At 38.1% G+C, this 72,089-nt stretch overlaps 1 pseudogene; it reads left to right on the top strand.

The window, feature by feature from the left end:
* Window positions 1–42,498: 42,498 nt before the first annotated feature.
* On the top strand, window positions 42,499–47,468 carry LOC110305976 (eukaryotic translation initiation factor 4 gamma 1 pseudogene; annotated as a pseudogene).
* The last annotated feature ends 24,621 nt before the right edge of the window (window positions 47,469–72,089 follow it).

The raw sequence follows: 72,089 nt of genomic DNA, 5'->3' as shown, positions 1-72,089 counted from the left end.
CTATTTTTAATAAAAGAAAAAAGATATGTGCTATTTATTGAAGAATTTGAGTTTTGCATTCTTGGTATAAGTTGCTTTTAAGTGTATGACTTTAAAATTCATATATGGAGAGGTAGAAAAATTATCTATAATATGGGATATATAAAAATATATAATATATTACATGTAATATATTATACACAAAGTAAAATGTTAATATATTTTATTTAACATATGTATATGTCATATATAATATATAATGTGTATATAGATGACCTAAATTTAATCTGCAGCAAAATAAAAGTTGTTATAGAAAAAAATTTTAATTATTACATTTTTTTTATTTATTTCAGACTGTTAAGAGCCCATTACCAAACCAAGTACACAAATAATCATTTTAAATAATATTTTATCCTAATCGTATGACAGTTGTGATATTTACAATGTTTATAGAATTATACTAGGATAGCTATTTTGTGAGATGTGGATTAACTTTAATTACTCAAAGACTGAACAGAATTATTCTTAGGATTTTGTTGAAAATATTCTGTATTTTTTTTAATTTAACTATTTATTTATTTATTTATTTATTTATTTATTTATTTACATTCCAGATTTTATTTCCTTTCCCTCCTGGTCCTCCCTTCAACTGTTCTACATCTCATACTTCCTTCCTGCCCCCCTGTCTCCACAAGGATGTACCTGCCACCCACCACCCACCCCACCAGACCTCTAAACTCCCTGGGGCCTTCAGTCTTCTCTGATTTAAACCAAACCCACCAATTATCTGCTGTATATGTGTTGGGGACCTCAAATCAGCTGGCATATGCTGCCTGATTGGTGGCCCAGTGTTTGAAAGATCAAGGGGGAGAGGGAACGGGCAGGTTAATTGAGACTGCTGGTTCTCCTACAGGGTCACCATCCTCTTCAGATTCTTCCAGATTTTCCATAGTTCAACCACAGGGGTTCCCAGCTTCTGTCCATAGGTTGGGTTTAATTACCTGCATCTGAATCTTTCAGCTCTTTGTTGGGTACTTAGGAGGGCAGTCGTGATAGGTCCGTTTTTATGAGTGCTCTATAACCTCAGTAATAGTGTCGGCCTTGGGCCCTCCTTTTGAGCTGGATCCCACTTTGGGCCTGTCTTTGGACCTTCTTTTACTCAGGTTCCTCTCAATTTGCATTCCTGCAGTTCTTTCATGAAGGAATAATTATAGGTCAGAGATGTGACGGTGGAATGGCAACCCTATCCCTCACTTGATGCCCTGTCTTTCTGCAGGAGGTGGGCTCTGTAAGTTCCCTTTCTCCACTATAGGGCATTGTATCTAAGGTCCCTCCCTTTGAGTCCTGACAGTCTCTCACATCCCAGGTCTCTGGTATGTTCTGGAGGGTACCCCCAACCTACTACCTCCCAAGGTTGCCTGTTTACATTCTTTCTGCTGGCCCTCAGGGATTCAATCCTTTTCCCTCAACTAATACCAGATCAGGTTCCCCTCTTCCCTCCCCTTGTCTACTTCTCCTCCCAGGTCCCTCCCTTCCCACTTGTGATTACTTTCTTCTCCCTTCCAAGTGGGACTGAGGCCACTCAGCTTGTTGACTTTTTTGCATTCTGTTAACTGTATCTTGCATATTCTGTATTATTATTTTTTTTGTTATATCCACTTATTAGTGAGTACATACTATGCATGTCCTTTTGGGTCTGAGTTATCTCACTCAGGATGATATTTTCTAGTTCCATCCACGTGCCTGCAAAACTAAGGCTGCCCTTGTTCTTAATAGCTGAGTAGTATTCCATTGTGTAAATGAACCACATTTTCTGTATCCATTTTCTGTCATGGAATATCTGAATTTTTTCCAGCTTCTGGATATCACAAGAAAAAAAAAAAAGGATTCTATGAACATAGTGGAAAATGTTTCCCTGTGGCATGGTGGGGCATCTTTTGGTTATATTCCCAAATGTGGTATTTCTGGATCTCCAGATAGATCTATTTCTAAGTTTCTGAGGATCCCCTAGACTGATTCTCAGAGTGGTTGTTCCAGTTTGCAATCAAACCAGCAATGGACGAGTGTTCCTCTTTCTCCACATCCTTGCCAACATGTGCTGTAACCTGAGGTTTTGATCTTAGCCACTCTGATAGGTATAATGTGGAATCTCAGGGTCATTTTGATATGTATTTCTCTGATCACTAAGGACTTTGAACATTTTTTAGGTACTTTTCAGCCATTTGAGATTCCTCAGCTGTGGATTCTCTGTTTAGTTCTATACCTTCTTTTTGATTGTGTTGTTAGTTTGCTTTTGTTTTTGTTTGTTTGTTTGTTTGTTTGACTTTTGTTTTTTGATTTATTGGTGATTAGCTTCTTGAGTTCTTTATATATTTTGGATATTAGTTCTCTATTAGATGTGGGGTTAGTGAAGATTTTTCACTTCAATCGGTAGTTTGCCAATTTGTCTTTTTGGCTTTGACTTTTGCTTTACAGAAACTTTCCATTTCACTCAATTCTTGATCTTAGAATGTGGGCCATTGGAGTTCTGTTTAGAAAATTTCCCCTGTGCCAATGAGTTCAAGGCTTTTTTCCACGTTCTCTTCTATTAGATTCAGTGTATCTGGTTTTATGTTGAGGTGTTTAATCCACTTAGACTTGAGCTTTTTGCAAGGTGACAAATATGAGTCTATTTTCATTTTTCTACATAAAGACTTCCAGATATGTTCTCACTGATAAGTGGATATTAGGAAAATGTATGGAATACCCATGATACTACTCACAGACCATATGAAGCTCAAAGAAGGAAGACCCAAGTGTGCTTCAATCCTTCTTAGAAGGGGGAACAAAATATCCTTAAGACATAGAAGATTGGAGGGACTTGGGAGGAAGAGAAGAGAGGGAGAAAAAGGGGGGGCAGGATCAAGTATGGGAGGAGACTGGAATGGTATGAAGAGGGTCAGGTATTTGAACAGAGGTGTGTTGCAATGGGGGTGGGGAACTGGGGATAACCACCAGCAAGTCCCAGGTGCCAGTATAGCATGCCAGAACCTAATGGGGATGAGGTTAGCTGAAATACCCAGTGAAGGGGAGAGAGTACCTGTAGAGACCATATCCAGAGGTTGGGCAAGGCCCCTAGTTGGGGGATGGGGTCACCCACTCATCTCCAAATATTTGATCCAGAATTGCTCCTGTCTAAAAGAAATATGAACTTAAAGTGTAAAGTAGAGACCAAGGAAAGGCCATCCAGAGACTGCCCCACCTGGGGATCCAACCCATAGATAGTTGCTAAACCCATACACTATTACAGATGCCAAGAAGTGCTTGCTGACAGAAGCCTACTATAGCTGTTTCCTGAGAGGATCTGCCAGGGTCTGACATATACAAAGGTGGATGCTCACAGACAACCATTGAACTGAGCACATGGACCCCAATGGAAGAACTAGAGAAAGGACTGAAGTAGCTGAAAGAGCTTGCAACCCCATAGGAAGAACAACAATATCAACCAATCAGACACCCCAGAACTCCAAGGGTCTAAACCACCAACCAAAAAGTACACATGGAGGGACCCATGACTTGAACTGCATATGTAGTAAAGGCTGGCCTTGTCTGTCATCAATGGGAGGAAAGGTCCTTGGTCCTGTGAAGGCTTGATGCCTCAGTGTAGGGAATGTTAGGGCAGGGATGCAGGAGTGGGAAAGCACCCTCACAGAAGCAGGGGAAGGGTAGATGGGATAGGGGGTTTCTAGAGGGGAAACTAGGAAAGGGGATAATGTTTGAGATGTAAATAAAAAATATTTAACTAAAATACAAAAAGAAAAGAAACTTTGTTCCTTGATCTGTTTTCTCTGTAACTCATGGGCCTATCACTGGCGAAGCAAGAGGCTAGAACCTCTCTAACTCTCTGTGAGGCAGGGAGAAAAGAGAATGAAAGAGAAGAGAAGAGAAGAGAAGAGAAGAGAAGAGAAGAGAAGAGAAGAGAAGAGAAGAGAAGAGAAGAGAAGAGAAGAGAAGAAAAGAAAAGAGAAGAGAAGAGAAGAGAAGAGAGCCCAGGAGCAGTCAGGAGCCCAGTTTAACTGTCTCCTGAGAGGTTTTATCCAGCAGTAGATAGAGGCAGAGGCAGAAGAGAAGAGACTGAAAGAAAATTAAATGAAAGTCAGGTACATATACACAGACCCATGTACAATGGATGATGCAGAAGTGTTACACCACATATTTATTGTTGCTTATAGTTTTTGTACTTTCTCAGTATGATTGAACCCATGGTTTTGTAACCATTTTTACATTGCATAAGCTCAGAGCAAGTTTAAGGTAATAGTTCATGTCATAAGGTAATAAGTCTTAAGTAGTTATACCATAATTATTTACATAACTTGTGACATTACAACTGTTGTTTTAAACTTATAATGAACTGGTAAAGTTATTAAATGGATACTGTTCAATAAAGTACTAGTCTTAATGGAAAGAAAATATGGTTTTGTCAAGAGACAAACCTACTTTATGTCTTATTATTTTGAAATCTTATGTAGATAAATTAGTTCATCATTAATTTTCTGCCTTTGTACCTACAATAAATTACAGTCTCAGTTTATGACCTTCAATTACCAGATAGTGGCCTCATTTTTAACCTAGAATGAATGTTTTACTTTACTGTATATTTATTTGAAGCATGTTTTCTTTTCTTAGTGAAGTTATTCCATGACATACAATGATTTACAAAGCTCTATTTGCAGTTTTTTTTTTCTCTATGAGGCTTGAGATTACTTGTATCATTTAGGAATTTTGTAAAATCATTATCATGAATTATGAAACCATCAACTCATCTAGTGCTCCTGGACATATATCCAAAAGATGCGCCACCATATCACAAGAACACATGCTCCACTATGTTCCTAGCAGCCTTATTTGTAATACCAAGAAGCTGGAAGCAATCCAGATGACTCTGAGCTGAAGAATAGATACAGAAAATGTGGTTCATTTATATAATGGAATATTATTCAGCTATTAAAATAAAGACATCATGAACTTTGCAAGCAAATGGATAGAACTTCAGAATATCATCATGACTGATATTACCCAGAGCCAGAAAGACATATATGGTATATACTCACACGTGTACATTAGCCATAAAGTGCAAAATAACCAAACTACAATCCACAGATTCAAAGAAATTGGATAATAAGGAAGTCCCAAGGGAGGTTACATGAATATCTCTCAGAAGGGAAAAATAAACAGTCATCAGAGGTGGAGAAGGTGAACTGGGTAGCATAAATAAATAGGGGAACAGGGGTAAAGATCAGGTATGGGTAAAGGTGGAGGGGAGTGACTGAAGCCTGGGAGTGAGAATGGAAATTGACCGAGAGTCTATGGGGTGACTCTGGCTTAGATTCCTAACAAACTTCAATATAGAGACTGAAATGGCCACCTACTGTAGCCAGGCAAGCCTTCCAGAGGGAGGGGGATGTCAAGTCACCCATAAAACGTTCAATTCAACATTTTTTTTTTTTTGGTTGGTGGTTTAGTCCCTGGGAGCTCTGGGGGTACTGATTAGTTCATATTGTTGTTCTTACCATAGGGCTGCAAACCCCTTCAGTCCTTGGGTCTTATTTCTTAAAATGTCCCAGGTTTAGGAAATTGTACTTCAATACTAAAGCATCACCACTGTGGATTGATGAAGACATGGTTAGATGTGATCAGAACTGTCCCTATACATATATGCGCATCTTCATTTCTACTTATTGTTGTAAGTTGTAAAGTAAAGTTGTAAAGTTGTAAGTAAATATAACTAGAAAAAAAATAGAGTAAGGTAGCAGGCTTACCTCATGATTTTTTTGTCCTATAAGGACAAAGAAAAATGACATTTTAAAGGTGTCGTTTGAATCTCTTTCTCTTTTTATAATGTTATTTTTTTAATCGGGGAATTTATTTCATTTACATTTCCAATGCTATCCCAAAAGTCCCCCACACGCTCCCCAACCCACTCCCCAACCTACCCACTCCCATTTCTTGGCCCTGTCATTCCCCTGTACTGAGGTATATAAAGTTTGCACGAACGATGGGCCTCTCTTTCCACTGATGGCCGACTAGGACATCTTCTGATTCATATGCAGCTAGAGACATGAGCTCGGGGGGTGGGGGGGTACTGGTTAGTTCATATTGTTGTTCCACCTATAGGATTGCAGATCCCTTTAGCTCCTTGGGTACTTTCTCTAGCTCCTCCATTGGGGGCCCTGTGATTCATCCAATAGCTGACTGTGAGCATCTACTTCTGTGTTTGCTAGGCCCCGGCATAGGCTCAAAAGAGACAGCTGTATCTGGGTCCTTTCAGCAAAATCTTGCTAGTGTATGCAATGGTGTCAGCATTTGGAAGCTGATTATGGGATGGATCCCTAGATATGGCAGTCTCTAGATGGTCTATCCTTTAGTCTCTGCTCCAAACTTTGACTCTGTAACTCCTTCCATGGGTGTTTTGTTCCCAGTTCTAAGAAGGGGCAAACTGTCCACACTTTGGTCTTCGTTCTTCTTGAGTTTCATGCATTTAGCAAATTGTATCTTATATCTTGAGTATCCTAAGTTTCTGGGCTAATATCCACTTATCAGTGAGTACAGATTGTGTGAGTTCCTTTGTGATTGGGTTACCTCACTCAGGATGATACCCTCCAGGTCCAACATTTTTTTTCCTGCCCATAAGATGGTAAGGATGTGCAGGGGTAAGGATGGAACAGCTATACAGTAGGAAGTATACTTCCCTATACTGAGGGAACAGCTAATCAATGACTGCCAAAACTTCAGATCCATTCTATTTGAGAGAGCCAATCCATGACAGGATGAATGACATTCTGCTATACTTGCAGTCAGGAGCCCAGTTTAACTGTCTCCTGAGAGGTTTTATCCAGCAGTAGATAGAGGCAGAGGCAGAAAACTCACACAGCCATACATGAGATTAAGTCTGAAAGTTTTGTGGAAGAGTTGGTGGTCGAACTGAGCAAGTTGGAGGAATCAAGGACACCACAAGAAGACTAGTGTCAAGTAACCTTGTACCATGGGAATTCACACCTCTTGTGTCACCAACCAGGGAGCATGGAAGAGCTGGACCTAGATGCTTTATACATCTGTAGCCATTGTACAGCTTGGTGTTCGTGTGGTTCTGCCAACAAGTGGAGTAGGGCTGACTCAATCTCTGTTCCCTGCCATTGTATCCCCTTCTCCCCCTACTTGGACGGCATGGATTGGACATACTGAGAGAGGCTATGCCTAAGTCTGCTGCAACTAGATGCTTTAGGGTGGGAAGGTACCAAAGACGGGCTCCCCTTCTCTGAGGAGAAGGGGTGGGGGGCATTGGAGGGAGGAATTTATAAGGGTGTGAATGAAACAAGAGGATGAAGAGGGGTTGTGATTGGGATGTAAAATGAATTTTAAAATTAATGCTAAAATGTGTCATATTAAATAAAGGTAGTTATAATTTCCCTACGCTTACCATTCTTTTTTTTTTTTTAAAGTTTTATTTATTTATTATATGTAAGTACACTGTAGCTGTCTTCAGACACTCCAGAAGAGGGCGCCAGATCTCGTTACGGATGGTTGTGAGCCACCATGTGGTTGCTGGGACTTGAACTCTGGACCTTTGGAAGAGCAGTCGGGTGCTCTTACCCACTGAGCCATCTCACCAGCCCTTTCCATTCTTTTAATTTTATGTTAGTTATAGTCTTGAAAGTAACATCATGTTTGCTTTCTTCTTTCAGCTTTTACTATGGATTGTAGCCCTGACAATGCTGAGTTGATAAATGCCATTAGGCTAAGCCAGTTTGCTGTGCTTCCTGGTGAATTTTATTTATTCTGAGTAGATACTGAATGTGGGCAGATTCTTTCTATTCGCCAGTTGATATAACAAGATGATTTTATTCTCTACTATAGCAGTACAGTAGTTTATAATAATTTATTTCTGAGAATTGAACCAGATTCATATCCAATCAAATGCTCTAATGACTTCAACAGGAACTCTCAAAAAATTAGAACTAGTCAATCAATTTTAAAGTGTTTGACATACTGAGTCATCAGGGGAATGCAAATTAAAGCTAAAACTCCTTTGAAATTCTGTCTCATCCCTGCCATAATGGCTCATGTCAAGAAAATGAATAAAATAAAAGATGTGGTGAGCTGTTTTGGTGGTATAGAAACATAGTGACGTGGACATTTCATGGAATTTCTGAGGGAAGGTGACCCTAATGACTACTTTTATTAGTACAGGATGCAGAGCCTGAGGTGGCTAACTCTGGAAGCCCATGAAGGTTTTCAGTGGTAGGATTCGGATGCATTTGTTTGTGTTGTTCAATCAGGTAGTCCTCTGGAAATCCCTAAGCAAACCAGACTGATGAGAGGTCAGAAGGTCACTCTGAAAACTGACAGCAGGGCCCTATTTACATAGCTCACTAACTGCACTGAGGTTGTGTTTAGGCAGGAATGGAGCCTTCAGTCCTATGGTCTGCTCACTTTGGAGTAAGAAGGTACTTAATAGACTACTGAAAGAGAAACCTGGACCCAGTCATAAAACCCTCAACCTGGAATCTGTCATGCCTGCAAGATGCACTAGGCAATGGTGACACAGAATTTGTGGGAGTGATCAACCAAGATCTGGTTTAACTAGTGATTCATGTCACAAGGAGGAGTCCATGCTACACTGCCTGGATGGCCAAGACTAGATAGCTCAGAGACCTAGGATAGAATTAACTATACTGGCAACTAACTAACTAACTAACTAAATAAATAAATAAATAAATAAATCACCACTGAAATTATTCCTAGTGATATTCTTCTATGCTTATAGACCAATGCCTTATCAGTTGTCCTCAGAGAGGCTTCCTGCAGAAGTCAGGGAACCCTAAGGAAAAACAGGATGAAAGATATTAGGATTCAGTGAAGCTGGTGGACACCAGGAAAACATGGCCCATCAAATCAGCTAAGCAGAGATCACCCCAGATTATCAAAACTGAAGCAGGAAACTCAGGGCCTATATGGGTTTGTAATATATGTTATATCCTCTGCATATATATTATAGCTGTCAGTTTGGTGGATTTTCTTTTGGGGGGACTCCTAAGTGAGAGAATCAATGTGTCTCTAACTCTTTTGTCTGCTCTTGTGACTCTTCCTCCTTTCAGATTGCCTTGTAATGAGCGTTTTTGCCTTGATTTATTGTATCACGTTTTGTCATGTTTAGCTATTGTCCCTTGGAGGCTTGCTTTATTCGGAAGAGGAAATGGAAGGAGAGGGGATATGTAGGAGAAAGTAGTTGTGTGTGGGATGGTTGAGAGGAGGGGAGAGAGGGCTAATATATGGTCAGGAGGTATTGTTTGAGAAAATAATATATGTTAAATAAAAAGTAAAAATATATAAATAAGTAGACAATATAAATATACTCAAAACTTTTAATGAAACAACCAACAAATGCACATAAATAGAGGAACATGTTACTACAAAAGATAAAAAACATAGAAATATAATGATATTTCCATGCCAAGCAACAAGAAATATGTGGGTCTTATTTCCAATCTGACAGTAAAAATTCTTTATCAATTTTTTGTTATCAATAAAGGATAATGTCATTATATAATAATAAAGAAACTTGTGATGAAGATGCAAGAAAATAAGAACCCTTAATAACGTTGGTTAACATGTGAACTTTTGTAACTACTGTGGAAATACTTGTGACTGTTTCTTAAAGCAACAGCCTTATGACACATCTGTAACTTTTCTGGTCTTCATGTTCTACCATAGAGAAACTTTACACTCTTATTTATTGTTGCCTTCTTCATAATACATAGACAAATTAAAGTTGCTTAGTTGTCCATAAACAAATGACAAAGATGACACACACATATATATGTGTGTGTATGTGTGTGTTGTGTATATTTATGACCATGTCAATGGGCTTATATTCACCCATAAAAAGAAATTCATAATTCCAGGAAAATAAAATGAATGTAACCGAAAATTATTGAATTAAAACCAAGTAATTCATACTGAAAATACAAAAATCATGTGTTTATTGTTACATGTATCATAGATTTTAATATATATGTGTGTGTGTGCATGTATACACACACACACACACACACACACACACACACAGGAGTGTTCACAGAAACCAAGAAAAAAATCATGAAATGAGGAAGAGTTCTTAAGGGAGTGGTAGAAGGAAAAATCAGGCAATACATTTTATATGACATAGAATCTGAGGCAGGACTGCAGGGAAGAAGAAATCAGTATGGAACAAATGGTGAGATGGGGAGGTTAGTTAGGATGATAGACAAAGATCAAGACAACCAATGCATCAGTATATCATAATGGAACCATTGATTTGCATACTTATTAAAACAATAAACATAAAAAAGCACTTTAGGTTTAAGGAATAAATTTTCAAAAAGATTTAAAATATATTCATTACTAATTTCTTTACTTTTCTTGTATTTTATCTCCATCTATAAAAATGAAAAACAGGATAAATATGGTTTTATAGAAAAAAGGGGGGGGGAGTTTGGAAACATTGTCTTTCACCATTACCTCTCTTAAGTATTCATCATGTAGAAATTAAGAGCAAGTTTTATTTCTGTAGATGTGACTGACCTGCACATTTATAGATTCTGCCCTTGTGCAAGGTAAGGTGATCTCTGTGTCTACATGGGAGCCAAGGCACCTCACTACTCTTTTGCAACCTACTGGCAAACTCATCAGCTTGGTTCACGAGGGACCTACCCTGTTACACAGAGTTTAAACCCCAGTGCTCTGGGACAGAACATTTTATTTTCTCTAAATGTTAAGGTCACATAGCAGGTAGTGGCTTCTAATACTGATGCATACACAGCAGTAAGGATAAGGCATTTCAGTCTCCTTGTTGTGTGAGGAGAAAAACAAAACACCATAAAACCTGAAAACCAGGGATTTCCTGCCACTTTTTCCCCTTGGGCTTGCATTCTTGATTTTCTGGGCATAGAAGATTATTCAGAAATTTATGTGATTGCACAGTTCTAGAATTTAATTTTCTGTACTATCACTTCCAGGTTAGGAATAAGCAACAGACGGTACTGATCCACTTTAACCAGGTCTACAGATTTAAAGACCGTCACTTATAAGGAAGTTTGCAAAAGTACCTCATGAAGTTGCATTTACTACCACAGAGGTTTGCTATCATGCATGACAAAATTAAAACTTTAGAACTGCAAATGGGCTGTTTATCAAGTTCATTCTCCAAGTAAGTTGATTTATTCTACTTTCATATATTAATATTTTAAGTGTTTCTGCTTAGAAAATGTATTATATTTGAGAACACAATAGCATTAAATATTCAGAAAAGCAGCGTATAAGGTCATTATAGATGTAAGCACGTTAGATACTGTAACATTATCAAATCTAGTTATGCATTTAGATAAAATTTCTATGTTTTAAAATTTTATTCCTTCTTGAAAATATAATGGAGAGGTAAAACCTTTGTTTGTTAATCTCCTTTGTTTTAGAGTGTCACAATGACAGAGTCTGTGGTTGCATACATTTTATTGGCAAACTTTCAGGATGTAATATGTGATTTTTCCACTGTATTATCAAAGCAAATATGTGTTTATTATTGTTTGTATTTCATCTTGGGTGTATAAGGAAGACAGGCAGACAATGTGAATGACTTTGGGAACATGAACATAATTGATAAATGATAAGGCAGTCTATGTTCCAAGTTCATAGACTGGAATCTTTAGTACTACAGGACTTCTCTGTACCAGTACAGAATTCTTGAGCAATGTACCCATGTAGTGATAATAGTTACTATCTTCTTGACAAAAAAAAAATCAATATTCTTGCTCTTAGCAATCCTTATTCCCTCAAGAAATATTCCTTTCTCCTCTCCAGAAGTGCTGGACCATGTACAAGACTGTGAAAAAATCAGAACAGTGTTGGGAGAATATTTTGGTATTATGCTTCTTTGTCCTTCCTCACCTGCCAAAGGCATTCTCTGACTGGATAATTTAAAAGCTACACAACCATTGGCTAGGCAAGAAAAGATGGTAGTAGTTCTGGGATTTTGTCAGCCAGAAGAATTAGCAGCGGCAGGCCAGGGCTGAAAGGGAGGTAACTAACAAGTCACATGGCAGAAATCATATTAGTATAAACAGGTTAATTAAATTATGAGCTAGTCGAAAATAAGCCTTGATATAAGGCTTATGAATTCATAAATAAATATAAGTCCCCAATCATTATTCAGGAGCTGGTTGTCTCAAAGAAAGCCCAGTTTTAAATGGTGTCCAACTTAAGTGGAGATATATATATATATATATCTCCACTTAAGTTTAGAGCCTGAGGAAAGTCTCAGGTGTAAGGCATGAACAAGCACTCTTTGGAACACACTGTTCTTCCAAGGAATGCAGTCTCTGAGTCAGGCATGCTATAGGAGCAAGAAATCACGAGATGTTGGCTGCTGGGGATGGAAAAGCCCCTGCTGAGCAGCTGTACTGGCTCCTTTTGTGTCAACTTGATACAGCTGGAGTTATCACAGAGAAAGGAGCTTCAGTTGAGGAAATCCCTCCATGAGATACAACTGTAAGGCATTTTCTCAATTAGTGATCAAGGGGGAAAGGCCCCTTGTGGGTGGGACCATCTCTGAGCTGGTAGTCTTGGTTCGATAAGAGAGAATGCTACGCTCTCTGGTCAAGTCAGCTGGACAAGCTAAGAAGCTTAAAAGTCACTCATAAGGCAAAAGAACTTCAAGGAAGACTGGCGTTCCCTCTAACCCATACATTAATTTGCCATTCCTGCATCAGCCTAGTGTATGGATCCACGTGCTCTCTTTCAGTGTCATCCTATTATAAGTGCCTTTTAAGATTGAATTCTGACATAGCTAAAGCCGTCTGCCAGTGTACCAACAGTCCTAGTTCGTCCTTAGCAAGACCTTGGGTTTATAATTCAGTACTGCCCCTGGTATTACACTATTTCTTTGAGTAAAAGTTAGGTCACTGCCCTTCACAGGAATCTACCATCACCTAGGAAGAAAGAAGTTTCTGACCGTAGGGGAAACCAGAATAGATGCTTAGAATTATAGCTGAGTTTCACCTATTTACAGGAATTTACATTGGTTTAGGAAGCAGATCAGGCTGTGGTTTTAGAGTATTGCATTATTCATGAGATGGTTAGCTAGAACGGAACTCCCTAGTTAGAACTATGACTTGGGTGTGAAAGCCCTTGCCCTAGGAGTGAAAAGTTCTCACACCTGGCTTCTAAGACTATAGCTGACCTTAGATAGGGCTGACTTTGTCTCAATTATTTTATTGCCCAGTTCCTTCTGATCTTTGCGTTTTCATTCCTCTGTTCTGTGTAAGAATCATTAAGCATCCAGTTACCTCATTTGTACCTTGCGGGTATGTCACCCAACTTCTTTATTGTCTTCTGTATAAAAAGTCTGAAGCTCGAATTGTAAAATTACATTCAGATCCTACACATGAACTCTCCTGTGTGCGTCTGTTTGTCACTCATTCATCCACGCTTTGCCCACCCGCGTCAAGAGACTCTGTTCCATGCAGACACAGGGGCCCAGAGGGTCTGCAGCAAGAGCAGGCTGAGCAAGCCAGGGGAAACAAGCCAGTAGGAACATCCCTCCATGGCCTCTGCATCAGCTCCTGCTTCCTGACCTCCTTGAGTTCCAGTCCTGACTTCCTTTGGTGATGAACAGCAGTGTGGAAGTGTAAGCTGAATAAACCCTTTCCTCCCCAGCTTGCTTCTTGGTCATGATGTTTGTGCAGGAATAGAAACCCTGACTAAGACAGCAGCAAAAAAACAAACTTCACAGCTTCTGCTTCTTTATTTGTTTTTATAATTTTTTATTTATATTCTAAATGTTCACCCACCTGTCCCCCCAAAGTTCTTCATTACACTTCTTCCCCCTTTGCCTCTAAGACAGTGCTCTCTCACCTACCATCCCCTTTTCCCAGATCTCTACAGGATTGGGGTGACATCCTCCCCAGCTCGGGCCACACAAGGCAGTCCTCTGCTACATATGTTCCTGGGGCCATAGACCAGCCCATGTATGCTCTTTGGTTGGTGGCTTTATATATGGGAGCTCCTAGGGGTCTAGGTTAGTTGCGACACTTCGTCTTTCTATTTAGTTCTCAATCCCTTCAGTTCCTTTACTCCTTCCCCTAACTCTTCCATAGAGGTCCTTGACCTCAGTCCAATGCCTGGCTGTGGATATCAGCATCTGTCTCAATCAGCTTCTGATAGAGCCTCTCAGAGGACAGTGATGGTAGGCTCCTATCTGTAAGCACACCACAGTATCAGTAATGGTGTCAGGGTTGGCACTTATGAGATAGATCCCAAGTTGGCCTGGTTGCTGGATCACCTTTCCTCCAGTCCCTATTCCATTTTGTCTCTACGTTTATATAGACAAGAACAATCTGGGTGAGAAAATTCCACAGCACAGTGGATTGGTAACCTAGTCCCTCCACTTAGGCCCTTGTTTATCTATCAGAGATGGTCTCATCAGGATTCCTCTCCAAGGTCTTGGCTAAGGTAATCCCCATTGAGTTATATGAGTCTCTCACAGCCCAGGTCTCTGGTACATTCTAAAGGGCACCCCCCCCCATGACAAACCCCCGGAAGCGCTTATCATTCTCCTGGTCTTCTAGGCTTCTCTCCTGTTTTCCTCCCACCCATGTCTGATTCTACTCCTCTTTTTCCCTCCCCTCTGTCACCCAGATCCCTTCTGTCCTCTGACTCTCATGATTATTTTGTTGCCCATTCTAAATGGGATTGAAGCATTCTCACTTAAGCCTTCCTACTTGTTAAATTTCTTATGATAAGTTGGTTGTAAACTGGGTATTCCGTACATTTTTGTCTATTATTCACTTATCACTGTGCAAACATCATGCATATCCTTTCAAATCTGGGTTTTCTCACTCAGGATAATATTTTCTAGTTCCATCCATTTGCCTTCAAAACTAATAATATCCTTGTCCTTAATAGCTGAGAAGTATTTCATTGTGAAAATGAACCACAATTTCTATATTCATTCTTCCATTGTGGGGCATCTGGGTTTTTTCCAGCTTCTGGCTATCACAAATAAGTCCACTATGAACATGGTAGATCATGTGCCCCTGTGGCATTGTGGGGCATCATTTAGGTATACACCCAAGAGTGGTACAGCTGGCTGTTGATGTAGACCTATTTCCAATTTTCTGAGAAGCATTCAGATTGATTTCCAGAGTAGTTGTACCATCTTTCAATCCCACGAGCAATGAAGGAGTATACCTTTTTCTCCACACAACATGTACTGTTACCTGAGATTTTGATCTAAGACATTCTGATTGGAGTAAGGTGGATTCTCAGGGTCATTTTTGTTTGATGACTAAGGATTTTGAATATTTGAGAATTGTTCTTTCCATGTCTTGGAAGAATTGTGTTGGGATTTTTATAGGGATTGCACTGACTCTGTAGATTGCTTTTTATAGGAGGGCCATTTTTACTATGTTAATTTTACATGGAAGATTTCTCCATTTTTCTGAAGTCTTCCTCGATTTTTTTCTCAAGATACTTGATGTTCTTGTCATGCAGATCTTTCACTTGTTTGGCTAGAGTTACCCCAAAATATTTTATATAATTTGTGACTATTGTGAAGGATGTTGTTTCTGTAATATATTTCTCAGCCCAATTATCATTTGAATAAAGAAAGGCTACAGATTTATTTGAGTTAATTTTATATCCAGACACTTTGCTGAAGTTCTTTATCAGCTGTAGAAGTTCTCTGGTAGAATTATTTGGGTTGCTTATGTATAATATCATATCATCTGCAAATAGTGACACCTTTACTTCTTGCCAATTTTTATATTCTTGATCACTTGATATCATTTAGTTGTCTTATTGCTCTAGCTAGAACTTTGAGAACTATATTGAATAGATACAGGGAGATTAGGCATCCTTGACTTATCCCTAATTTTATTTGGATTGCTTCAAATATCTCTGCATGGCTGTGGATTTGGTGTATATTGCTTTTATTATGTTTAGGGATGGACCTTGAATTCATGATATTTCTTTCCAATACCTTAGACATGAAGGAGTGTTGTATTCTGTCAAATGCTTTTTCAGCCTCTAATGAGATGATCATGTGATTTTTTTTCTTTGTATTTAATTATATAGTGGATTACGTTAATGGATTTTTGTATATTGAACCAACCTCCCATCCCTATTTGATGCATACTTGATTGTAGTGATTGGTGGTTTTAATGTGTTTTGGATTCAGTTTTGAGAAATTTATGGAGTATTTTATATCAATATTCATAAACAAAATTGGTCTGAGTTCTCTTTTTTTGTTGGGTTCATGTGTGCTTTAGGTACCAGAGTAATTGTGGCTTAATACATTGAATTAGGTAGTGTTCCTACTGTTTCTATTTTATGGACTATTTTGAGAAGTGTTGTTATTTGCTCTTCTTTGAAGGTCTGGTAGAATTCTGCACTAAAGCCCTCTAGCCCTGGGCTCTTTTTGGTTGGGAAGTATTTATTGACTTCTTCTATCTTCTTGGGAGATATAGGACTGTTTAAATAGTTTGCCTGCTCTTGGTTTAACTTAGGTATGTGGTGTGCTATCTTTCTAAAAAGTTACCTATTTCATCTAGACTTTCTAGTTTTGTTTATGAGAGCCTTCTGTAGTAAGACATGATGCTTTTTTTGAATTTCCTCAGTTTCTTTTGTTATTTGGCCCTTTTCTTTTCTGATTTGTTAAATTTGGATACTGTCTCTGGGCTCCTAAGTTATTTTGGCTAGAGGATTATCTACTTTTTTGATTTTGTCAAAGAACCAGCTTTTGGTTCTGTTGATTGTTTGTGTCATTCTTTTTGTTTCTATTTGGTTGATTTAGGCCCCGATTTTGAATATTTCCTGTTGTCTACTCCTCTTGAGTGGATATTCTTCTTTATATTCTAAGAAATTCAGGTGTGCTGTTAAGTTGCTAGTGTAGGAGCTCTCAAGTTTCTTTATGAAAGATCCTAGTACTATGAATTTTCCTCCTAGCACTGCTTTCATTGTGCTGCATATGTTTCCATATGCCTTTTTTTTGTTTTTGTTTTTGTTTTTTGTTTTATTTTTTTCCATTTAATTCCAGGAAGACTTTAATCTTTTTTTTTTTTTTTAATTTCTTCCCTGTCCTTGGTGATGAACAGTAGTATGGAAGGGTGGTGAACAGCAGTATGGGAGTGTAAGCTGAATAAACCCTTTTCTCCCCAGATTGCTTCTTAGTCATGATATTTGTGCAGTAATAGACACCCTGACTAATACACCTGACAAAGATATCATTGAGTAGAGCAAAAGAAAGAGAAGGTATTTAAAAGAGCACTGTAGAGAGAAAGTGTGAGGAAGTTCTGTTCAGTCAGTGAGTTGAGAAGCAGTGCAGTGGAGTAGAGTTCGTGGCAGTTTTTACAGAGACAGTTTTACAGAGACAGATTGCAGAGAGAACAACCCAGACACAAGTTAAGACAGAATGAGTCCAGAAGATTAGAACAGATTGCCAGAGTTAGTTTGAGGCCAAGCAGAGCAAGTCAGTGAAAAGCTGAGAGAAACCACAAGGAATCAGTCAGCTTAGAGAGGACTTTGGGTTAGAACAGCTCAGTTGAGCCATTACTACTCAAAGTAGTTTTTTATTTGCGTTTATTGTTTACTTTATATTATTATTGTTGTTGTTGTTGTTATTATTAATTGGCCTATCCTCTCTGTGGCAGGACAAAATTTGTTTTGTGGCCATAAACAAAATTTTAAGATGCTTTGAAATAGATTTGATTCCAGAAGGAAGAACCAGATGCTGAAGCAGAATACAGGCCCAGAGAGATTCTTCTCCACCACCCTCAAAGGTGCACTCAGATATCCTTCCCACAAATTGATTTTGAACTACAGGAAACACACTTCTGACATCTGGACTAATCAGGTCATTAGTTTGTAATTTTTAAAGTCAAGAGATTTTCAGGAACTTATTCCAAAACACCTGGTAGTGGACTGTGCGAGCAGGAACAGGGACACAGGAAACCTGCCCAACCAGTTGCTGGAGTTCTTTGCAGTCAGCATCAACTCTGGGCTATCTTGGGCATGAACTTAGCGTGTGGTCCCACTGTTGCCAGAGGACTCCGAACACCACAGGTGACCTAGCATACCCAGGATCTTAGAATCACTGAGGAGAGTTGGCCTCCAGAGAGGGCTCTGACCCAAGGATTCAGGTGAGAGCTCCATCTTGTACCTCAGGTCTCTCAGAGACCAGTTCACCTAGGAGAGCACATGGGCAACAGAAGCAACAGAGCTTCTTGGTCAGGTTCCCTTTGGGCCTTCATCTTCAGACAGGAGGGAAAGCTGAGCTCCATACCTCTATGCACCTTCCGTGCAAGAGGAGAGCTTGCCTGCAGAGAGTGCTCTGACCACTAGGACTCAGGAGAGAGTTGGAATCCCAGGAGTGCTGGCAGAGGCTAAGAGAATCACAGGAGGAAAAAGCTCCAGCTGGAAATAGCTAGACCATATCTAACACCAAAGATTACCAGATGACAAAAGGCAAAGGTAAGAATCTTACTAACAGAAACCAAGACCAGTCTGCATCATCAAAACCTAGTACGCTCAGCACAGCGAGTCCTGGATACCCAAACACACACGAAAAGCAAGATTCAGATATAAAATAATATCTCATGATGTTGGTAGAGGATTTTAAGAAGGGCATTAATAACTCACTTAAATATAGGAGAACACTGCTAGACAGGTAGAAGACCTTAAAGAGGAAGCACAAAAATCCCTTAAAGAATTACAGGACAACACAACTAAACAGGTGATGGAATTGAACAAAACCATCCAAGATCTAAAAAATGGAAGTAGAAGCAATAAAGAAAACCCAATGGGAGACAACTCTGGGAATAGACATCCTAGGAAAGAAATCAGGAACCATAGATGCAAGCATCAACAACAGAATACAAGAGATGGAAGAGAAAAACTCAGGTGCAAAAGATTCCATAGGGAACATGGACACAACAATAAAAAAATGCAAAATACAAAAAAAGATCCTAACTCAAGACATTACAGTAAATCCAGTACACAATGAGAAGAGCAAACCTAAGGATTATAGGTGTAGATGAGAATGAAGAATTTCAACTTAAAGGTCCAGTAAATAAATAACTTCAACAAAATTATAGAAGCAAACTTCCCTATCCTAAAGAAAGAGATGCCAATGAACATACAAGAAGCCTACAGAACTCCAAATAGACTAGACCAGAAAATAAATTCCTCCCAACACATAGTGATCTGAACACAACAAGTGCACTAAATAAAGATAGAATATTAAAAGCAGTAAGGGAAAAAGGTCAAGTAACATATAAAGGCAGACTGATGAGAATTACAGCAGACTTCTCACCAGAGACTATGAAAGCCAGAAGATCCTGGACAGATGCTATACAGACCCTGAGTGAACACAAATGCCATCCCAGGCTACTATACCCAGCAAAACTCTCAAGTACCATAGATGGAGAAACCAAAGTATTCCATGACAAAACCAAATTTGCACAATATCTTTCCACAAATACAGCCCTTCAAAGGATAATAAAGGTAAAACAATAACACAAGTAGGGAAATTATGACCCAGAAAAAGGAAGAAAGTAATCCTTCAGCAAACATAAAAGAAGATAGCCACAAGAACAGAATCCTAACTCTAACACCACAATTACAGGAAGCAACAATTACTTTCCTCTAATATCTCTTAATATCAATGGACTTGATTCCCCCGCCCCCCCCCCAAAAAAAAACATAGACTAACAGACTAGCTACATAAACAGGACCCAACATTTTGCTCCTTACAGGAAACCCACCTCAGAGATAGAGACAGACACTGCATCTGAGTAAAAGGCTGGAAAACAATTTTCCAAGCAAATGGTTCAAAGAAAAAAGCTGGAGAGCCATTCTAATTTCAAATAAAATTGACTTCCAACCCAAAGTTATCAAAAAAGACAAGGAGGGGCACTTCATACTCATCAAAGGTAAAATCTTCAAAGAGGAACTCTCAATTCTGAATATCTATACTCTAAATACAAGGGCAATCATATTCATTAAGGAAACTTTAGTAAAACTCAAATCACACATTGCATCTCACACAATAATAGCAATAGACTTCAACATCCCATTCTCATCAATGGACAGAGTCTGGAAAAAGAAATTAAACATAGATACATTGAAACTAACAGAAGTTATGAAACAAATGAACTAAAAGATATCTATAGAACATTTTATCCTAAACCAAAAGGATATACCTTCTTCTCAGCACCTCATGCTACCTTCTCCAAAATTGACCATATAATTGGTCACAAAACAGGCCTCAACAGATACAACAATATTGAAATTAACTCATGCATCCTATTAGATCACCATGGATTAAGGCTGTTCTTCAATAACAACATAAATAATAGAAAGCCAATGTTCACATGGAAACTGAAGAACATTCTACTCAATGATAACTTGGTCAAGGAGGAAATAAAGAAAGAGATTAAAGACTTTTTAGAATTTAATGAAAATGAAGCCACACCATACCCAAACTTATGGGGCAAAATGAAAGCAGTCCTAAGAGAAAAACTCATAGCTCTGAGTGCCTCCAGAAAGAAACTAGACAGAGCATACACTAACAGCTTGACAGCACACATAAAAGCTCTAGATCAAAAGGAAGCAAATTCAGCCAAGAGGAGTAGACAGCAGGAAATAATCAAACATAGGGCTGAGATCAACCAAGTGGAAACAAAAAGAACTATACAAAGAATTAACCGCCCTTCCGGTCCACTCGAGTATCAGGGTGCCTTGCCAGAGGAGTCTCTGGACACCCGCAAGGACCTGCACAGGACTCCCCACAGGATCCTATGACCTCTGGTGAGAGGAACACAACTTCTGCCAGGAGGCAAGTTCGAACACCAGATATCTCGGCACCTTCCCTGCAAGAATAGAGCTTGCCTGCAGAGAAGACTCTGACCACTGAAACTAAGGAGAGAGCCAGCCTCCCAGGTCTGCTGATAGAGGCTAACAGACTCTCCTGAGGAACAAGCTCTAATCAGAGACAACTATAACAGCTAGCTTCAGAGACTACCAGATGGCGAAAGGCAAATGTAAGAATCCTACTAAAAGAAATCAAGACCACTCTCCATCCTCAGAACGCAGCACTCCCACCCCACCTAGTCCTGGGCACCCCAACGCAGCCGAAAATCTAGACCCAGATTTAATAACATATCTCATGATGATGGTACAGGACATCAAGAAGGACTTTAATAACTCACTTAAAGAAATACAGGAGAGCACTGCTAAAGAGTTACAGGTCCTTAAAGAAAAACAGGAAAACTACAACCAAACTGGTAGAAGTCCTTAAAGAAAAACAGGAAAACACAACCAAACTGGTAGAAGTCCTAAAAGAAAAACAGGAAAACACATCCAAACAGGTGATGGAAATGAACAAAACCATACTAGACCTAAAAAGGGAAGTAGACACAATAAAGAAAACCCAAAGTGAGGCAACGCTGGAGATAGAAATCCTAGGAAAGAAATCTGGAACCATAGATGCAAGCATCAGCAACAGAATACAAGAGATGGAAGAGAGAATCTCAGGTGCAGAAGATTCCATAGAGAACATCGGCACAACAATCAAAGAAAATACAAAATGCAAAAGGATCCAAACTCAAAACATCCAGGAAATACAGGACACAATGAGAAGACCAAACCTACGGATAATAGGAGTTGATGAGAATGAAGATTTTCAACTTAAAGGGCCAGCAAACATCTTCAACAAAATAATAGAAGAAAACTTCCCAATCCTAAAGAAAGAGATGCCCATGATCATACAAGAAGCCTACAGAACTCCAAATAGACTGGACCAGAAAAGAAATAGCTCCTGACACATAATAATTAGAACAACAAATTCACTAAATAAAGATAGAATCTTAAAAGCAGTAAGGGAGAAAGGTCAAGTAACATATAAAGGCAGGCCTATCAGAATTACACCAGACTTTTCACCAGAGACTATGAAAGCCAGAAGAGCCTGGACAGATATTATACAGACACTAAGAGAACACAAATGCCAGCCCAGGTTACTATACCTGGCCAAACTCTCAATTACCATAGATGGAGAAACCAAAGTATTCCACTACAAAACCAAATTCACACATTATCTTTCCACGAATTCAGCCCTTCAACGGATAATAACAGGAAAAAAAAAAAAAAAAAAAAACAATACAAGGACGGAAATCACGCCCTAGAAAAAGCAAGAAAGTAATCCCTCAATGAACCTAAAAGAAGACTGCCAAAAGAACAGAATGCCAACTCTAAGAACAAAAATAATAGGAAGCAACAATTACATTTCCTTAATATCTCTTAATATCAATGGACTCAATTCCCCAATAAAAAGACATAGACTAACAGACTGGCTACACAAACAGGACCCAACATTCTGCTTCTTACAGGAAACCCATCTCAGGGAAAAAGACAGACACTACCACAGAGTAAAAGGCTGGAAAACAATTTTCCAAGCAAATGGTCTGAAGAAATAAGCTGGAGTAGCCATTCTGATATCGAATAAAATCGACTTTCAACCCAAAGTTATCAAAAAAGACAAGGAGGGACACTTCATACACATCAAAGGTAAAAATCCTCTAAGAGGAACTCTCAATTCTGAATATCTATGCCCCAAATGCAAGGGCAACCACATTCATTAAAGACACGTTAGTAAAGCTCAAAGCACACATTCCACCTCACACAATAATAGTGGGAGACTTCAACACATCACTTTCATCAATGGACAGATCCTGGAAACAGAAACTAAACAGGGACACAGTGAAACTAACAGAAGTTATGAAACAAATGGACTTAACAGATATCTACAGAACATTTTATCCTAAAACAAAAGGATATACCGTCTTCTCAGCACCTCATGGGACCTTCTCCAAAATTGACCATAATTGGTCACAAAACAGGCCTCAACAGATACAAAAATATTGAAATTGTCCCATGCATCCTATCAGACCACCATGGACTAAGGCTGACCTTCAATAACAACATAAATAATACAAAGCCAACATTCACGTGGAAACTAACTAAAACTCTTCTCAATGATACCTTGGTCAAGGATGGAATAAAGAAAGAAATTAAAGACTTTTTACAGTTTAATGAAAATGAAGCCACAACTTACCCAAACCTATGGGACACAATGAAAGCATTTCTAAAAAGGAAACTCATAGCTCTGAGTGCCTCCAAAAAGAAACTAGAGAGAGCACACACTAGCAGCTTGACAACACATCTAAAAGCTCTAGAAAAAAAGGAAGAAAATTCACCCAAGAGGAGTAGATGGCAGGTAATAATCAAACTCAGGGGTGAAATCAACCAAGTGGAAACAAGAAGAACTATTCAGAGAATTAACCAAATGACGAGTTGGTTCTTTGAGAAAATCAACAAGATAGATAAATCATTAGCTATACTCACTAGAGGGCACAGGGACAACATCCGAATTAACAAAATCAGAAATGAAAAGGGAGACGTAACAACAGATCCTGAAGAAATCCAAAACACCATCAGATCCTTCTACAAAAGGCTATACTCAACAAAACTTGAAAACCTGGACGAAATGGACAAATTTCTGGACAGATACCAGGTACCAAAATTAAATCAGGATCAAGTTAACGAGCTAAACAGTCCCAAATCCCCTAAAAAATAGAAGCAGTCATTAATAGTCTCCCAGCCAAAAAAAAATAAAGCCCAGGACCAGATGGGTTTAGTGCAGAGTTCTACCAGACTTTCAAAGAAGACCTAATTCCAGTTCTGCGCAAACTATTCCACAAAATAGAAGTAGAAGGAACTCTACCGAACTCATTCTATGAAGCCACAATTACTCTGATATCTAAGCCACAGAAAGATCCAACAAAAATAGAGAACTTCAGACCAATTTCCCTTATGAATATTGATGAAAAAATACTCAATAAAATTCTCGCTAACCGAATCCAAGAACACATTAAAGCAATCATCCATCCTGACCACTTAGGTTTTATTCCAGGGATGCAGGGATGGTTTAATATATGGAAATCCATCAACGTAATCCATTATATAAACAAACTCAAAGACAAAAACCACATGATCTTCTCCTTAGATGCAGAAAAAGCATTCAACAAGATTCAACACCCATCATGATAAAAGTCTTGGAAAGTTCAGGAATTCAAGGCCCATACCTAAACATGATAAAAGCAATCTACAGCAAACCAGTAGCCAACATCAAAATAAATGGTGAGAAGCTTGAAGTAATCCCACTAAAATCAGGGACTAGACAAGGCTGTCCACTCTCCGCATACCTATTCAACATTGTATTTGAAGTCCTAGCCAGAGCAATTTGAAAACAAAAGGAGATCAAGGGGATACAAATTGGAAAAGATAAAGTCAAAATATCACTTTTTGCAGATGATATGATAGTACATATAAGTGACCCTAAAAATTCCACCAGAGAACTCCTAAACCTGACAAACAGCTTTGGTGAAGTAGCTGGATATAAAATTAACTCAAAGAAGTCAATGGCCTTTCTCTACACAAAGAATAAACAGGCTGAGAAAGAATTTAGGGAAACAACACCCTTCTCAATAGTCACAAATAATATAAAATATCTTGGCGTGACTCTAACTAAGGAACTGAAAGATCACTATGATAAGAACTTCAAGTCTCTGAAGAAAGAAATTATAGAAGATCTCAGAAGATGGAAAGATCTCCCATGCTCATGGATTGGCAGGATCAACATTGTAAAAATGGCTATCTTGCCAAAAGCAATCCTACAGATTCAATGCAATCCCCATCAAAATTCTAACTCAATTCATCAACGAATTAGAAAGAGCAATTTGCAAATTCATATGGAATAACTAAAAACCTAGGATAGCAAAAACTCTTTTCTAGGATAAAAGAACCACTGTTGGAATAACCATACCTGACCTAAAGCTTTACTACAGAGCAATTGTGATAAAAACTGCATGGTACTGGTATAGTGACAGACAAGTAGACCAATGGAATAGAATTGAAGACCCAGAAATGAACCCGCACACCTTTGGTCACTTGATCTTTGACAAGGGTGCTAAAACCATCCAGTGGAAGAAAGACAGCATTTTCAACAAATGGTGCTGACACAACTGGTTGTTATCATGTAGAAGAATGTGAATTGATCCATTCCTATCTCCTTGTACTAAGGTCAAATCTAAGTGGATCAAGGAACTTCACATAAAACCAGAGACCCTGAAATTTATAGAGGATAAAGTGGGGAAAAGCCTTGAAGATATGGGCACAGGGGACAAATTCCTGAATAGAAGAGCAATGGCTTGTGCTGTAAGTTCGAGAATTGACAAATGGGACCTCATGAAACTGCAAAGCTTCTGCAAGGCAAAAGACACTGTCAATATGACAAAAAGACCACCAACAGATTGGGAAAGGATCTTTACCTATCGTAAATCAGCTAGGGGACTAATATCCAATATATATAAAGAACTCAAGAAGGTGGACTCCAGAAAATCAAATAACCCTATTAAAGAATGGGGCTCAGAACTGAACAAAGAATTCTCACCTGAGGAATACCAAATGGCAGGGAAACACCTGAAAAAATGTTCAACATCCTTAATCATCAGGGAAATGCAAATCAAAACAACCCTTAGAGTCCACCTCACACCAGTCAGAATGGCTAGTATCTAAAGTTCAGGTGACAGCAGATGATGGCAAGGATGTGGAAAAAGAGGAACACTCCTACATTGTTAGTGGGATTGCAAGCTTGTAGAACCACTCTGGAAATCAGTCTGGCAGTTCCTTAGAAAATTGGACATAGTACTACTGGAGGATCCAGCAATACCTCTCCTGGCATATATCCAGAAGATGTCCCAACCGGTAAGAAGAACACATGCTCCACTATATTCATAGCAGCCTTATTTAATATCCAGAAGCTGGAAAGAACCCAGATGTCCCTCAACAGAGGAATGGATACAGAAAATGTGGTACATTTACACAATGGAGTACTACTCAGCTATTAAAAAAATGAACTTATGATATTCATAGCCAAATGGATGGACCTGGAGGGCATCATCCTGAGTGAGGTAACACAATCACAAAGTAACTCACACAATATGTACTCACTGATAAGTGGATATTAGCCCAAAACTTAGGATACCCAGGATATAAGATACAGTTTGCTAAACACATGAAACTCAAGAAGAATGAAGACTGAAGTGTGGACACTATGCCCCTCCTTAGAATTGGGAACAGAACACCCATGGAAGGAGTTACAGAGACCAAGTTTGGAGCTGTGATGAAAGGATGGACCATCTAGAGACTGCCATTTCCAGAGATCCATCCCATGACCAGCATCCAAAAGCTGACACCATTGCATTCACTAGCAAGATTTTGCCGAAAGGACCCAGATAAAGCTGTCTCTTGTGAGACTATGCTTGGGCCTGGCAAACACAGAAGTGGATGCTCACATTCAGCTAGTGAATGGATCACAGTGCCTTCAATGGAGGAGATGGAGAAAGTACCCAAGGAGCTGAAGGGATCTGCAACGCTATGGGTGGAACAACATTATGAACTAACCAGTACCCCGGAGCTCTTGACTCTAGCTGCATATGTATCAAAAGATGGCCTAGTCGGACATCACTGGAAAAAGAGGCCCATTGGACATGCAAACTTTATATGCCCCAGTACAGGGGAATGCCAGGGCCAAAAAAATGGGAATGGGTGGGTAGGGAAGTAGGGGCGAGTGTATGGGGGACTTTTGGGATAGCATTGGAAATGTAATTGAGGAAAAGATGTAATTAAAAAATACATTGTATGAAGTTCTCAAAGAATAAATACAAACATTATTTAAAACAGAAAGAAAACAAACAAAAAACAAATCAACTACAACATCAAAAAAGATTTAACCAACCCAGGAGCTCTTTCTATGAGAAAATGCACAAGATAGATAAACACTTAGCCATATTAACTGGAGGGCACAGGGACAGTATCCTAATTAACAAAATCAGAAATGAAAAAGGAGATGTAATAACAGAATCTGAGGAAATCTAAAACATCATCTGATCCTACTATAAGAGGCTATACTAAATAAAACTGGAAAACCTGAATGAAATGGACAGTTTCCTAGACAGATACTAGGTACCAAAGTTAAATCAGGATCAAATTAATGATCTCAACAGTCCCATATCCCCTAAAGATATAGAAACAGTCATTTATATTCTCCCAATCAAAAGAATCCCAGGACCAGATGGGTTTAATGCAGAGTTCTATCAGACCTTCAAAGAAGACCTAATTCCAATTCTCAAACTATTTCACAAAATAGAAACCGAAGGTACTCTACCCAATTCATTCTATGAAGCCACAATTACCCTGATACCTACACCACACAAAGACCCAACAAATAAAGAGAACTTCAGAAAAATTTCCATTATGAATATCGATGCAAAAATACTCAAAAAATTCTCATAACCGAATCCAAGAACACATCAAAATGATCATCCATCATGATCAAGGAGGTTTTATCCCAGGGATGCTGGGATGGTTTAATATATGGAAATCCATCAACATAATCCACTATATAAACAAACTCAAAGACAAAAAACACATGATCATCTCATTAGATACTGAGAAAGCATTTGACAAAATCCAACACACATTCATAATAAAAGTCTTGGAAAGATCAGGAATTCAAGGCACATACCTAAACATAATAAAAGTAATATACAGCCAATCAGCAGCCAACATCAACTAAATGGATAACCACTGGAATCAATCCTACTAAAATCAGGTACTCGACAAGGCTTCCCACTATTCCCTACCTATGCAAAATAGTACTCAAAGTCCTAGCCAGAGCAATTAGACAGCAAATGGAGTTCAATGGGATAAAAATTAGAAAGGAAGAAGTCAAAATATCACAATTTGCAGAGGATATGATAGTATATATAAGTGACCCTAAAAATTCCACCAGAGAACTCCTAAGCCTGATAAACAGCTTCAGTTAAGTAGCTAAATATAAAATTAACTCAGTCAAATCAGTGAGCTTTCTCTACACAAAGGATAAACAGGCTGAGAGAGAAATTAGGGAAACAACACCGTTCTCAATAGTCACAAATAATATAAAATACCTTGGTGTGACTCTAACTAAAGACATGAAAGATCTGTATTACAAGAACTTCAGGTCTGTGAAGAAAGAAATCAAGGAAGGTCTCAGAAATGGAAAGATCTCCCATGCTTATGGATTGGCCAGATTAATATAGTAAAAACGATTATCTTGCCAAAAGCAATCTACAGATTCAATGCAATCCCCATAAAAATTCCAATTTAGCTCTTCACTGAGTTATAAAGGGCAATTTACAAATTCACCTGGAATAACAAAAAATCTAGGATAGCAAAAACTATTCTCAAAAACAAAAGAACCTCTGGTGGAATCACCATGCCTGACCTCAAACTGTACTACAGAGCAATTATGATAAAAACTGCATGATATTGGTACAGCGACAGACAGATATATTAATGGAATAGAATTGAAGACCCAGAAACGAAGCCACTCACCTATGGTCACTTGTTCTTTGACAAAGGAGCTAAAACCATCCAGCAGAAAAAAACAAAAAACAAAAAAAACAAAAAAAACAAGCATTTTCAACAAATGGTGCTGGCTCAAGTAGTGGTTATCATTTAGAAGAATGTAAATTGATCCATTCTAAGCTCCTTATACAAAGCTCAAGTCTAAATGGATCAAGTAACTCCACATAACACCAGAGAAAATAAAACTTATAGTGGGGAAATTGGAGAAAAGCCTCAAAGATATGGTCACATGGGAAAAATTCCTGAACAGAACAGTACTGGCTCATGCTGCAACATTGAGAATTGACAAATGAGACCTCATAAAATCACAAAGCTTCTGTAAGGCAAAAGATATTGTCAGTAAGACAAAAAGGCCGCCAACAGATTGGGAAAATCTTTACCTATCCTAAATCAGACAGGGGACTAATATCCAATATATACAAAGAAGCTGGACTCCAGAAAATCAAACAACCCCATTAAAAATGGAGTACAGAGCTAAACAAAGAATTCTCAACTGAGGTATACTGAATGGCTGAGAAACATCTAAAGAAATGTTCAACACCCTTAACATCAGGGAAATGCAATTCAAAACAACCATGAGATTACACCAGTCAGATTGGCTAAGATCGAAAATTCAGGTGTCAGCTGCTGAGGATGTGTTGAAAGGCGGAACACTCCTCCATTGCTCTTGGGATTGCAAGCTCGTACAACCACTCTAGAAATCAGTCTGTTGGTTCCTCAGAAAATTTGACATAGTACTACTGGAGGATTCAACAATACCTGTCCTGGGCATATATCCAGAAAAGCTCCAACTTGTTATAAGGACACATGCTCCACTATGTTCATAGCAGCCTTATTTATAATAGCCAGAAACTGGAAAGAACCCAGATAGTCCCTCAAAAGAGGGATGGATACAGAAAACATGGTACATTTACACAATGGAATACTACTAAACTATTAAAAACAATACATTTATGACATTCTTAGGCAAAAGAATGGATTTGGAGGATATCATCCTGCGTGAGGTAACCCAATCACCAAAGAACTCACATGATATGCACTCACTGATAAGTGGATATTAGCCTAGAAACTTAGAATACCCAAGATACAATTTGCAAAACACATGAAAATCAAAAAGAAGCTCTTCCGGTCTGATCAGCACCGGGGTAGCTAGAGCACAGGGTCGGCTGACAGCCGCCAGCTACCCGCTACACCCGCCACAGGATTTTGAGACTTCTGGTGAGTGGAACACAGTTTCTGCTCCAGTCCAATCTCGCGGGACCTGAGACTGCTTTGGTTGCAGAGGCAGAAAACCGGCCTGAGTAGGGCCACAAGGCTCTTCCGGTCAGACCAGCACCAGGGTAGCTAGGGCACAGGGTCGGCTGACACTCGCCAGCTACCCACTACACCCACCACAGGATTTTGAGACTTCTGGTGAGTGGAACACAGAGTCTGCTCCAATCTTTATTTTGTTTTTTTTTGTTTTTTTTTTTTGTTTGTTTGTTTGTTTTGAGACAGGGTTTCTCTGTGTAGCCCTGGCTGTCCTGGAACTCACTTTGTAGACCAGGCTGGCCTCGAACTCAGAAATCCACCTGCCTCTGCCTCCCGAGTGCTGGGATTAAAGGCATGCGCCACCATGCCCGGCCTGCTCCAATCTTTAAACAGTGACAATGATAACAACTAACCCCAGAGATTACCAGATGGTGAAAGGTAAACGTAAGAATCTTACTAACAGAAACCAAGACCACTCACCATCATCAGAACCCAGCACTCCCACTTCTCCCAGTCCAGGGCACCCCAACACACCGGAAAAGCTAGACCCGGTTCTAAAAGCATATCTCATGATGATAGTTGAGGACATCAAGAAGGACTTTAATAACACACTTAAAGAAATAAAGGAGAACACTTCTAAACAGGTAGAAGACATTAAAGAGGAAGCACAAAAATCCCTTAAAGAATTGCAGGAGAACACTGCTAAACAGGTAGAAGACATTAAAGAGGAAGCACAAAAATCCCTTAAAGAATTGCAGGAGAACACTGCTAAACAGGTAGAAGACATTAAAGAGGAAGCACAAAAATCCATTAAAGAATTGCAGGAAAACCAGACCAAACAGGTGATGGAATTGGATAAAACCATCCAAGACCTAAAAAGGGAAGTAGAAACAATGAAGAAAACCCAAATTGAGGCAACACTGGAGATAGAAACACGAGGAAAGAAATCTGGAACCATAGAAGCAAGCAACAGCAACAGAATACAAGAGATGGAAGAGAGAATCTCAGGTGCAGAAGACTCCATAGAGAACATCGGCACGACAATCAAAGAAAATACAAAATCCAAAAAGATCCTAACTCAAAACATCCAGGAAATCCAGGAAAAAATGAGAAGACCAAACCTATGGATAATAGGAGTAGATGAGAATGAAGAATTTCAACTCAAAGGACCAGCAAATATCTTCAACAAAATTATAGAAGAAAACTTACCAAACCTAAAGAAAGAGATGCCCATGAACATACAGGAAGCTTACAAAACTCCAAATAGACTGGACCAGAAAAGAAATTCCTTCCGACACATAATAATCAGAACAACAAGTGCACTAAATAAAGATAGAATACTAAAAGCAGTAAGGGAAAAAGGTCAAGTAACATATAAAGGCAAGCCTATCAGAATTACACCAGATTTTTCACCAGAGACTATGAAAGCCAGAAGGGCCTGGACAGATGTTATACAGAAACTAAGAGAACACAATTTCCAGCCCAGGCTACTATACCCAGCCAAACTCTCAATTACCATAGATGGAGAAACCAAAGTATTCCACAATAAAAACAAATTCACACATTATCTTTCCAAGAATCCAGCCCTTCAAAGGATAATAACAGAAAAAAAAAAAACCAATACAAGGACGGAAACCACGTCATAGAAAAAGCAAGAAGGTAATCCCTCAACAAACCTAAAAGAAGACAGCCACAAAAACAGAACACCAACTCTAACAACAAAAATAAAAGGAAGCAACAATTACTTCTCCCTAATATCTCTTAATATCAATGGACTCAACTCCCCAATAAAAAGACATAGACTAACAGGCTGGCTACAGAAACAGGACCAAACATTTTGCTGTTTACAGGAAACTCATCTCAGAGTAAAAGATAGACACTACCTCAGAATGAAAGGCTGGAAAAATTTTTCCAAGCAAATGGTAGGAAGAAAGAAGCTGGAGTAGCAATTATAATATCTGATAAGATTGACTTCCAACCCAAAGTCATCAAAAAAGACAAGGAAGGGCACTTCATTCTCATCAAAGGTAAAATCCTCCAAGAGGAATTATCAATTCTGAATATCTATGCTTCAAATACAAGGGCAGCCTCATTCATTAAAGATACTTTATTAAAGCTCAAAGCACACATTGCACCTCACACAATAATAGAAGGAGACTTCAACACACCACTTTCACCAATGGACAGATCATGGAAACAGAAACTAAACAGAGACACAGTGAAACTAACAGAGGTTATGAAACAAATGGATCTGACAGATATCTACAGAACATTTTCATCCTAAAACAAAAGGATATACCTTCTTCTCAGCACCTCATGGTACCTTCTCCAAAATTGACCACATAATTGGTCACAAAACAGGCCTCAACAGATACAAAAATATTGAAATTGTCCCATGCATCCTATCAGATCACCATGGACAAAGACTGATCTTCAATAACAAAATAAATAATAGAAAGCCAACACACACGTGGAAACTAAACAACACTCTTCTCAATGATAACTTGGTCAAGTAAGGAATAAAGAAAGAAATTAAGGACTTTCTGGAGTTTAATGAAAATGAAGCCACAACATACCCAAACTTATGGGACACATTGAAAGCATTTCTAAGAGGAAAACTCATAGCTCTGAGTGCCTCCAAAAAGAAACTAGAGAGAGCACACATTAGCAGCTTGACAACACACCTATAAGCTCTAGAACAAAAGGAAGAGGAGTAGATGGCAAGAAATAATCAAACTCAGGGGTGAAATCAACCAAGTGGAAACAAGAAGAACAATTCAAAGAATCAACCAATCGAGGAGCTGGTTCTTTGAGAAAATCAACAAGATATATAAACCCTTAGCCAGACTCACTAGAGGGCATAGGGAAAGTATTCTAATTAACAAAAGCAGAAGTAAAAAGGGAGACATAACAACAGACCCTGAAGAAATCTAAAACATCATCAGATCCTTCTACAAAAGGCTATACTCAACAAAACTGGAGAACCTGGATGAAATGGACAAGTTTCTAGACAGATACCAAGTACCAAAGTTAAATCAAGATCAGGATAACGATCTAAACAGTCCCATATCCCCTAAAGAAATAGAAGCAGTCATTAATAGTCTCCCAACCAAGAAAACCCCAGGACCAGATGGGTTTAGTGCAGAGTTCTATCAAACCATCAAAGAAGAACTAATCCCAGTTCTTCACAAACTATTCCACAAAATAGAAGTAGAAGGAACTCTACCCAACTCATTCTATGAAGCCACAATTACTCTGATACCTAAACCACATAAAGACCCAACAAAAATAGAAAACTTCAGACCAATTTCCCTTATGAAAATTGATGCAAAAATCCTCAATAAAGTTCTCGCTAACCAAATTCAAGAACACATCAAAACAATCATCCATTCTGACCAAGTAGGTTTCATCCCAGGGATGCAAGAATGGTTCAATATACGAAAATCCATCAATGTAATCCATTATATAAACAAACTCAAAGACAAAAACCACAGGATCATCTCCTTAGATGCTGAAAAATTATTTGACAAAATCGAACACCCATTCATGATAAAAGTCTTGGAAAGATCAGGAATTCAAGGCCCATACCTAACCATGATAAAAGCAATATGCAGCAAACCAGTAGCCAACATCAAAGTAAATGGTGAGAAGCTGGAAGCAATCCCACTAAAATCAGGGACTAGACAAGGCTGCCCACTATTCCCTACCTATGCAAAATAGTACTCAAAGTCCTAGCCAGAGCAATTAGACAGCAAATGGAGTTCAATGGGATAAAAATTAGAAAGGAAGAAGTCAAAATATCACAATTTGCAGAGGATATGATAGTATACATAAGTGACCCTAAAAATTCCACCAGAGAACTCCTAAGCCTGATAAATAGCTTCAGTGAAGTAGCTAGATATATAATTAACTCAAGCAAGTCAATGGCCTTTCTGTACACAAAGGATAAACAGGCAGAGAAGGAAATTAGGGAAACAACACCCTTCTCAATAGTCACAAACAATATAAAATACCTTGACGTGACTCTAACTAAGGAAGTGAAAGATCTGTATGACAAGAACTTCAAGTCCCTGAAGAAAGAAATTAAAGAAGATCTCAGAAGATGGAAAAACCTCCCATGCTCATGGATTGGCAGAATCAACATTGTAAAAATAGCTATCTTACCAAAAGCAATCTACAGATTCAATGCAATCCCCATCAAAATTCCAACTCAATTCTTCAACGAATTAGAAAGGGCAATCTGCAAATTCATCTGAAACAACAAAAAACCTAGGATAGCAAAAACTCTTCTCAAGGATAAAAGAACCTCTGGTGGAATCACCATGCCTGACCTAAAGCTGTACTACAGAGCAATTGTGATAAAAACTGCATGGTACTGGTATAACGACAGACAAGTAGACCAATGGAACAGAATTGAAGACCCTGAGATCAACCCACATACCTATGGTCACTTGATCTTTGACAAGGGAGCAAAAACCATCCAGTGGAAAAAAGACAGCATTTTCAACAAATGGTGCTGGCACAACTGGCGGTTATCATGTAGAAGAATGCGAATTGATCCATTCCTATCTCCTTGTACCAAGGTCAAATCTAAGTGGATTAAGGAACTCCACATAAAACCAGAGACACTGAAACTTATAGAGGAGAAAGTAGGGAAAAGCCTCAACGATATGGGTACAGGGGAAAAATTCCTGAATAGAACAGCAAAGGCTTGTGCTGTATGATCGAGAATCAATAAATGGGACCTCATAAAGTTGCAAAGCTTCTGCAAGGCAAAAGACACCATCAATAAGACAAAAAGACCACCAACAGATTGGGAAAGGATCTTTACCTATCCTAAATCAGATAGGGGATTAATATCCAATATATATAAGGAACTCAAGAAGGTGGACTCCAGAAAATCAAATAACCCCGTTAAAAAATGGGGCTCAGATCTGAACAAAGAATTCTCACCTGAGGAATACCGAATGGCAGAGAAGCACCTGAAAAAATGTTCAACATCCTTAATCATCAGGGAAATGCAACTCAAAACAACCCTGAGATTCCACCTCTCACCAGTCAGAATGGGTAAGATAAAAAATTCAGGTGACAGCAGATGCTGGCGAGGATGTGGAGAAAGAGGAACACTCCTTCATTGTTGATGGTATTGCAAACTGGTACAACCACCCTGGAAATCAGTTTGGCGATTCCTCAGAAATTTGGAGATAATACTACCAGAGGATCCAGCAATACCTCTCCTGGGCATATATCCAGAAGATGTTCCTACCTGTAAGAAGGACACATGCCCCACTATGTTCATAGCAGCCTTATTTATAATAGCCAGAAGCTGGAAAGAACCCAGATGCCCCTCAACAGAGGAATGGATACAGAAAATGTGGTACATTTACACAATGGAGTACTACTCAGCTATTAAAAGGAATGAATTTATGAAATTCCTAGGCAAATGTATGGATCTGAAGGGCATCATCCTGAGTGAGGTAACATATTCACAAAGGAACTCACACAATATGTACTCACTGATAAGTGGATATTAGCCCAAAAACTTAGGATACCCAAGATATAAGATACAATTTGTTAAACGCATGAAACTCAAGAAGAACGAAGACCAAAGTGTGGACACTGTGCCCCTTCTTGGAATTGGGTACAAAACACCCATGGAAAGAGTTACAGAGATAAAGTTTGGAGCTGTGAAGAAAGGATGGACCATCTAAAGACTGCCATATCCAGGGATTCATCCCATAATCAGCTTCCAAACGCTGACACCATTGCATACACTAGCAAGATTTTGCTGAAAGGACCCAGATATAGCTGTCTCTTGTGAGACAATGCTGGGGCCTAGCACACACAGAAGTGGATGCTCACAGTCAGCTATTGGATGGATCACAGGGCCCCCAATGGAGGAGCTAGAGAAAGCACCAGGAGCTAAAGGGAACTGCAACCCCATAGGTGGATCATTATTATGAACTAACCAGTACCCCAGAGCTCTTGACTCTAGCTGCATTTGTATCAAAAGATGGCCTAGTCGGCCATCACTGGAAAGAGAGGCCCATTGGACTTGCCAACTTTATATGCCCCAGTACAGGGGAATGCCAGGGCCAAGGGGGGGGGGGGGTGGGGGGGTGGGGGACTGGGGGGGAAGTGTATTGGGGATGTTCTCTATGGAGTCTTCTGCACCTGAGATTCTCTCTTCCATCTCTTGTATTCTGTTGCTGATGCTCGCTTCTATGGTTCCAGATTTCTTTCCTAGTGTGTCTATCTCCAGTGTTGCCTCAAATTGGGTTTTCTTCATTGTTTCTACTTCCCTTTTTAGGTCTTGGATGGTTTTATTCAATTCCATCACCTGTTTGGTCTGGTTTTCCTGCAATTCTTTAATGGATTTTTGTGCTTCCTCTTTAATGTCTTTTACCTGTTTAGCAGTGTTCTCCTGCATTTCTTTAAGGGATTTTTGTACTTCCTCTTTAATGTCTTCTACCTGTTTAGCAGTGTTCTCCTGCAATTCTTTAAGGGATTTTGTGCTTCCTCTTTAATGTCTTCTACCTGTTTACCAGTGTTCTTTTGTATTTCTTTAAGTGTGTTATTAAAGTCCTTCTTGATGTCCTCTACCATCATCGTGAGATATGCTTTTAGAACCGGGTCTAGCTTTTCTGGTGTGTTGGGGTGCCCTGGACTGGGAGAAGTGGGAGTGCTGGGTTCTGATGATGGTGAGTGGTCTTGGTTTCTGTTAGTAAGATTCTTACGTTTACCTTTAGCCATCTGGTAATCTCTGGGATTAGTTGTTATTGTTGTCACTGTTTAAAGATTGGAGCAGACTCTGTGTTCCACTCACCAGAAGTCTTAAGATCCTGTGGTGGGTGTTGTGGGTAGCTGGCGAGTGTCTGCCGACCCTGTGCCCTAGCTACCCTGGTGTTGGTCTGACTGGAAGAGGCTTGTGGATCTACTCAGGCTGGATTTCTGCCTCCCCAACCAAAGCAATCTCAGGTCCAGCGCGATTGGACTGGAGCAGAAGCTGTGTTCCACTCACCAGAAGTCTCAAAAACCTGTGGTGGGTGTCGTGGGTAGCTGGCGGGTGTCAGCCGACCCTGGGCTCTAGCTACCCAGGTGCTGGTCAGACCCGAAGAGGCTAGTGGCCCTACTCAGGCCGGTTTTCTGCTTCCCTAACTAATGCAGTCTCATGTCCCGCGGGCAATTGGATTGGAGCAGAAGCTGTGAATTAGAATGGCTCCTATAGCATCCTATATTTAAATGCTAAGATATTAGAGAAAGGCATTGCTTGAACAGATGAAAATGACTAAGGATGTGGTTTTACTAGAGAAAGTCTGTTAATGAAGGTGGTCTTTGAGGTTTCAAAACCCATGCCAAGGCCAAAATTCTCTCTGCCTATAAATCAGGATGTAGCTAGAAGTTACTGCTCTAGCATCTGACTGCATTCCTCTATGTTCCCCACCATCATGACAACTTTTTGAAACTACAAACAAGCCCCAGTTAAATACTTGATCTTATAATAATTACCTTGGTCATTATGTCTCTTCTCATCAACAAAACAGTTACTAATACTCTTAGCCTTTTAACTATTTTATCCAGAGAAATCAGTAACCCATTCAGACTGTATGCTCTTGGAGCTTCAAAAAGTATACAATTTGTCATCTGAAATGGATGTAAGAACATCCTATAAATAATTAAATATGACATTAAATATTTTTTAAATAAGGTATGTTATGAACAAAGGATTTTTCCAGAATCATTATGTTTTATAGAATTATATAATTTGAAGTTGTGTTACCTTTTTCTCTTTTGCTTTTTCATTAATTAATGTATATTATTACACTCCATATCTTATTTTCCCCATCCACCCTCCAAGTGCTCCACATCCCATACCTCCTCCCAACCCACCTGTCTCCACGGGCATGTTCCCACCCCACACACACACACACACATACATATTTTGACCTCTAAACTTCCTGGGGCCTCCAATCCCTCGAGGGTTAGGTGCATTATCGCTTGAATGAACACAGATCAGGCAGTCCTCTGCTGTATGTGTGTCAGGAGCCTCATATCAGCTGGTGTATGCTCTCTATTTGATGGCCCAATGTTTGAGAAATCTTGGGGGTCAAGATTAATTGAGACTGCTAGTCCTCCTACAGAATCACCCTTTCCTCAGTTTTTCTAAGCCCTCTCTAATTCGACAACAGGGGCCAGCTGCTTCTGTCCATTGGTTGGGTACAAATATCTGCATCTGATTCTTTCAGATGCTTGTTGGGTCTTTCAGAAAGCAGGAAAATAATGGAGTATAGAACTAAACTGAGAATCCATAACTGAGGAATCTCAAATGATGAGAAGCACCTAAAGAAATGTTCAAAGTCCTTAGTGATGAGAGAAGTGCAAATCAAAATACTCTGAGATTCCACACTACAACAATCAGAATGGCTAAGATCAAATACTCAGGTGACAGCACACATTGGAGAGAATGTGGAGAAAGAACAACTCCGTGGCTGGCAGGATTGCAAACTGGTACAAACATTCTAGATATCAATCTGGAAAATTGGAAATAGATCTACTTGAGGACCCAGCTATACCACTTTGGGGGATATATCCAAAAGATGCCCCACCATGCTACAGGGGCACTGTTCCACTAAGTAATAGTGGCCTTATTTGTGATAGACAGAAGCTGGAAACAACCCTGATGTCCCACGAGCGAAGAATGGATACAGAAAATGTACATTTATTCAGTGGAATACTACTCAGGTACTAAGAACAAGACCATTCTGAGTTTTGTAGGCAAATGGATGAAACTAGAAAATATGATCCTGAGTGAGGTAACTAAGACCCAAAAAGACATGCATGGTATGTACTAATAAGTGGATATTAGAAAAAAAAAGTATAGGGTACCCAAGATCTAGTCCACAAAACTCAAAATGATCAAAATTCCAACTCAATTCTTCAACGAATTAGAAAGGGCAATCTGCAAATTCATCTGGAATAACAAAAAACCTAGGATAGCAAAAACTCTTCTCAAGGAAAAAAGAACCTCTGGTGGAATCACCATGCCTGACCTAAAGCTGTACTACAGAGCAATTGTGATAAAAACAGCATGGTACTAGCACAGCAACAGACAAGTAGACCAATGGAATAGAATTGAAGTCCCAGAAATGAACCCACACACCTCTGGTCACTTGATCTTTGACAAGGGAGCTAAAACCATCCAGTGGGAAAAAAAAACAAACAAACAGCATTTTCAACAAATGATGCTGACACAACTGGTGGTTATCATGTAGAAGAATGTGAATTGATCCATTCCTATCTCCTTGTACTAATGTCAAATCTAAGTGGATTAAGGAACTCCACATAAAACCAGAGACACTGAAATTTATAGAGGAGAAAGTGGGGAAAAGCCTCAAAGATATGGGCACAGGGGAAAAATTCCTGAATATATCAGCAATGGCTTATGTTGTAAGATTGAGAATTGACAAATGGGACCTCATAAAATTGCAAAGCTTCTGTAAGGCAAAAGACACTGTCAATAAGACAAAAAGGCCACCAACAGATTGGGAAAGGTTCTTTCCCTATCCTAAATCAGATAGGGGACTAATATCCAATATATATATAAAGAACACAAGAAGTTGGACTCCAGAAAATCAAATAACCCCATTAAAAATGGGGCTCCAAGCTAAACAATTATTTTTCTTAATGAAGTAAATATAACACTGAACAATTGGTAAGCGATATTAGCCAAATATAAAAATCAATGTTAATATTAACATATGGATGTTTTTTCATTTTGTCATTTACGTGTATGTATTTGTGTCTAAATGAGTTTAGGCGTACCATATACTTACAAGAGCCCCAGTATGCTAGAAGAAGGCATAGAAAATGTAGAAAAAGTGTTCATAGGAAGTTGGTAGCAGCTGTTTGAACATTAGGTACTAGATTCTAGTCTTTTCTAAAAGCTATTAATGTGCTTACCTGATAAGACGTCTCTCCAGCACCACACTCAGATATATTATTTATTTTTCATTGGATAATTTCTTTATATCTCAAATGTCATCCCCTTTCCTGGTTTTCCCTCCTGAAACCCTCTATCCCATACCTCTCCCCCTGTTTCTATGAGGATGTTCCCCTTCCCTTCCACTCTCACCTCACTGTCCTGACATTTCTCTACAGTGGGACATCAAGCCTTCACAGGACAAAGAGCCTCTCCACCCATTCATACTAGACAAGACCATCCTCTGCTATATATTCAGCTGGAGCCATGAGTCCCTCCATGTGTACTCTTTGGTTGATGGTTTAGTCCCTTGGAGCTCGGGGTTGTAGGAGAGGGTTCTGGTTGTTTGATATTGTTGTTCTTCCTATAGGGTTGCAAACCCCTTCAGCTCCTTCAGTCCATTCTCTAACTCCTCCACTGGGGTCTATGTGCTCAGTCCAATGGTTGGCTGTGATCATTAGTTTGTCATCAGTATTTGTCAGTTTCTGGCACAGCCTCTCAGGAGACAGCCATATCAGGCTCCTGTCAGCAAGCATTTCCTGCATCCACAATAGCATCTGGGTTTGGTGTCTGTATATGGGATGGTTCCCCAGGTGGGGTAGTCTCTGGGTAGCCTTTACTTCAGTCTCTGCTCCACATGCTGGTAGGTTTTGTTTAATGAGGCAGAGGCATGAGCATCATGAGTTCCAGGCCAGACTCTGTTACATTTGAACATTTTTATTGGAAAATTTCTTAAAATTTTTATTTTATTTATGTTGAATAACACATACTGTTCAATATATAATTACTCACTCTGTCTCATTCAGTTTAAATTTTATTTCAACATTTGAGATGATATTATATATTAGAGAAACAAATATTGTTTTGCAATTATTGGACCATAAAAATGTGTAGCTTGCCTATAAAGACAAGGGAATTTTATTCTATTGGAATTTTGCTAAATATTTAAGGCATGTTAATTCTCATAAATAAAATCCTGTATTTGAGTAGACATATTAGGATGCCTGTATGGACTAATGCATTGGGGTAAAACTCAGAGAATACAAGCATTGCTGGTATCACAGTAAGGGGTGAAATCAAAGCAGTTCCTCTTGGAGTACTTTATCTTCTATCTGTCTGTAGTTTGTGGTTACTAGTCTATCTGTTGTCTGTCTGTTATGTGTGTCTGTCTGTCTGACTCTGGGCCTATCTCTGTCACTACCTAACAAAGGGCTTTGCTCTCTATATAGTCAACAGCAAAGATACATGATATCGGAAAGGAAACGAGGATTGTTTACAAAATTCTAACAGAGTTCTACATGAAGTCATATTACTTCTCCTAACTTACACAGAAATACAATCTTACTACAAATATATGTAACCAATCAATATCCAAAATTTCTTTCAACATTTATGATAGATATGTGCTGTATAGTTGGCTCCAACTTGAGGGTGTATTCAGCAAATGATTACAACACACATGCAATAGTCATGGTCAGGCAATCATCCATCCTGACCAAGTAGGTTTTATTCCAGGGATGCAGGGATGGTTTAATATATGGAAATCCATCAAAGTAATCCATTATATAAACAAACTCAAAGACCAAAACCACATGATCATCTCTTTAGATGCGGAAAAAGCATTTGACAAGATCCAACACCCATTCATGATAAAAGTCTTGGAAAAATCAGGAATTCAAGGCCCATACCTAAACATGATAAAAGCAATGTACAGCAAACCAGTAGCCAACATCAAAGTAAATGGAGAGAAGCTTGAAGCAATCCCACTAAAATCAGGGACTAGACAAGGCTGCCTACTTTCTCCCTACCTATTCAACATAGTACTTGAAGTCCTAGCCAGAGCAATTTGACAACAAAAGGAGATCAAGGGGATACAAATGGGAAGAGATGAAGTCAAAATATCACTTTTTGCATATGATATGATAGTATATATAAGTGACCCTAAAAATTCCACCAGAGAACTCCTAAACCTGATAAACAGCTTCAATGAAGTAGTTGGGTATAAAATTAACTCAAAGAAGTCAATGGCCTTTCTCTACACAAAGAATAAACAGGCTGAGAAAGAAATTAGGGAAACAACACCCTTCTCAATAGTCACAAATAATATAAACTATCTTGGCGTGACTCTAACTAAGGAAGTGAAAGATCTGTATGATAAAAACTTCAAGTTCTCTAAAGAAAGAAATTAAAGAATATCTCAGAAGATAGAAAGATCTCCCATGCTCATGGATTGGCAGGATCAACATTGTAAAAATGGCTATCTTGCCAAAAGCAATCTACAGGTTCAATGCAATCCCCATCAAAATTCCAACTCAATTCTTCAACGAATTAGAAAGAGCAATCTCCAAATTCATCTGGAATAACAAAAAACCTAGGATAGCAAAAACTCTTCTCAAGGATAAAAGTACCTCTGGTGGAATCACCATGCCTGACCTAAAGCTCTACTACAGAGCAATTGTGATAAAAACTGCATGGTACTGGTATAGTGACAGACAAGTAGACCAATGGAATAGAATTGAAGACCCAGAAATGAAGCCACACACCTATGGTCACTTGATCTTCGACAAGGGAGCTAAAACCATCCAGTGGAAGAAAGACAGCATTTTCAACAAATGGTGCTGGCACAACTGGTTGTTATCATGTAGAAGAATGCGAATAGATCCATTCCTATCTCCTTGTACTAAGGTCAAATCTAAATGGTCAGGTAATTCAAAGAGCTGGTAATTGAAGATTTAATCTATGCAGTAGTTTAGATTGTAAAGGTTGATTAGATAGGAAGTTCCAGGCATAACATGGTTCATGAAACTGTTCCTTGAAAGGCAGTTTAGAATAAAGAAAAATGAATACACCAGGTAAAAGCCAGGTAATTACACCAGCTTAGCTGATCTCAAGGTATGTTATTAGTTTTTGCCTTGGAAACTGTCCAAAGTTCAATCTTTTGGGGATCAACATATATTTACCTAAAATTGTATCACTACAGATGATGTGGGGAGACCTAGAAAGGGGATAGCATTTGAAATGTAAATAAAGAAAATATTCAATAGAAAAAAGGTGAAAAAACGTTGTAATGCCAGTAAGTAAAAACAAGTTTCTGACAAGTGTGTTTTAATATTATGTTTTAAGTAAAACCCTAAATTCTAGTAAAATGTAATTTCATTAGATAATAAATTTGAAAGTCTTGGCAGGGATTCTATAAATCATTAACATTTAGTAGTGTCAAGTTTTTAATGTTCACCCATTACATACTAGATAAACACTTGCAAATTAGCAGAAAATGATTTATTTTTACTTCATGTGAATCTTTTAATTCAATTTAGAAAATTTTTATTGTACCTTAAATAGATATGATCCAGAAATGAATTAAGTGAAGTTATTGAATTTATTTCCAGTTCTTAAAAATATACTATTTGTTTTTTTCTAGCATGAATAAAATATAAATGGCATTTATACAAAATCATATTTTTAAATTAAGAAAGTAAATTACTTTTAATGTTTTATCATGGGATAAGCATTTTCTCCCAATATATATCTATCAGTCTGTCTGTCTGTCTCTGTCTCTCTTACACACACATGTACACATACAGACACAGACAAGAACATAAATACTAAACACACACACACTTAATCTTTAAATTTCATCCCCACATAGCAGCTGTCATCTCAGCATGGATTTCCACACTCCACAGAATTATTTAGTCATGAATTTTTGAAAATGTTACACATTGTAACTACTCATTTAAAAATCATAATTTTTCTTTGCTGGTATATAATGAGTACTTTAAGCACTGAAAAACCTAGTGATATATAAAGCCCAATATCTATATAAAATTCCAATGAAAAATCAAATCAAATAACTTGTTGTTATTCTTAGGTCTAGAATCGGGGTATTTGTGCACTCTAGTGTAAAAATATACTTTTAGAATAAGGAAGTGAAAAAGTCAATAAGAGAAAGTACAGTTGGTTTCATATCCATGCAGAAAAGTATCATTTTGAATCCTCTTTGTTTACCTTACATATACCAATAAAGTTTAAAAGTATGAAATGATACATTGAAGTAAAATGAAGGCAAAGTACCTGAGAGGAAAAGAGTTGTTTTTGATGTGTCATATTTTTCTGTTTTACTTTTTGTATTAACTGAGACTGCTTTATAGGAGAAAAGGGACATATTAATTATATTGTAACACCAAGACCCTTTTCCAATAATTCTCTTTTTTTGTCTCAAGATAAGTGATTGCTTAAAGTGACATTAAATATCCATTTTTGGAGGATATTCTTTACTTATGTGTATGTATTGTAAAATTTTCTCTTCTATCCATTAGTAACTTTTGGATTATACAATTTGCTTTATTTTTAATCAGTTGTCTATGTTAAGTTTTTTTGTTGAAATTTAGTCATTGAAGTTTAAAAGATGATCCTTATCTTATGGAATATTTAATTCTTATCTTTATAACACTGCTAGCATGTTTTGTGTGATATAATCCCACATAAAAATGACTTTTCCATTGGTTTTCAGAGCTAGAAATTACTCATAGAGAGTAATTTCTAAATATTCTGATAATTTTAAAAACATACATATTTAGGACTATTTCAAACACAATCTAAATAAAAATTATGTCATGATGCATTCGGTTTTATCTATAACTTTCTAATTTCATCATCAGCATACTAATTTTGAACACAGAGCCAGAATTTTTACACATCCTAAAGAATTTATTTGGATCCCATTAAACTTCCAGAGATTTTGCCTCAAAGACAAAAGGAAAACTTTCCCCCTCTGTAGTGAGTATTATAAGAAACTTCTCAGACCCATTCTGGAGTGAAATATCACAGGTGGTGCAATTATTTTTAGGAAAGAAATACTCATATAAAGTATGTGAACATTGCCCAAAGGATATATGGCAATGAAGATATAGTTATGTAAGGAACTCTACCAAGTTTCAGCAAAACAAGAGTCCAAATACCTCGACTTACTTTCCCCTCAAACCCAACCTCAGCATGAGAGAAGCTTCATTTTCATGGGAGGTAGAGATAGGATTTATCTCTTTTGGTATAATATTTGAGGATTCAAATGCCTCCAAAGCATGGAGTGTATGTTATCACATTATCTTTTACATCTATGCTGACATCAGGAAAGACTAGAAGTTTTTGCATCAGCCACACTTACAGACTCTTCATCAGGGAAATGCACCACTCCAAAGAAACAAGTGATGGCTCTCTTTTACATGGGTAAACATAGGGTATAAATTTATAGCAAAATAAGAGATATGCAAAGACAAAGGGGGGACAGCTTTTTGTGAACTTTATTTATTTGAACCACAGTGTGGGGAATTTCTAATATAAAGTTAAATCCAAAAGCAATAAAGATTTTAGTGGTAAGAAATCATCACAAAGTAAGCAAATAAGAGGAACTGGTAGGTCCAAGAGAGCAACCAAAAACAGTTTCTAATCCATATAAAAAGGCAAATAGAGAACTACTCAATTTTTGCTCTATGGAGCAATAGGACAGATGGGTCCTCTAGATTAGCCAAAGATCAAAGGCTGACATAAAGTTCACCCTGTTTTGGGACAATTTGAATAATCTTAACTTACTCCATTCTTAACATTCATTACAGAACCTGAAAAAGACAAATCCACAAAATTCAAGAAACTCTAATCAATTCATGTTCTTATTTGTCCAGTTCAAAGTGATGAGCCATGAAAACCTTTTACACACAAACAATAATGGACTCTGTGAGTTTATTATGTTCTTGATTTTTATGCTATAATTGGCATAAGCTCAGCACATGAATGCTCAGACATTACAGATTAGTTTCTAAAAGTCTTGACAAATAATTTTTTTCACAATGACCATTAGTGATATAGATGATCATCATTTTCTTGTCTTGAAGCCAGGATATTATTAAGTTTTGAATTTTGAATCAAATATAACTTGAAGACATAGCACAACGCTATTAACATAAAACTTCTGAGAGCAAATCATTTTTAGTCTGTATTGGAGTGTACACCCTAACAGATAAAATACACAAGTCATTTAGATTTATGAGACTCTAAATTAAATTTCTGAATATTCTAGAGAATCACGAATTTTAAATCAAATCTAGTGAACAAAGGTGAACTTTTATACACAAAGACATTTAGTAGTTAAAGCAATAAGGGAAGATTTTCATGTCCATATCACCATGGTAACAAATTCTCTCCAGTGATAGACAATAGATGAGTTTCTAAATTTAGTAATATTTAGATATGGTTATGTTTTTTTGGTTGAAAGAAATGAAAATGATAAATCATTGAATTAAAAGGAAAATAACCTTTAATATTACATATAATCTAAAATATTAGAGAGATTCCACCAACAAAAATAACATGCTATTTTATGTATGATGTCAGCAAGAACAGTATAGCAGTGCACAAAGCATTGGGAAGACAAAGCAATTTTGTAAACAACTACTTGTTTGCATTAAGTCTCAGTTATGAGGAGATTAACAACAACAACAAAAACTGCCTTCTTGAAGGCAGCTAGCTTCACAGAGGATTATGGCCAGCATCGTGTAATGCAGAAGCACTCTACCTCCAGTGAGCCTGCAGGGCTTTGCAGAAGGCTGTGCTTTCTGTGGATGAGGTGGAGAAGAAATCTAAGGCCATCACTGAGGAATTTCCCCATATCAATGACATGAAGGAGGCAGTACAGTGTATCCAGGAACTAGCTTCACCCTCCTTGCTCTTCATCTTTATATGGCTCAGCATCAAGTCCACGCTGGAGCGTAGTACCACTGCTTATGAGCATAAGGGACAACTGCAGCACTAACGGCTCTCTACTGCTCAGTACTATCAAAGGCTGTATGAAACACTAGAATAGGCTGAAGACCTGGAAATTGATATCCCTCATGTATGGATATCAATTTTTTGATTGATATCCTTTACCTGACAAAACTGATAACACCTATTATCCAGGAAGATGGGGTGCCCACGGGAGAGCTCGTCAGGGAAATTACAAAGCCTCTGAGACCCGTGGGCAAAACTACTTCTTTGTTGCAGGAGATCCTGGATCTCTTATGCCAGAGCATGGATGCCAAAAAGGTGGGGATGCTGTGGCAAGAGGCTGGGCTGAACTGGAGGGAATTTCTAGCAGAGGGCCAAGACATTGTCTCATTTGTGGCTGAAAAGAAAGTGGAATATACCTTGGGAGAAGAATGAAGCTCCTGGCCAGAGGACACTTGCCTTCGAGGAGCTTCTTAGGTAGTTAGAGAAGCTGCTAAAGGATGGCGGCAGTAATCAGCGTGGGTTTGACTGGATAGAGGCCAACCTGAATGAGCAGCAGATAGCATTGAATACATTAGTTCGAGCCCTCATGACAACTGTCTGTTATTCTGCAATTACCTTTGAGACTCCTCTCCGAATAGATATTCAAGTGTTGAAAGTGACAGCAAGACTGCTGCACAAATACCTAGGTGGTGAGCAGAAGGAGCTACCAGCACACCATGTTCTCCAGGCCCTTATATTGACCTTAGAACAGCCTGCCAACCTGCTTCGAATGTTCTTTGATGCTCTATACGATGAGGACTTGGTGAAGGAAGATGCCTTCTACAGCTGGAAGAGCAGCAAGGACCCTGCTGAACAGCAGGGCAGGGGTGTGGCCCTTAAATCTGTCACAGCATTCTTCAATTAGATTCTGGGGCTGCAGACGACTAGTCTGGTCACAACTGACGGCGAGTGGGGCAGGGGACTTGGATATTTGGATAGCTTCGCCAGCCAGCCGCCTGGACTATAGGGGGCAGTGGCAGTGGGTGCTTGTAGTGCACTGTGTCATGACTGAGTGGCTGAGGAGGCAGGATGGCTTGGGTTGACTTCTATTCTCTCCAGTATGCTGCCAAGTGTCTCTCTCTCCGCCCCGCAGGACATGCCTCTCTCTCTCTCTATATATATATATATATAGATAGATATAGATATAGATATAGATATAGATATAGATATAGATATAGATATAGATATAGATATAGATATAGATATAGATATAGATATAGATATAGATATAGATATAGATATAGATATAGATATAGATATAGATATAGATATAGATATAGATATACATTCTTGAAATTTGGTGTGTCTTTGTGGGGGGAGGGGCACTACTGCCTTCCTCCAGGGTCCTATTTTATTTTCTGAAATCACTCTTGGGACTGCTGTCCTCACTACTGGGGGAATATGCCCCAGCCCTTGTCCAACCCCTGTTGCTACCTGGGCAGGGGAAAGGTAGGGGAATAGTGCCTATAATTATTAAACATGAAATCAATTTAAAAAATGCCTTTTTGAAGATATTTGTCATTTAATAATATGGTTTTTATAGAGTATAGTAAAGGAAATGCTTGACTTGTGTTTATATAATTAGATATGTTTAACAAAATCTAATGTATTGAAAACATATAAATACAATATACAAAAATATTTTAATTTTCAAAACTATAAATAGGAGCAAAGACAAATTTCATCATTAGTTTGTCAATTTATCATAGACTGGTAAACATTTATGATCATCTGATATGATTCACAGACATCATCCAGACAGAAAACATTTTCTTTTTTTTTTTTTTTTTTTGAAATTTTTATTAGGTATTTTTTTCATTTAAATGTCCAATGCTATCCCAAAAGTCCCCATACCCTCCCCCCCCACTCCCCTACCCACCCACTCCCCTACCCACCCACTCCCACTTGGCCCATGGACTTTCCCTGTACTGAGGCATATAAAGTTTGCAAGACCAATGGGCCTCTCTTTCCAATGATGGGGGGCGAGTTGCTGGTTAGTTCATATTGTTGCTCCACCTATAGGTTGCAGACACATTTAGCTTCTTGGGTACTTTCTCTAGCTCCTCTATTGGGGGCTCTGTGTTCCATCCAATAGCTGACTGTGAGCATCCACTTCTGTGTTTGATGAGCCCAGGCATAGCCTCACAAGAGACAGCTATATCTGAGTCCTTTCAGCAAAATCTTGCTAGTGTATGCAATGGTGTCAGCATTTGGAGGCAGATTATGGGATAGATCCCCGGGTATGGCAGCCTCTAGATGGTCCATCCTTTCATCTCAGCTCCAAACTTTGTCTCTGTAACTCCTTCCATGGTGTATTGTTCCCAAAACTAAGAAGGGGCACAGTGTCCACACTTTGGTCTTTGTTCTTCTTGAGTTTCATGTGTTTTGCAAATTGTATATTGTATATTGTATAGTGGGTATTCTAAGTTTCTGGGCTAATATCCACTTATCAGTGAGTACAATCATGTGAGTTCTTTTGTGATTGGGTTACCTCACTCAGGATGATGCTCTCCAGGTCCATCCATTTGCCTAGGAATTTCATAAATTCATTCTTTTTAATAGCTGAGTAGTACTCCATTGTGTAAATGTACCACATTTTTTGTATCCATTCCTCTGTTGAGGGACATCTGGGTTCTTTCCAGCTTCTGGATATTATAAATAAGGCTGCTTGAACATAGTGGAGCATGTGTCCTTCTTACCACTTGGAACATCTTCTGGATATATGCTCAGGAGTGGTATTGCTGGATCCTCCGGAAGTACTATTTCCAATCTTCTGAGGAACCTCCAGACTGATTTCCAGAGTGGTTGTACAAGCTTGCAATCCCACCAACCATGGAGGAGTGTTCCCCTTTCTCCACATCCTCGCCAGCATCTGCTGTTACCTGAGTTTTTGATCTTAGCCATTCTGACTGGTGTGAGGTGGAATCTCAGGGTTGCTTTGATTTGCATTTCCCTGATGATTAAGGATGCTGAACAAATTTTCAGGTGCTTCTCACCCATTCGGTACTCCTCAGGTGAGAATTCTTTGTTTAGCTTTGAGACCCATTTTTTTAATAGGGTTATTTGAATTTCTGGAGTCCACCTTCTTCAGTTTTATATATATATATATATATATATATATATATATATATATATATATATATATTGGATAATAGTCCCCTATCTGATTTAGGATAGGGAAAGATCCTTTCCCAATCTGTTGGTGGCCTTTTTGTCTTATTGACAATGTGTTTTGCCTTTCAGAAGCTTTGCAATTTTTGAGGTCCCATTTGTCGATTCTCAATCTTACAGCACAAGCCAAGATATTTTATATTATTTGTGACTATTGAGAAGGGTGTTGTTTCCCTAAATTCTTTCTCAACCTGTTTATTCTTTGTGTAGAGAAAGGCCATTGACTTGTTTGAGTTAATTTTATATCCAACTACTTCATTGAAGCTGTTTATCAGGTTTAGGAGTTCTCTGGTGGAATTTTTAGGGTCACTTATATATACTATCATATCATATGCAAAAAGTGATATTTTGACTTCATCTCTTCCCATTTGTATCCCCTTGATCTCCTTTTGTTGTCGAATTTCTCTGGCTAGGACTTCAAGTACTATGTTGAATAGGTAGGGAGAAAGTAGGCAGCCTTGTCTAGTCCCTGATTTTAGTGGGATTGCTTCAAGCTTCTCTTGCTTAGCTGCCCTTGCATTTGGAGCATATATATTCAGAATTGAGAATTCCTCTTGTAAGATTTTACCTTTGATGAGAATGAATTTTCCCTCCTTGTCCTCTTTGATAACTTTGGGTTGGAAGTCGATTTTATTATATATTAGAATGGCTATTCCAGCTTGTTTCTTCTGACCATTTGCTTGGAAAATTGTTTTCCAGCCTTTCATTCTGAGATAGTGTCTGTCTTTTTCCCTGAGATGGGTTTCCTGAAAGCAGCAAAATGTTGTATCCTGTTTGTGTAGCCAGTCTGTTAGTCTATGTCTTTTTACTGGGGAATTCAGTCCATTGACATTTATAAATATTAAGGAAAAGTAATTGTTGCTTCCTATTATGTTTGTTGTTTGAGTTTGCATTCTTTTCTTGTGACTGTCTTCTTTTAGGTGTGTTGAAGAATTACTTTCTTGCTTTTTCTAGGTCATGGTTTCTGTCCTTGTATTGTTTTTTTTTTTTGTTTTTTTTTTTTCTGTTATTATCCTTAGAAGGGCTGGATTCATGGAAAGATAATGTGTGAATTTGGTTTTGTCATGGAATACTTTTGTTTCTCAATCTATAGTAATTGAAAGTTTGGCTGGGATAGTAGACTGGGCTGGCATTTGTGTTCTCTTAGTGTCTGTATAACATCTGTCCAGGATCTTCTGACTTTCATAGTCTCAGGTGAAAAGTCTGATGTAATTCTGATAGGTCTGCCTTTATATGTTACTTGACCCCTTTCCCATACTGCTTTTAATATTCTATCTTTATTTAGTGCATTTTTTTCTGATTATTATGTGTTGGGAGGAATTTCTTTTCTGGTCCAATCTATTTGGAGTTCTGTAGGCTTCTTGTATGTTCATGGGCATCTCCTTTTTAGGTGTGGGAAGTTTTCTTCTATAATTTTGTTGAAGATATTTGCTGACCCTTTCATTTGAAAATCTTTATTCTCAACTATTCCATTTATCCCTAGGTTTGATCTTCTCATTGTGTCCTGGATTTCCTGGATGTTTTGATTTAGGATCTTTTTGCATTTTGCATTTTTTTGATTGTTGTGCTGATGTTCTCTATGGAATCTTCTACACCTGACATTCTCTCTTTCATCTCTTGTATTCTGTTGCTGATGCACTATGGTTCCAGATTTCTTTCCTAGGGTTTCTATCTCCAGTGTTGCCTCACTTTGGGTTTTCTTTATTGTGTCTACTTCCCTTTTTAGGTCTAGTATTGTTTTGTTCATTTCTATCACCTGTTTGGATGTGTTTTCCTGTTTTTCTTTAAGGACTTATAACTCTTTAGCAGTGTTCTCAGGTATTTTTTTTAAGTGAGTTATTAAAGTCCTTCTTGATGTCCTCTAACATCATCATGAGATATGCTTTTAAATCCGGGTCTAGCTTTTCATGTGTGTTGGGGTGCCCAGGACTAGGCAAGTTGGGAGTGCTGCGTTCTGATGATGGTGAGTAGTCTTGTTTTCTGTCAGTAAGATTCTTAAGTTTGCCTTTCGTCATCTGGTACTCTCTGGAGTTAGTTGTTATAGTTGTCTCTGGTTAGAGATTGTTCCTCTCGTGATTCTGTTAGCCTCTATAGGCAGACCTGGGAGACTATCCCTTTCCTCTGAGTTTCAGTGGTCAGAGCACTCTCTGCAGGTAAGCTCTCCTCTTACAGGGAAGGTGCACAGATATTTGGCATTCAGAACTGCCTCCTGTCAGATGATGAAGGCCAGAAACAGGACCTGTCCAGAAGCTATGTTGCTTCAACCTGTCGCAGAAGCTGTTAGCTTCTGTAGTCCACACTCTCTACTGCACAGACTAGTCTCAGAGGGATAGAGGAACCAAGATGGCTCCCCCACTTGCTCCAGCAAAGCCCTCCTGGGCCGGGTGGATACCTCTCCTCTGGCAGGGAAGGTGCCCAGATGTCTGGAGCCCAAAACAGTGTCTTCCTCAGAAGCTGTCCTCTAGGGACCTTGGGGGTGTCTGTCAACTCTGCGCCCAGGTGACCTGGTGGTGGTGCTAACTGGAAGGGGCTTGTGACCCTGGTCGGGTCAGATTTTCTGCTTCCTTAATGCTGTCTCAGGTCCCGTGCGATTGGATTGGAAGAGAAGTTGTGTTCCACTCACCAGAGATTCTAAGAACATGTCAAGAGTCCTCTAGGGACCTTGGGGGTGTCTGCCTACTCAGTGCCCAAGGTGTCCCAGTGTTGGTGCCGACCTGAAGAGATTTGGACCCTGGTCAGGCTGGGTTTTCTGCTTCCCTAGTGCTGTCTTAGGTCCCATGTGATTGGATTGTAACAGAAGTTGTGTTCCACTCACTGGTGGTCTTAAGATCGGATAGACCTCTAGGGGACCTTGGGGGTGTCCACAGACTCTGCGCCCAGCAAGAAAACATTTTCTGTTAACAATAAATACTATTCTTGAATGTATCTTGCAAATTTATAAAGCAAATGGGAAAAATTTTCAATCCATTAGACCTTTGGCATTAATCAATTTATTTAGTTCCTCATTTTAAATATTACTAAATATGATTTATAAAAATTATGTTAATATTATTAAATTTTATTAATATTATTAATACATGAAAATTTCAGGGTATTGAAAGCCAACACATTTTAGTGTTCAGCAATCCAATACTCTAAGAGATTTTAGATTACACTATTTTTAGGATCCCATCCTTTAATTATAATTTCTTGAAAGAGTGAACTCTTCACAGTAGGTAACTTGGGCAATGTGTAATCACCTACAGTTTAGAGCTTCAGGTGGCTTTGCTAACCTATCTAATTATAACCTTTGGCACCTCATTATGGCCTTGGAATAATTTTTGACAAGAAACAATGATCGAATAGTGTTTTCAGCAAAAAAAGATATGTGTGAATTTAATTGCTTATAAATTCTCAAAATTAACTAGAGCTACACATACTGAAAAGTTCCGTAGGGGAATACTGCCTAGGTGACATTAAAAGAAACACAGACTTTAAAAATAATGTGAGATTCCTTGAATTTCAAATAGCTTTAGTGAATATCAAATTTTACCCTGGATTTTCACTCCAGCAAACACTTATGGTTACAATCTGGAAAATTGACTGATAATGAATCGATGATGAAAAATATGAAATCTAATGTCTAACTAAGGAAATAAATAAATAATAATTCCTAAAGTTTTTCTATTTCAATTTCTTAATAATTGCTTACCTAATCTCGAGATTATGCAGCTCTACTTCTTTTAATAAAAGTGTTCAGTTAGATGTTTAGGTTCTGGTTTCATCTAAGCTCTCAGTCTAAATTAGCAACATCAACATGGCATTTATGATTCTAGAGGATTACAAATAGCAACACAGTGTTGCCTTGTTTGTAGTTCATTAATCTTTGATTTAAGTTTAGACTATATTTTATATGTCAATTAACATTTAATGGTTTGTGCATATTTATCAATTTGTCTAATAAATTTGATTGTTAGGACAATAGAATGGCTGGAGTGAACACATGAAACTTTCTATTGGAGTTGGTCAACAAAGTAAATAGATGAACCAGATATCAGATTAAACATATTTTATCACTAATTGATCAATTTCCCAAATGACTTCATCATTAATTTGTCATTATTATATATTGTATATTAATATTGAACATGATATAAAATTTTACCATTTTATGCCCCTATCTTCTTCTAAATTTTAATCATCTGTTTAAGCAATCTGTGAAATTCTCTAAAATTTTCTACTGTAGTAGTTGAATAATTGTCTAACAAGCATAAAGGTTAATGAATACTAAAGATTTATCTAGTGAAACAACAGCAGATATATAAACTAGAAATCATTATTTTCATGATGCCTTGTGAGAATTACTTTTCTTTTTTGACTTTCCACAAAGTACCTGCATTTGGACTTCTGACTAGTATAAAGCTGTGAAATTAAAACCTCTGAAATTAAAACCACTGATGTAGCACACTGCATGTAAAAGGTTATGAGGTAGACATTTAATGTAAACATTTATATATAACATGTTCATAGAGCTAATGCAACACATCTTAGATATGAATGGTATAAGTTAATGAATAAATAATTTGCATTTATTGGCAACAAGCAATTGGTCTTCATAGAATGTATTGAGTGGAAGGATATGAAAATCTCTATTATCAGTAATACTTACGCTTAATTAGAATTCTTGATGATAAATGATTATAATGCGATAAGAAGAGTCCATACAGTTGAAAATATTTTAATTTATCATTGTTTTATAATTTAAAGTACAAAACATTATGATTTCATGTAGATTGTTGTTAATGTTTCTATTATTATTATTATTATTATTATATCTTTTTTTAACAGTCCAGTCATTTTCCCCCTCTTGTTCTGCCTGCCAACTGTTCCTCATACCTTTCCTCTTCAGACTTCTCCAAGAGGAAGTCTCCACCTCCCTCCCACCCCACTCCACTAGAAATCCCCATTCCCCAGGTCTTCAAGCCTTTCAAGTGCCTCTTTTCTCACTGAGGTCAAACCACCAGTCCTCTGCTCTATATGTTTCTGGGGCCTCATATCAGCTAGAGTATGGTGCCTGTTTGGTGTATCAGGGTCTGAAAGATCTCAGGAATCCAGGTCTGTTGAGACTGCTGGTCTTCCTATGAGGTTGTCCTCCTCCTCAGCTTCTTCCAGCTTTTCTACAATTCAACCACAAGGGTTCCCAGCTTCGTTCCATAGGTTGGGTGTAAATATCTGCATATGACTCTTTCAACTGCTTGTTGGACCTCTCAGAGGGAGCCATGCTAGGCTCCTGTATGAATGCACATGATAGCATCAGTAATAGTGTGAGGCCTTGGAGCTTCCCCTTGAGCTGGATCTCAATTTAAGCCTGCCACTAGACCTCTTTTTCCTCAGTCTTTTCTCCATTTTTATCCCTACAGTTCTCTTAGACAAGAACAATCCTGGGTCAGAATTTTTGACTGTGGGATGGCAACCCCATCCCTCCACTTAATTACCTGTCTTTCTACTGGAGATGAACTCTACAAATTCCCTCTCCCCACCGTAGAGTATTTTTTCTAAGGTCCCTCTCTTTGAGTCCCGAGCCTCTCTCAAATCCCAGGTCTCTGGTAGATTCTAGAGCTCCCCCCTCCTACCTCCCAAGGTAGCCTGTTTTCATTCTTTCTGCTGCCCTTAAGGGCTTTACTCCTGTTTTCCCCAATACCTAATCATGTTCCCTGTTTCTCATCCATAACCCTTCTCCCACTCATATCCCTCCCTCCCTCTGCCCCAAGTGATTGCTTTCTTTACTCTCCCAAGTGAGATTGAGACTTACTTGGATCCTTCTCCTTGTAATCTTTCTTGAGTTCTATGGATTGTATTCTGGGTATTCTATATTTTTTGGCTAATATTTGCATTTCCTTTTGAGTTTGAGTTACCTCACTCAGGATGATACTTTCTAGTTCTACCCATTTTCCTGCAAAACTCAGGATGTTCTACTTTGTAGTAGCTTAGTATTCCATTCTTTCAAAGAATATCTAATAGTTATGGCTTAAATTATTAATAGAAAATAGACATATAAAGGAAAAAATTCCAAATTTATTCTAAAAATTTGAGTAAACTCCATATTCTAACAAGTAGGAAATATAGAAAAAAAGAAAGAAAGGAAAGAAAATGCAGATTATTACCTTCTTGGACTCTTCCTGCTGGATTTTGATTTTTTGTTATAATTTCTGTACTATTTACTTATCTATAGTGCTAATCTTCATGAAAATGTAGGACAAGGTAATTTTAAAAGTTATTGTTTGAGAATTTCAGACATGTATATAATGGGTTTAGATAAAACATATACTCCATTCTACTCTTCAAATTTCTTTTTTTATTAGATATTTTCTTCATTTACATTTCAAATGCTAACCCCAAAGCCTCCTATAACCACTTTGCTCTGCTCCCCAATCCACCCACTCTGACTCCCACTCCCTGGCTCTGGCATTCTTCTGTACTGGGGCATATGATCAGGGTTAGGGATTTCTATCCTATGCCTTCCACCACTTTCCCCTCATAATTTTGTGTACTTTTTAAAAATAGGCATTAAGATTTTTAGTGCTACCTATGAGCAGCACCAAATCTCTCATGAACTACATTTCTGAAGAATAATTACTCTTTCACATACACACACACACACACACACACACACACACACACACACACACACACAAACACACACCTACAGCCATCAATTGTTAGTAGCTCTTCAATTACTAGTAACCTCTCTCCCACCTGTGTTGGGATTTTCCCTGGCTTGATCTTGTTCAGGTCTTCTGCAAGCACTTAATCCTATGAGATTATGTGTTGTGGAACAGCATTGTGTCTGGCAAATACTCCTTCCCTACAGACATCTACTACCTAGGTTTCTTACAATCTTCCTGCTTTCTCTTCTTAAATGATTCCAGAACATTTGGGTGAGGATTATAATGCAGATTTCCTATATAGAGCTGAGCACCCCACAGCAAAAGAAAGTATGTTCTTTCTGATGGCTATTGGTCAGCATGCTGAGCTACAGAAGGTCTAGTTATTTGGTTAAGTATTATTCATAAGTGTATCTATGAGAACAGTTTGTTCAGCACTAGATTAATATTGTAATTCCTGGGCTCATAAAAGCAAATTACTCTATCTAATATAGAAAGACACCATCTGATTTCTTGAGGACATGAATAGAGAGAGATAAATTAAAGAGGAATTCACTGTGTCTAAGTGACTGAGCTGAGAACTTTGTCTTCTCTGCCTCCTATAATGAGACTTGGAATTACTGTTCTTAGGTAGTTAAATCCAGACTGAAACTGTGGCATCCATTTTGATGGGATATCAGCTAGCAAAATCCTATGAGCATGTTACTTTGTGCAACAAAAAGCAGAACAGTGCAAAGAGTAAACAACATAATTTATTCGTTTTATTTCTATCTAGGATGCTGGTATACATTTGAGTATGACAACATTTTAAATATTTTACTTAATTGTATTTTAGTTGTTTATTCATGTATTTATATGGTTTCTATATTACATATGTATTGGTAATATCAGAGTCAAGAAAAAAAAATGTTACATACCCAGGAACTGAAATACTGGTTATTGTGAGCCATCTCCTGTGTGTGCTGAAAATTCACAGCAAGTTCTTCTAATCGTAGAGTCACATCTATAGCCCCAAAGCCTGTTTTTTTAATTAAATTCCTGTATTTCAAAATTTCTTAGCTTTTCTAGAATATTTTTTTTTCATTAGCAACATAAGTGCACTCATTCCATGCAGAGAGAATTCCTTTCTTTGTTATTATTTTTAGTGTTCTAATTACTAATTATTATTATTATGAAGAATCATTTGGGGGATGGGACAACATGGGACTTTTATAGATTCTTTACAGAGAAAACAACATAACATGTTCTAAAGCATACAAACTTTAACTCAGTCAGTGACCTGAAGTCACTGTCCTCCGGCAGCTGTTTACTGAATCCTCTAGAGACCTGGAGGCAGAAAGTGGTATGTCAAAACTGGGTCCCTGACCTATAAATAATTAGAATACTACAGAAGTGTGAGCAAAAGTCCTCACTGTAATTACTAACTGTTAACAAAGTAAACAGCACCTGATGCCTGCTCTACCCTTGGCTCAATCCCCCTGGCTCTCTGAACCATCCCCCAGCCACAGACAAAGCCAGATGCTGCTCCAAAGAGGAGTCCATTCATTTTCCAAGTGATTTGAACAAAGAGAACTGAAGAAATCTAAGTCAATATTTCTAAATAACTTGGATAACGAAACTTTAAATTTTGTCATCTGATCATACTGTTGAAAATTTCATTAGATTTCAGGGTATTGAAGTATGTTATTTTTCTTCTTTAAGGTACAAAGTCTATTACAAATTCATATGGAATAGAATACCATCCTTATTAACTAATTGCCAGGATTCAGACTGTTAAATGTAGAATGGAAACTTTGTGAGTGTAATTTGAAATTTCTTATGATTGAAGGTTTTAGACTTCTTAAATATAGGAGACCCAATCATTTTTACACTTTACAAAATGCTTCCACATAGCTTGCATATTTATTTTATTCATTTTTCATGAAATTTCTATGGTTTATTATTGCCATAATGAAAGGAAAATTAAGATTCAGAAAGCAGGAATATTATTCAAGCTCACAAAATATGATGTTAAATCTGTGTGTAATTTTGGGAAATAAGATACAGATCTTTTTGTTCCAAAGCTACTAGGAAGAACTAGAAACTCTTCGTAGAAAAAGGTCAAATATTAAAAATAAAAAGAACTTTTTGAGATTCTTGAAAACAAATACTGCCTGACAAAACCAACTAAGTGGGGTAAAGGTTTATTCGTCTTACAATTATGTTACAGTCCATCACTGTGGTGATGTCAGGGTGGTAGGAATTGCTACAAGTGATTAGATTGGAATCAGGGACAGAGAGAAATTAATTGAGGCTGGAGAAATGGCTCATATATGAAGACCATTTCTTGTTATTTCAGAGAACAACATTATCAAATACCCTTAGTGTTGTCTGAACCTCCTTCCACCCTCTTTTTCTGATCATCTTTACACTACTGTCCCAAACTCTTCTGATATTTACCTTTCCTTCCCACCCAAATTAGTGTACTTCATATTTTCCCCATGAAGATCATTTGTTATATCGACTTTAGATGTGTGGCTTCCATTTGAATGTAGTTGACTTATCAAGAAGTATACTCTTAGAAAAAGTTACCATTTTTATTGAGCAGCTAACAGTTGCTAGTAGGCCTGTAGTTAGGAGTGGAACTTCAAATCTAACATTTTTTCTCTTCATGTTGGAATTTGATATGATTTAGTCTTTCACAGATTGTCTTTATGGTGTCACATATAGCTTCCCTGCTGCATGCAGAAGACTCATGCTCTTTAGCTCCACCCAGCATCTCTGGCTCTTATATTAGTATTATCCCCTTGATGTTGATGTTCCCCATGTCTTTGGAGTAGGAATGCAGCATATTTGATCCATACAGAGATATGAATTCTTCAATTGCATTTCTCTGCATCTTTGGTCACTTGTGGTTCTCTGTGATGACTGTTGACTACTGCAAAGAGAAGCTTCTCTGATTAGGGTTTAGAAAGGTCTCCATCAGTGAATATTATAAAGATAATTAGAACAATGTTTATGTGAGTAAACCCATTCACTGTGGATGGAGGCACTTCCTGTCTGAAGTTTAACCTGTATAAATGAAGTAAAAGAACTAATCAGTAATATACAGCCTATTTGTTATCTCTACTTCCTGAATATGGATACAGTGAACCACATATTTCAAGTCCCTGACAAATTTAGTTTTCCTCTCTGATTGATTGTACATTGAACAGTGAGATAGAAAAGACTTTTACCACCCTAGATGCTTTCATTTGGGTATTTTGCCATAGCAATATGAAGTGGAAAGTTTCTGGTTGTGGCATGTGATGCAGACTCATGTGATATTTACTTAGTTAGACTCACATAATATTTTACTCATCAGAAGGAATGTGATATTTGGATGAATATAAATATGGCTCAATGGAGAGTGAAGTTGTGCTTGCATAGCTAGCTTTGCCATGCTTCCTGGTTCCATGTGTTTACTTCTTTGAGAAAGGTACAACAGTGAATTTTTTCATGAGTCCTGTTGTTTCTGTTCATACCCTTTGACTTGTGTCAGTTTGGCTGTGGGTATGGTGGTGGTGCAGGCTGCTTCTGCTGGATCATCACACTGCTGCTGATTCTTGTTTGGTATCCTGACACTACTGCTGATATACTGACAACAGTTATGAGAATCACTATAATAAATAAATAAAAGAACTACTTATGAACAACTCTACATTCTCTTGTTCTATTTGTCTCCTTTTCTTCTCTACTTTAGATTGTTCATATATATATATATATATATATATATATATATATATACACACACACACACACATATGTGTATATATATGGAAACTTCTACTGTATTAGGTTTTTGTATTGCCAATCATCATATGATCCTTAATTTTAGCTATCTCTCCTCTTATCTTCTCTGTTTAAGCTTTTGGAACAAAGTTGAATATACTCTATGCTCCACATTCTAGACAGCAAGCAGCAATATTGATGCATGTCCTATTAGATATTACTTTTGAAAGCTTGTTCCTTCATGCCTCATGCTTTCTCTCTGCCATTTTATGTTAGCGAAGAAACTTGCTCATTATTTTTTTAATTTTATAGGAGTTCATAATTAAAATGTTTATAAATATTAAAGTAGTAATATTGGAAATAACTCTGGGGAGTTTAAAAGTTAGACTGGGTGTATGTTAGTAAGTATAATAGTGCAATTATTCTTTAAAGATGGGTATCAACCAATTGGGAAAAGGTCTTTACCAATCATAAATCTGATAGGGGTCAATGTCTAATATATATTAAGAACTTAAGAAGTTGGACTCCCCAAAACCAAATAACCCTATTAAAAACGGGATACAGACCTAAACAAAGAATTCTCAACTGAGAAATACCCAATGGCTGAGAAGCACCTAAAGAAATGTTCAACATCCTAAAACGTCAGGGAAATGCAAATCAAAACAACCCTGAGATTCCATCTCACACCAGTCAGAATGGCTAAGATCAAAAACTCAAGTGAAAGCAGACATTGTCGAGGTTGTGGAGAAAGAGAAACACTCCTCCATTGCTGGTGGGATTGTAAGCTGGTATAACCATTCTGGAAATGAGTCTGGTGGCTCCTCAGAAAATTGCACATAGTACTACCTGAGGACCCAGCAATACCACACCTGGGCATACACCTAGAAGATGCAGCAACATATAATAAGGACACATGCTCTACTATGTTCATAGTAGCTGTAGTTATAATAACCAGAAGCTGGAAAGAACTCAGATGTCTCTCAAAAGAGGAATGGAATCAGAAAATGTGGTACATTTACACAAAGGAGTACTACTCAGCTTTTAAAAACAATTAATTCATGAAATACTTAGGCAAATGGATGGGTCTAGAAGATATCCTCCTAAATGAGATAACCCAATCACAAAAGAACACACATGATATGCACTCACTGATAAGTGGATATTAGCCCAGAAGCTCAGAATACCCAAGATACAATTTGCAAAACACATGAAACTCATAAAGAATAAAGACCAAAATGTAGATACTTTGTTCCTTCTTAGAAGGGGGGACAAAATACCCATGGAAGGAATTACAGAGACAAAGTTCAGTGAAGAGACTGCAGGAATGACCATCTAGAAACTGCCCCACCTGGGGATCTGTTTTAGTCAGGGTTTCTATTCCTGCACAAACATGACCAAGAAGCAAGCTGGGAAGGAAAGGGTTTATTCAGCTTCCTCATCCACATTGCTGTTCATCACAAAGGAAGTCAGGACTGGAACTCAAGTCAGGAAGCAGGAGCTGATGCAGAGGCCATGGAGAAATGTTCTTTACTGGCTTGCTTTCCCTGGTTTGCTCAGCCTGCTTTCTTATAGAACTCAAGATAACCAGCCCAGAGATGGTACCACCCACAAGAGGCCCTTCCCCCCTTTATCACTAATTGAGAAAATGCCTTACAGCTGGATCTCATGGCGGCGTTTCCTCAAATGAAGCTCCTTTCTCTGTGATAACTCCAGCCTGTGTCAAGTTGACACAAATCTTGCCAGTAGAGGATCCATCCCATAAACAACCACCAATCCCTGACACTATTGGAGATGCCAACAAGATTTTGCTGACAGGAGCCTGATATAGATGTCTCCTGAGAGGCTCTGCCAGTGCCTGACTAATACAGAAGTGGATGCTCACAGTCATTCATTAGACAGAGCACAGTGTCCCCAATGAAGGAGCTAGTGAAAGTACCCAAGGAGCTGAACTGATTTGCAGCCTCCTAGGAGTAAAACAATATGAACTACCCAGTCACCCCAGAGCTCCCTGGGACTAAACCACAATAGAAAACACAGGGACTTGTGTCTCTAGCTGCATATGTAGAAAAGGATGGCCTAGTTGGTCATTAATAGGAGGAGCGGCCCTTGGTCTTGTGAAAGTTCTATGCCCCAGTATAGGTGAATGCCTGGGCCAGGAAGCTGGAGTGGGTGGTTGGGGAACAAGGGGAGGAAGAATTGGATAGGGGATTTTGGAAGGGAAACTGGGGAAGAGGATAACATTTGAGATGTAAATAAAGAAAATATCTAATAAAAAAAAAGATGGGTATCCTGCAGTCTACTATTCTATGTACCAGTGGTAAGTCCCTTTGTTAATCACTATTTCCTTCAAATAGATGGTTATTAGTTGAGAATTGAGATAAGAACTAATCTGAGTATACAGTAATACATTATTAAGTGTCAGTTTAACATGAAACTCAAGAAGAAGGAAGACCAAAGTGTGGATATATCATTCTTCCTTAGAATCGGGAACAAAATACCCAAGGAATTACAGAGACAAAGCTTGGAGTTGAGACAGAACGAAGGACCATCCAGAGACTGCCCCAGCTAGGAATCCATACCATAATCAGCCATCAAATTCAGACACTATTGCACATGCCAACAAGATTTTGCTGACATGACCCTAATATAACTGTCTCTTGTGAGGCTATGCCAGTGCATAGCAAATACAGAAGTGGATGCTCACAGTGGATGGAACATGAGGCTCCCAATGGAGGAGCTAGAGAAAGTACCCAAGGAGCTGAAGCGGTCTGTAACCCTATAAGTGGAACAACAATATGAACTAACCTATAGGTGGAACAACCATATGAACTAACCAGTACCCACAGAACTTGTGTCTCTAGCTGCATTTGTAGCAGAAGATGGCCTAGTTGGCCATCAATGGGTGTGTATGTGTAGTGTAAGTGTAAGTGTGTGAGTATATCTTTGTTTATATCTGTAGGATTGTGTGTGTCTATGTTGATAAATTGCCTGTCTCAAAGGTTTAAGAATGGAACCATCCTGAGTGTGCTGAGCCCTACAACACCAATTAGAAATTCAGAAGTATCTTCCAGACATACTCTTAAGCCATTTGGTGGAAACATTTTATTTGAATTTTCTCTTGAGAAATATGCTTAGGTTTTGTCAAGTTGATAAAAATACTAACCAGCAATTAAGTTGGGTTAAGATTTGACAGACTTACCATAAGATCAAGCCTACAGTTATTGGAAACACGACATTGAGTTGTGATTCTCAAAGTTTCATGATTCATATGCTCATATGGTTGAATGGACTAGAGAAAGAGGGGAAGAGGGAGAGAGAGAATTGTGTCATGTTCTATGACTTAGAGGTCATTTATTTGGTAATATCTTAAGATAGAGTATATCATTAAAACTGAACTTTTTGGGATTGAGGTCAAAAAAGAATTACACATTAAACATCTATAGTTTCTTATTAAATATTTATATGATTAATCCTAATGTACATTGAAAAGTTGTACGAATAAATGAAGTATAAATGCTCTCTTACTCAGGAATATGTGAGACAGAAAAAATTTTCTGAATTATGATATGACTGGATACATATCCTTAGACAGACAGATAATACAAGATATTTATTGAAGATTAGAAAATTAATCAAAGAAATTGTATACTTGGTTCTTATTTTTAGTAGAAGATTGCCTTACCTGGCATTACTTGGAGGGGAGACTGTTGGTCTTGTGGAGGCTTGATGACCCAGGACAGGCCAACTCTACGCCACTGAGACAGGAGTGAGTAGGCAGGTAGGGGAGAACCCTCCTAGAGACAGGAGGAAGGGAGGAGGGAATAAGAGGCTTGTGGAGGGAAATCTGGGAAGGGGAATAGCATTTAAAATGTAAATAAGATAACCAATACAAAAATGAAAAAAATAAAATATAAAAATATTTTTCAATTTCCTATAATTTATCAGTGACAAAATACATGTAATGAGAATAACGTAGGTTTATTATAAACTTGCATGGAAATACTTCTCTAAAATTTTATTTGGGGGGCATTTAATAAATTCTTTGAGAATTTCATACAATGTATTTACAACTTTTGTTCTCTCCATTAACATTTTATTTATTTATTTTTTTATTACGTATTTTCCTCAATTACATTTCCAATGCTATCCCAAAAGTCCCCCATACCCCTCCCCACTTCCCTACCCACCCATTCCCATTCTTTTGGCCCTGGCATTCCCCTGTATTGGGACATATAAAGTTTGCAAGTCCAATGGGCTTCTCTTTCCAGTGATGGCCGACTAGGCCATCTTTCAATACATATGCAGCTAGAGACAAGAGCTCCGGGGTACTGGTTAGTTCATCATGTTGTTCCAACTATAGGGTTGCAGATCCCTTTAGCTCCTTGGGTACTTTCTCTAGCTTCTCCATTGGGAGCCCTGTGATCCATCCAAAAGCTGACAGTGAGCATCCACTTCTGTGTTTGCTAGGCCCCGGCATACACAATATGTACTCACTGATAAGTGGATATTAGTCCAGAAACTTAGGATACCCAAGATATAAGATACAATTTGCTAAACGCATGAAACTCAAGAAGAATGAAGACCAAAGTGTGGACACTGTGCCCCTTCTTAGAATTGGGAACAAAACACCCAGGGAAGGAGTTACAGAGACAAAGTTTGGAGCTGTGATGAAAGGATGGACCATCTAGAGACTGCCATATCCAGGGATCCATCCCATAATCAGCTTCCAAACGCTGGCACCATTGCATACACTAGCAAGATTTTGCTGAAAGGACCCAGATATAGCTGTCTCTTGTGAGAATATGCCGGGGCCTAACTTTTTAAAAAATTAAATAACACAACAGTTTCAGTTTATGCTGTGTATATTCTTCTGTGTGTGAATCATTCACTGGAGTCTGGTTAATCTACCAGTAACAATACTCATTTTTTTTTTCTCCAAAAGCCACCAGCAGTCCATGCATCCTGTTAAGGATGGAGACTTAAAGATTTTCCCACTCCATATTAAGCATTGGATGCCTGGATCCTGTACAGGTTTCATACAGACATCCACATTTACTATTCCATTATAAGTATAGTGGTGGAATCAGATCCAGAAGATGCTATGTTGTTCTAGTCTTTCCAGACTTCTGGTACTTATGATAGTCATGCTCTCTCTTAGATGGTTCTTGAGATTTGGGGTTAGAGTGTGATATAAATAATCTCTTTGTCTCTGAACATTCTTTAGTCAGTTATTCTCTATTCTTTGACTACTACTAAATTGTGATATTCATCATTACCTACTGTAGAAAGAAATTTCTCTGATGATATCTAAGAATTCGATTGAACTGTACATAGAGAGTTATGAATTTAGAGAGCCATTATATACTGTGTCTATTTAGCAAAATAATCTTAGTAATTTCAACTCTGGGAATGACACATCTTCAACCATTGGTTTTTGGACAGGTTTGAAGTACCAAGTATGTTTTTTTTTTTTTTTTTTTTTTTTTTTTTTATCCTGTACAACAGATCTTAAATATAACCAGAAAGTGGTATGGGTTAATCAAGACTTCATCATATTTCTGCCACTAGTATACCAATAAGTGTACCTTATAAATCATTATTATAATTCACAGAATTCAAAGCTGTGTAAGAATGTTAATGACATTTTTCTTTCCCAGAATATTTTGCTCACTACGATGTGAAAGATCCTACAGGAGAGAATCTTGTTTCACTACCATCTTGTTTAGTCCATCCCCTAAGACCAATGTGATGTGCCATTGACAATGGGCTCTTACTATCAATTTCTAATCACCTGCCAAAAGAAGTGACAATAGTATCTATTTTGGAGTGGTATCTCTGGGATGCTTCTAGATCAACTAGTGAAGTGGAGGTATCCCACATTTGAGACTGGGCATTTTACTTGGCAACTTATGAGTTCTAAGATGAGTTAATCCCCTGTTGGGGTAACTACAGTTAGGGTTTCTATTGCTGTGATAAAATATCATGACAAAAGGCAAGTTGGTGAGGAAACAGTTTATTTGGCTTGTACTTTGACATCTTAGTCTATCATTGAATAAAGTCAGAGAAGTAACATGCAAACATGGACACAGATCACAATCATAGACAGAGATAGGAACATACAATTTCCTTCAAATTACTCTAAAGAGATACTGAGCAGAGTAGAAATTCAGAGACACCGGGACAATTATTTTATTATTTTATTTATTTACATTCCAAATGTTTCCCTTCTTGCTGCTCCCCTCCATGAGTTCTTCACCCCATTTCCTCTTTTATTTGCTACTGAGAGTGTGCTCCCTCACACACCCACCCTTCTCCTTCTCACATCTACCAGCATCCCCCTTCCATGGGCATCAAGTTTCTACAGGATTAAGTGCATCCTCTCCCACTGAGGTTAGACAAGGCTGTCCTCTGCAACATATGTGCCAGTGGGCCATGTATGCTCTTGCATTGTTGGCTTAGTCTCTAAAAGTTCTGAAAGGTCATGGTTAGTTGATACTGTTGCAGAAGAGTGAGACAGAGCACATACTTATAGCCAACCCTTGGATTGAGATTGGGGATCTATAAGGAAGAGTTAGGGGAAGGACTGATGGAGCTGAAAGAAATTGCAACCCTATAGGAAGAACAATAGTATCAACTAATCCAGACCCTAGAGACCAATTTAGAGCCCCAGATAATGTAATAAACATTGAGATTTTAACAAGTTAGAGGGTCTGGTATTACTAGTATATTGGTAAACAACATAGTCAAGTAAGGATTATAGGGAATCAGAGTTATACAGGTTTAGTAGTCTAGAATGTTAGGGTGTTATAGGCATAACTGTTGAGAATGTTAGGGATACATAAGTGCTGCAGTGACATTTATCTTTACTTTAAATTTTGGTTAGTTTGGACTTTATTTTAAAATGTATTTGTGAGAATTTCATAAATGAATAAAATTACATATGATAATTATTTCTATAATCTCCAACTTCCCCTTATTTCCATCACCATTTTTCTCCCTCACAATCCTGTCTCTGTTTCTCTTTCTCTTTCTCTTTCTCTTTCTCTTTCTCTTTCTCTTTCTCTTTCTCTTTCTCTTTCTCTTTCTCTTTCTCTTTCTCTTTCTCTTTCTCTTTCTCTTTCTCTTTCTCTTTCTCTTTCTCTTTCTCTTTCTTTCTCTTTTTCTCTTTCTTTCTCTTTCTTTCTCTCTCTCTCTCTCTCTCTCTCTCTCTCTCTCTCTCTCTCTCTCTCTCTCTCTCTCTCTCTCTCTCTCTCTCTCCTTAGTTATTGCTGCCCATATATGGATGGATACAGAATGAACCACAGGATAATAAGAATTCTACTACTGGCCAAGTACACAAAAGAGCAAGGTTCCTCTTTCTCCAGTAACTATTAATTCCTAATAACTACTCAGTAAGGGGCTAGGGCTAGAGATTATGTACTCCATCTCTGCTGGAATTTATATATCTTGACCTGGTGCAAGTAGGTGCAAGGTCATGAGACTGAGAGCTATATCATGTTAAGAAGACAGTGTTTTGCAACAAATCTCCTCTACTCTTTGGCTCTTATACTCTTTTCTTTGGTCTTCCATGCTTTCCCCTGGGCTTTAGTGGTGTGCTGGTCAACCCTTATGTCTGATTTAGGACAAGACACTCTGTGAAAGTCTCAGTACTTTTAACAGTTATGAATCCCTGCATTGACATGTGCTCACTGGAAAAAAATTTCTGAGCAAGATTGAGAATATTCCAGGTCTATGGTAAAAACAAACATTTAGAAGACATTTTGACAGCTTGACATTTAGCAAAATAACAACACTAGTTTTTTTTTTTTTTTTTTTTTTTAAGGCCTATGACCTCTCCAGCCATAGAGTTTTGGCCAGGGTTACAGTAGGAATACTCTACATTAGTTTCCACACAATAATTTAATAATGCTTATATAATTGAAAGAAGAAATGATTTTTGAAATATCCAGTACCATCACTGTACTTTCAGTTTTAATTTAAATGAGAACCAGGACATTCAGCCATGTTTGGAGTTCTTGTGGATAGCTCCCACCCCCCCCCCCCCCCCAGTTTCAGATTTAGGGAAATGCTACCTTAAATTAAAGTGATAATTTTTTAAGAAACATAAGTGTGTTCTTCAGGTCAGTTTTTGTTCAACTCTGGAACAGTGTACAGTTCTGTCATACACATTTCATTAACCAGGATTTTATCTTTCTGTCATACTCTGAAGCAAAATCCCCAAGGAGGGTTATGCATATGCAAATTATGCATATGCATGAGGCAGAAGGAAAGCACAGAAGCCATAAAGAACTTTACCATAGGAAGCAAGACTCTCTCTTTAACTCAAACTGTATATGTATTTCACATCAAGAATTCTATTAAATACAAACTGTTTCAAAGTATCATTATATCTGTTTTCTAGTGAAGATTAAAGCAAAGGTTTCAGTATAATTATATACTTAGTACATGTAGCTCTGGTTTACAATTTACATTTCTTGTGTCCTACCTAGGACCTTCTTTAGAGCACTAGGTTTAAAGTTTGATAGTAAGAAACATTTGCTAGTAAGAGGAAAACAGAAGGGGGATATTTTGATTATGAGGAACACATATGTTATCTCTATATTGATGTGTATTTTTGCAACTTAAAAAGTATGTGAAAAAGCAGCCAATTCCATGTTAGATCAAGTTTGATAATTGGGGGGTGATGAATACATTCCAGGTGTTCTTACAAACAATAACAATCCAAATTAATCCCTTTTTTCTCCTTTGGTTACATGGCCTCACTTAAAGCAGTCTGATGACCCATTCATTTCTTGTCCAATCTCTTTAAATAATTTAGTTATTTCTTCCATGAATAAATAGATGTCATACTTTTCCCACCTTGTAGATCCCTTTCTTTTTGCTGCCTGGTGTTTAATTGGATTTCCAATGTCATTTATATGTTGCTTGGGCTCGTTATGTTGAGCTGTTATTATACCTCTGCTATCTTTTCTCCTTCCCACAAAGCCTTTCAAAATGCAAATTATTTTCTCTGACCGAAAATACAGCAGGAGCACAGCCTGGCTCCTTTTCAGACCAAACCAGAGACAGATTTGTTAACAGCTGTTCTTGGGGTCTGTGCACGTAATGGAAACTTCAGAACCTCGCAGGGCCCACAGCTTCTCTGGCTGTAGCATGGGACTCATTTCACAGTAGGGGATATTTTTGGCAATGTATAATTAAAGGGCCTGTTTTAGTAAAATTACACCCTGTGTAACAGATATTGAAAGAGAAAGGGGAAAGGTAACAGGCGTCAGTGCTCCATTTAGACCAAGCAGAGAAAGAGCCCTGTGGGAGCTGACGATTTGGCTGTGGTCCAGGAGGTCACACTAAGAAAAACAAATCTCTGTGTTTCTTCAGTACTCAAGCGACAGAAGGATAAATAAAAAAATAAAATAAAATAAAAATATCCTTCCTTCCTTATGTGGCTAACATCATCTTTCTGAGGTTGATAGTACTTTACAGGAGAATAAAAGACAGAGAGTTAAGCAAATGTGACAGCTTGATTTGTGTTCCTGGATGTAGTGTGATTTCAGAGCTGGTTAGCTTTTCATTGGAAGCCTACTCATTGGACTTTATTCACACAAAGATTTCTTCAATTTCATATTTTAGTCATTTTAATTTAGAATATAATTACATTTCTCCTTATAATTTCCCCAACCCTGAGCATACACTCTCTCTCTCTCTCTCTCTCTCTCTCTCTCTCTCTCTCTCTCTCTCTCTCTCTCTCTCTCTCTCTTTCAAATTCATGACTTCTGTTATCATTTTTATTTTATATTAGGCATTCAGACACACACACACACACACACACACACACACATCAATACACCCTTCACGGTCTGTAAAATATTACCTGTGAAATGATATTTGTTTGTATGTTTTAGAGATGAACATTTCGAATTTGATTAACAATTTGGTGAGTTCTTCCCTGGAGAAGGCTTTCTCCCACTCTCAGAATTCATTATAAAATTCCTTATAAAATGTTTCATTTTCTCCTTTTTGAAAATACATTTTTTTCTCACAAAATTCATAGTGATTACAAGTTCCCTTTCTCCTTACATCTTCCAAATATTACTTCACTGCCCTCACATCCAGGTCCACCCTGTTTCTGTTTTTCATTATATCACAAACAGTCTTCTATGGGATAATAATAATATAAAATAAAGTAAATAAAATAAAATCTAATAAGAGAAAACAAACACTAATATATTGGAATTGGTCAAAACAAACAACAGAAGGAAAACAGATTAAGAGAAATAACCAAAAAGGCAACCACAGGAAGCCATAATATATATGAAATGGACCTGTAGAGTATAACAGGAGAGAATAGAGAGAGAGAGTGAAAAGAAAAAGATAATTTGGACCTGTCATTGGATCCCCTTTCCCTCAGGTTCTTTTCCATTTTTGACCCTGCACTTTGTTCAGACAGGAACAATTATGGGTCAGAGGTTTTGTCTATGGGATGACAATCCCATCCCTCCACTTGATGCCTTGTCTTTCTACTGGAGGTAGTAGACTCAACAAGTTCCTTTTTCCCACTGTAGGACTGACATGTCTTGACTCAGTGAGAGAAGATACACCTAACACTCAAGAGACTTGAGGACCTAGGAAGTGGGGAGGTCTGGTAATGTGGGGTTTGGGGAGTGGGGATATCTCTTGGAGACAGGGGAGGAGTTATGAGATGTGAAACAGTCAGAGGGCAGACCAGGAAGGGGAAAAAGACTGGACTGTATAAAAAATGATTAAAAATTTAAAAAAAGATAAAAATTTAAAAATATAAAAAAATAAATTCTAAAAAGGAATGAACCCAGACATAATACAATGAATGTCCTAAGAGCCCCCTGAGGTTATTTCTGTTGGCTATTTGCTGCTGAACGTGCAGCCTACCCTTAAGAGTTTGTTTCCCTAGAGAGACTCACTTGGATGAAACTAATTTTTCATTTCAAAGCAGTCATCAACTACAGATTGCTTATGGGTAGTGTGCCTACCTCTCCTTGAAGTTCTAGTACCCCATGGGCACAACTCCATGCTGGCCCTGTGCATCCTTCCTAAATTTCTGTGAGGTCCTATGGGCATGTTAATCTAGAGGGCCTCCTTTTGTTGGTGTTCTTCTTCCCTTGTGTATTGTATACATTTACCAGTCCCTCTTGCAGAGGGTTTCCTGACCTAGGAGGAAGGGATTTGATTGAGAAAAACTATCTATGGATGAGGGTTCCAAGGTCTCTTTCTGCATAATGTCTGACTGTGGGTCTCTGTATTTGTTCCTTTCTTCTGGAGGAGAAAGCTTCTCTGAAGATGGATGAGCAAGGCACTGACCTATGAGTATATACAGAAGAATGTATTTAAGAATCAATTTATTGCTGTTCTGTTCTTGTTAGTGGTTGTGATTTGTTTTTGTTGTTTTAGAACAATAGTACTTGGTTTTAACTTAGGTCACTGAACTATCCAATACCAGTTTCTTGGACACCAAGTTATGTCTGGATTAGTTTTGTCTTAGGCAGTAGGCCTAACCTCTAAAGAGATACATTTGGTTACTCTCACAAGCTCTGTGCCACCATTGCACTAGCATGTCTTATGAACAGGATACCACTGCAAATCAAAGAGTTGGTGGCTCACATACTGTTTTATTTCTCCTTTGGAAGCATGCAAATTACCTTCCTGTCACAAAGATGCTACCATGTAAGAGTAAAGGCTCAGTGTAGGTAATGGTTTGACATCTCCATGGTCAGTGAGTTGTATTGGTATTCTCTTCAGCAATGAAGACTTGCTGATAAATTTCAGAGTGCAACCTATTGGCAGCCTGCAGGTTTCCATGGGAACTCTTTGGCCAAGAACTAAATAGGATACAGCACAATCCTGATATTGGAAGCTTCTTTTGGTTACAAATAACAAGTCAGGCCTGT

This window comes from Mus caroli, unplaced genomic scaffold (assembly GCF_978045245.1).
Source record: "Mus caroli unplaced genomic scaffold, Mus_caroli_1 scaffold_2, whole genome shotgun sequence".
NCBI lineage: Eukaryota > Metazoa > Chordata > Mammalia > Rodentia > Muridae > Mus > Mus caroli.
Note: the sequence above shows the minus strand (reverse complement) of the source record. Positions and strands in the feature narration are given on the sequence as shown.